Source organism: Zea mays, chromosome 2, assembly GCF_902167145.1.
Source record: "Zea mays cultivar B73 chromosome 2, Zm-B73-REFERENCE-NAM-5.0, whole genome shotgun sequence".
Classification (NCBI taxonomy): domain Eukaryota; kingdom Viridiplantae; phylum Streptophyta; class Magnoliopsida; order Poales; family Poaceae; genus Zea; species Zea mays.
Window position 1 is genome coordinate 138,930,258 of NC_050097.1, and position 72,089 is coordinate 139,002,346.

The following is a 72,089-nucleotide window of genomic DNA, read 5'->3' on the forward strand; positions in this document are numbered from 1 at the left end:
CATGCAGGGTGCACAGCAGCAGCACCAGGTGCGAGGAGGTTGGTGGCCCGCGGTGTGGAAGAGGCTGCCGCATCCTCCACCATGAAGTCCTCGGGCATGAAATCATGGTGCTCGACGATGTGGACCATGGCGTCGAGCAGGAAAACAAGCAAAAACTTAAAGCCTAGCCCCTACCTGGCGCGCCAAATGTCGGAGAGGAAATTCTCCGGTCGGGTGGCGGAACGCACCCGCCCTAAATCCTAAGATGAGGAGGGGCCTAAGCGTTTTGCCTGCTAGATGGAATCAGGAAGAACACAAGAACACACAAGGGTTTAGAGTGGTTCGGGCCGCCGGAGCGTAACACCCTACTCCACTGTGATGTATTGAGCTTGTATGAACTTATGAGCGTGAGAGTCTAAGTGAGCTTGAGCCTAAGTTGGGTCTGCCTTGTAACGCCGTGTGCCCTCCCTTTTATAGTTCAAGGGGGCACGTACAAGGGTGTTGTTCGCCATGCGACTAGAGACAGCCGCGTGTACACCGCGCCTTCATGTTGTGGTAAGGGGTACCCCTATTTCAGGGTACCAACAGTGGCCCCGAGGCCCGCCTCAGGGGAGGATAAGAGCCTGCAGGTGGGGCCAAACCTTGACTGGCGATTGGCGCGCCGCTTTCGTGTGTTTGCTGACGTAATCATTGCCAGACCGCTTTCGGTCACGCCAACTGCCATGTCTGTCCCCGCGGCTGACTGACCCGCGGCCCCCACGCATGATGGTTTCGCCAAGCCACGCGCGAGGAGCCTCGATACCGCTGCATTGGTTTGAAAAATTATTACCTTCTCTGTCTTCTGCGACGACCCCATGATGGTTGTCGTTCGAGTGGAAAGTAGATGTGTTGTATGGCTTAAAGTTGGAGTTAAGGCGAGTATGTAAGTCTTGTATTATGAAACTAATTAGAGATATGCATGGTGCTTGTAGGTGGATTATGCGTAGAGTATTTTGGTAAAGGTATTTCTCAAGTATAGATGATTTGGTTAGTGTATATGAATTGAGTGGTCGAGTTAATAATACCAAAGTTTGATTAATTTAGTAGCCCAAAGAATATCTTTAGTATTTCTAGCTCTTTGCTAACAAGAGCTATTAGAGGCACTTGTGTGAATTCCTAATGTATGGTGACTTGAATGCCTTATTATATCATGTGGTTTTAGCTCTACTTTAAGGTAATGTGTTAGAGTATTTGAGGTGTCAAGCACATGATAATTGTAGAAACCAAATAGGAGCTAAATGGAATACTTGATGTTTGGGACTGCATGTCTAGTTTTAGTATGCATGTAGTTTAGTGAAGTAAATCATATATGATATATAAGTTGTATCTCACTTCTTTGTCTCGCTTGTGTTAAAATTTCATGGCCATAGGTCTAGTAATTTGAAAGTTATGCTTCCCACAAGTCCAAAATCAAAATCTGTCCAGATTCTATACAAATTTCGAAAATTGCCTTGTTTGATTAAGTTAAACTAAGAATAAACCCTTAGTAATTATAGAATAATTGTAGTATTTTCCTTAAGCTTTCCAAAAGTTCTTGGATCACCTTTTTTGGTGATCTAGAGGCCAAGTTATAGTTGTTTAAAGTGTGATCTCTTAATCTGTCCAAATCTGGACAGCAAAGTCTTTCTCGTGCTTTTTGACCTTAATATGCATTGAATTAACCTAAGATGTTTATAAATGAAGTGTAGATAATTTTATTAGTTTTCTAGAAAGTCTAGGATCAACTGTTTTCGATGCCTGAGTCTCTAATTATGGATTTTTGAAGTGAGTAGTCGAATTCTGTTCAAATCTGGATAGAATTTACGCTTAGCACTGTTTGACCTTTCTAAATGTCAAATCTTGTTGTGATGGTAATAACAAAGGTGTAGAGGAATTTATAAGCTTTCCAAAAAGTCCTAGTTTATTTTTTTGATGGATATTTTATGAATTATGAGCAAAACAATTGACTACTATGCTGCTGTCCAAAAATTCTGCAAGTGTTAAATTGTTGGCTTGAAGTTACTCTTGTTTGGCTAAGTAAGTTTAGTTGATTCTTGATTGGTGAAGTCTTGAAGTAGCTAACCTTAAGTGAACATGTGTCCCATGCTCAATGTGTTATGCAAGTAATCTAAAGAAATGGTCTATAAAGCTAGTGGAATAGATTCTACTCATATTCTAGTATTAGGTGTGTGCTTTTGTGGAAAACCTAATTGTATTAGTCCGCCTTTAATACTATCTCTGTTTTAGGTGTCCGACAAAAGTGAACATAATAATGTTAATCCTTTGGTAGTGTACTCTAGCCCATGACATTCAGATTTATGTGCAGTCTTATAATTGCTTGATGTTTGGTTTAGGTCCTTTTAACTTGCAGATCATGTTTGTGTAGAATCAGAGGTATCTAAGGGTTTCACCTAGGAGTTGTAATGTCTTACCTTAAGTGTTTTATCCTCTTTAGTATAAATTATCTATCTCATGCTATTCATGCTCATATGCATTATGCATATCACATAGGTACGATAATTGATCACGTAATGTGGAGGACAAAGGATGGATTAATCTCAAGGTGATGCTGGTGAATGAACCTGAAGATTTGATGATCTGATCAAGTGCCAGGATGGGAGATGCTCACCAAATGGTCATCATCTAACCAACACTAACCTAGTGTTATCCCAAGCAAGCCCCGGTGCATTTGCCACCTCCTTGTGTTTTAAATTTTTTATCACTTATATGTTGCATTAGGTGATAAGAGTTGTGTTAATAAACAATTGATGCATCACCATTCCTTGGAATTTGATTATCCTTCTTGCTACCTATTTTATAAAGAGAATTAATGAGGCTTAGCACTGCTTAGAAAAACCAAAAGTTGTTTCTTTTAAAAAGAATGATGTGTAACACTGGATATGGGTTTTACGGAAAAGGAATTTGCAATAATGAAGGCATCACTTGCGATGATGAATTCATTGCTCAAGTGTTGTACCTCTGACAGGTACATGGTTTTGGGAGGTAAATAATAAGATGAGACCAGATGTTGAGCAGGAAAGGTCACCGTCTGTGTCATTTAAGGACCACAACGATTGTTGCCCTGCTGATATAGGACCCTTTAACTGCCCACATGTCTCGTCATGGGTAAGCTTAGCCTCGACTGGACCAATACCAGAAAGGTCGCCCCGCAATGGTAGTGGAGAGATGGCGAGAGTATCGTGTATCCACCTGGCAAGAGGCTGGATGGTGGGGTACTGAGCTCTCGGTTGGCGGGGACCCATTCTGGTCTTGAGAAAACCAGGTGCAAGTTGACATATGCAAGGGTTAAGTGCTACATATGTCGTGTGGTTGGAGATCCTCAGCTGGGTATTAATCGATTCGGATCGCCGTACTTCTCGGATATGAAGACTGGATCTTCGACCCTCATCGTAGATAACAAGTGAACTAAAGATGCTAAAATGAAGCTAGTGTCGGATAGTGAATGCTCTAGATTAAGCAAATCTAGAGTCAGGAAATGTACTTAACTTGTAAAGTAAAATTTTGGCATAAGGATCCACTACTAGTAAGCTTTTCTGCAAAAACGAGTCTTCAAAATTTGATGAGCTTTACCTTGAATCCCTTTAAAATCAGCATACCCTTGAGAGTCTTTTCTTTAGTCGGGTAAGTCTTGCTGAGTAATTGCGTACTCAGGTTTTTATTCCCTATGTTGTTGCAAGTTACGAGATCCTTTGATTGTGATTGATGTTAAGTGCCGGTGGGCTCGGCCTTCTTATATAAGTATATCCCATCTTTAGCTTTTTTATTGAGGATTGTCACTTAAACTAGCATGTATTTTAAAACTTATAAATGTTTTATACATTCATAGTGTAATATTTTTGAATCAATTTCTTTTGTAGTCACTCCGATAATTGTATAATGTAAACTTATTGTAACTTGTAATCATTTTGCATTAAAGAATATATTTCCGCTGCAAATGTTGGTGTGTGATTTGTGTTTACTTAATCCTGCGATCTTGGCGATAAGTGGTTTATCCAAGGTCATTGGGAGATTCAGACATATCCTATTAAGTTGTTTGGTACACATACATAGCCGTTTGAGGTCCTTGAGACAAAGACAGGTGCATGTGGGCCTAATAACTTGGAAGGTTATGCCACACTAAAGGTTTATAATATGCTTGAACAACTACCACATTTAAATAAAATCTAACTATGTGATATATAAAAACCATTGCAACTCGTACGAGCACTTCCATTAGTGTGTCGTAAACTATAAGACTGTCTCCAACAACTTGACTTTTTGAGAACCCAGGTGAAATCCTATATGGAGGCCCCAATCAACCCAAATATTTATATATGCATACATAAAATTATACACATATTATTATATATTCAATATATAAACAACTTTTATTCAATTTTTAAAAATTTATAAGATGACAAATGCAAGATATAGCCATAAATACTTAATTGCTACTTGATATCACGTTAAAAATTGTAACACCCACTTTGTAAATTGCTAGAAATAATACCAATAGAGAAATAATTTCTCTTTATGTGAGTTTGATCTTTAAGCATCATCATATGTGAACACCATGTCCAAAAACAATTAATAAAAAGATATGCTACTAAATCATTGCATCATGCTGAATATTTTATTTGTGTGTGCATTTTTGTGACAATATTATAATAATGTAAAAAAAGAAATATGTTAAATATCCAGATGGGGATTTAAATCCTAAAGTAATCCTAGAATTAAGAAAAGAGAGAAGGAAGAGATTATACAAAATAGAGGAAAAATAAATATATGAAAGAATACATTTTGTTCCTACTAATATTTTAATTTAGGTATTGAACTCAGTTATGAAGCTCACAAACAAGTTTGAATTCAAAATGGAGATTTAAAAATGAAATGAAACAGAAAATAAAAAGAAAAAGAGAAGAAACTTACCTGGGCCTCGGATCCCACTTTCAGCCCACTAAAGAAAACCCTCGCGCCGGCCCATCCTATTTCTGCAACCGGCTGCGCCACCTCGCCGACTGGTGGGGCCCGCTCGCCAGGAGCTTCTTCCTCGCCGTAGCGTACGCGCGGAGGAATCGGACTCCGTAACAAACTCAACGAATCCCGCGGTCTCCGCCTGGGCTCTGCGCGCACGTTTCGGGGGGCCGCCGAATCCGCGGAGTCCGGTGACGGCAGGCGGGACAACAACTGCGCCACGATTATAAGACCTGTGCCTAGTTAATCTTCCCCCTTAACCGCATACATCCTTGTCCACATCGCGCGAATTTGTGCCACCGGCGGGCATCACCGTGCGGAAGACACCTTCACCGTGGGCAGCTGTGCGCTATCGCCTGAGCTTCGACCGGGTGTGTGGTACACGCGCCATACATCGCCGGACTCGACCGTGACCTTGTGTGCGGCGGAGATCGGTCGGCGTGGGCTGAATCGTTCGTCGGCACAGGCTCACTGTCACGCGTCCGCTGTGGGGGATAGATATCCCCCGGGTCCACTAAAAGAGTAAAAGACCTCACGAAAGGCCCAAGGGCCCAATAAATCGTAAGGTCATTCTTTCGTGGGCCTGGGGAAAGACAACCAGCAAAGCAGATCGACATGAGGCCGGATTGGTGCAAACCCGGACGACCCACAACGTCGAGCGAGCGACCACAACAGAGATCCGACTTTCCCGCGCTGGAGCCCCATGCAACGGAGCCATGCGAGGATAAGTCGGCAGAACTACAGGGAGATAAACTCAAACAGATCACTATCTTCTAGCTACACGTTGTTATCATATCCACATGTATTACCCCACGGTCGAGTATATAAGGCCTAGGGGGCACCCCTTCAGAACGATCGACTCTATTACTTAGCCACCCACATCAACTCTCTGCATTCTCAATCCGGAGAGCTCTCTTGTAACCACGTTCACCAAGCATACTCATCAGGACGTAGGGTGTTACGCATCTCTAAGCGGCCTGAACCTGTAAACCTTGTCCACTGTCCCTCGTGCAATCGGCACGAACCATTTTGCTACAGTTGTCGACACCGTCCTACTCCTAAAAACACCTCGAGGGGCAACCCCGGGTGTGCGGTCGGACCCAAAACACCGACAGCTGGCGCGCCAGGTAGGGGGGTGTCAACGATCCAAGCTAGCTCAATGGCCGTCACCTTCCACAGCAAGATCACCCTACGTCTCGGATCCATATTCTGCTTCGGAACAATCTCATCCGTGGCGGATGAAGAGGGAACTCTACACCGCATCGCGGATCCGCCGGAAAAGAAGTCTCCTCCAACGAACTCCAAAAATGCCGGAGAGGCGCAACCTCTAGCTCTCCGGAAAAAGATCGTCTCCGGAAAGTCGGGGGCCGAGGGCCCGCTGACCCAGAGAACTCCACTGTCTACTTCCCCGACAAAAGAATGGACACAGATCGCGAGGAAGAAGGAGACCAAGGGGAAGCAAGTTGTTCTTTCCGTTCCTCCGCCCTCAAAGGAGAACGGAAAGAAGGTCGCCACGACAGCAGCACCATTCTACCCCGACGTCCTCTTCATCGGGAGAGTGGAGTCGCCTACCGTCTCCGACGACGAGCCGACCGCACCCGGAGAAGAACCGCCTCAACGAGAATCTCGCCGACGGAGGAACCGGCGCAGGAACATTCGACGACATCACGCGGCCGGAGAACGGGATCCGGAGCAACCTGCCTCGCGAGACGAGGTCTCGGAGATAGGAGAAACTCCGGAAGAACGCGTCTTCAGAGAACGAAGGAACTCCCGACGACGTGATCGCCGCCGGGCTCAGGAACAAGCCGAGCAAGATGCAAGGCAACGTCGGGAGAATCCATTCTTCGGGCACAACCTGAACCCCGACTTTGCCCGAGCCATGAACACGCCGAGAGAAGTCAGAGGAGTATTAGCTCGGATAGCTGATGGACTCCCGACACCGAGGGCTACCGACGACTGTTCACCCAGGCAGCCAACCATCTTCTACCGCTCGCTCACCCGCCGAACGATCTACGACACGCCATCAACAGTCGCCGAGACGCGCGAAGCTCCATCAATGCTTCGCGTGAACGGCGGCATGAGAACGAGATCCGCCGCCGGGAGGAGTACGACAGGGATCATGGCATCCCAGCTCGGAGCCAGGCCACCAGAACTGAGTCGGCAACGGCCTCAACTGGCGGTACTACCCGGGGACGGTCGAGGAACCACAACAACTACTCCCCTCCCCGGGATAGGCATCATCCCCGACGACAGGAGGACACCTGCGGAGTGTCTGCTCTTACTCCGCGCCTTAGGGCCATCCAATGGCCTCCCAACTTCAAGGTATCCAATGTCGACAAATATGAACCTAAGCAGGATCCAGGGGGTTGGCTAGCCGTCTACACCACCGCTGCTCGAGCTGCCGGGGCGTCCGAAGACGTGATGACCGTGTATCTACCCATTGTCCTTGGGCAAGACGCGCTGCAATGGCTGCGACATCTACCCCGACACTGCATCGACGACTGGGGCGACTTCAGTCGACGCTTCACCGCCAATTTCCAGTCCCTCTCCGACAAACCGGCGCAACCATGGGACCTCAAATCCATCAAGCGCCGGGGGGACGAAACTCTTCGGTCGTACCTCAAAAGGTTCCAGACCATGAGAAATCGTATCCCCGAGGTCACAGAGGCAGCCGTGATCGAGGACTTCTACAGAGGATCCAATGACTCGGCTTTCATCCGAGCCATACTACAGAAGGCGCCGACTACTTCCGAGGAGCTGTTCCGAGAAGCCGATCTCTACATTACCGCCGACGAGCGAGCTCAGGACCTCATCAGAGGATCAAAGCCCGCACCGGCAGCACCACGACGCGACGCGAACCAGCAACCCGACAAACGCTGGGAGAAGAGGCCTCACGAAGAAGTGCACGCCGCCGGACCACCTGCCTCTCGCGCCCGAGGAGGACCCCGCGGAGGCGAACGCACGCTGGACGACATCCTCGACGCCCAGTGCCCGTACCACAAGGACATGCGCCACACTCTTCGTAACTGCCGGGACTTCAAGCACTCCGTCGGGCACGGTCGACCCTTCCAACCTCTACCTCCTCCTCCGCCGAGGGGAGGACCAGATGAACCACGACAACCCCATCAGCAGGAGGAGGGAGGAGGAGGAGCCTTCCCGCGCGTTGACAGGGAGGTCAATGTCATTTTCGGTGGACATGGGTCGCAGGAGAACAAAAGGCAACAAAAGCTCAACGACCGCCAGATACTGGTGGCGACCACCGGTCCTCCCGCCCCATACCGGTGGTCGGAGCACCCGATCACTTTCACTCGGGAGGATCAATGGCTCAACTTCGACCATCCAGGCAAATACCCGCTCCTCGTCGATCCGGTGATCCGAGAGAGCCGGGTGAAGAAGGTGCTAGTGGACGGGGGGAGCAGCATCAACGTCACCTTCCCCGGGACACTCCAAGGCTTGGGAGTTCACCTCAAAGAGCTCCACGAGTCGGACACTCCTTTCTTCGGCATCATGCCGACGGAAGGAGAATACCCGCTGGGCCACATCTACATGCCTGTCACCTTTGGAACTCCGGAGAACTACAGAACCGAGTTCCTGAGGTTCGAAGTGGCGAACTTCGACTGCGGGTACAACGCCATCGTCGGGAGGCCGGGACTGGCCAAATTCATGGCCATCCCCCATTACACGTACATGATACTGAAGATGCCAGGACAGCAAGGAATCATAACTGTGCGCGCCGACTTCCAAGGCGCCGCAGAGTGCTTCCGAGTGGCCATCCAAGCAGCCCTCACCACCAAGCCGTCGGCGGTTCCTTCTACACTGGCGAACTCTAAGCCTGAGGAGGACCTTGCAGTACCGGCAAATGAAGCTCAGGCCGCGACCTCTATGCGGCCGACTGAAGAAACCAAGAGGATCAACCTGGGGTTCGCTGATGAACGCAAGACTGCCATCATCAGCTCCAGCTTGGGCGACAAATAGGAAAGCGCGCTCGTCCAGTTTCTGCAAGATAACTGAGATGTATTCGCATGGCAACCTGCGGATATGCCGGGAGTCCCGAGAGAACTGGCCGAGCACAAACTGAAGGTCTATCCCCAGGCAAGGCCGATTCGGCAAAAGCTACGTCGTTTCACACCCGACAAGAGAGAGGCCATTCGCGCCGAGTTAGCTCGCTTGGTCGCGGCTGGATTTATTAGAGAGGTGTTACACCCCGAGTGGTTAGCCAACCCTGTTCTTGTACTCAAAAAGAATAAAGTGGATTGGCGCATGTGCGTCGACTATACCGATCTCAACAAACACTGTCCGAAGGATCCCTTCGGGCTCCCAAGGATAGATCAGGTGGTGGACTCCACCGCTGGATGTTCTGTGCTATCTTTCTTGGATTGCTATTCCGGATACCATCAGATTAGTTTGGCGAAGGAAGATGAGGAAAAAACAGCGTTCATCACTCCGTTTGGTGCTTTCTGTTATACCTCCATGTCGTTCGGCCTCAAAAACGTTGGAGCGACTTATCAGAGAGCCATCCAAACGTGCTTAGCCAATCACTGGGGCAAGCGTGTGGAGGCCTACGTAGATGATGTGGTAATCAAAACGGAGAATTCAGAAAACTTCATCGAAGACTTACAGCTGGTTTTCAACAGTCTGAGACGATATAGATGGAAGCTTAATCCCGAAAATGTGTTTTCGGGGTACCAGCAGGAAAGTTGCTCGGATTTATCGTCAGCCACCGAGGAATTGAGGCTAATCCGGATAAGATTGAAGCTATCATGAAGATGGAAGCACCTCGATCACAAAAGAAGGTTCAGCGACTTACTGGATGTATGGCAGCTCTGAGCAGATTTATATCCAGGCTGGGGGAAAAAGGTTTGCCATTTTACAAGCTACTCAAGAAGGTGGATAAGTTTCAGTGGACACAGGAAGCTCTAGATGCACTGAGGAAATTCTTGACAACACCACCAGTACTGAAGCCACCCCGACGAGCTACGTCAACTCAACCAGCTGAAGATCTGCTACTGTATATCTCTTGCACGACTCACGTGGTAAGCACCGCGTTGGTAGTCGAGCGAGTAGAAGAAGGACATGCCTATCCAGTACAACATCCTGTTTACTTCATCAGTGAAGTTCTAGGCCCCTCAAAGAAAAAGTATCCTCAAGTTCAGAAGCTATTATACGCAGTACTTCTAACTGCCCGCAAGCTACGTCACTACTTTGATGACCACAAAGTCATAGTAGTCACTGGTTTTCCAATAGGGGATATTCTTCACAACAAGGAAGCCATTGGCTGAATAGCCAAGTGGGCTTGCGAGCTGGGATCTCATGACATCGAGTTCCGACCCCGCACTGCCATCAAAACTCAAGCACTGGTCGATTTCGTATCAGAGTGGACTAAACAGCAAGTACCAGATAACCCAGAGACTGCAGAAGTATGGCGAATGTATTTCGATGGCTCGCTGAAGCTACAGGGAGCAGGAGCAGGAATTCTCTTCACCGCACCTGGAGGCGAGCACCTCAAATATGCCCTCCAATTGCTATTTTCGGCCTCCAACAATGCAGCCGAGTATGAAGCTCTGATCCATGGATTGAACATCGTCATATCATTGGGCATCAAGAGATTGATGGTATACGGAGACTCTCTGGTAGTCATTAGCCAGATAAACAAAGAGTGGGATTGTTCAAGCGATTCAATGGGAAAATACTGCACTGCCGTCCGAAAGTTGGAAGACAAATTTGAGGGTCTGGAATTTCATCATGTAGAAAGAGATCGGAACACAGCAGCCGATGTACTATCCAAGCTAGGATCCAGTCGAACTCAGGTCCCACCCGGAGTCTTTGTGCAAGAAATACTACAACCGAGTATCTCAATGGATCAAACAGAAGAGTGCAACATTATAGATCAACCCGAGTCAGACTCTGATGACTGGAGAAGGCCAATCATCAAGTATATAAAGAATGAAGAAGAACCAGACGACAAGAACTCGGCAGAGCGCATTGCCAGACAGTCGGCTCACTATACACTCATTGGGGAGACATTGTACAGAAGGGGTGCATCAGGCGTCCTCATGAAGTGCATTCTCCCGTCCACTGGGAAGCAACTTATGGAGGAGGTCTATGCTGGGCAATGTGGAATACATGCAGCCTCCAGAACACTAGTCGGGAAGGTCTTCAGGTCAGGATTCTATTGGCCAACAGCAAAGAATGATGCAGCCGAGTTAGTTCAGAGGTGCGAAGCTTGCCAATACTTGTCAAAGCAACAACATCTGCCAGCACAGCAACTGCAGACCATACCAGTAACTTGGCCTTTCGCATGCTAGGGACTGGATATGATTGGACCTTTCAAGAAATCTCAAGGGGGATACACTCATGTATTGGTAGCAATCGACAAATTCACTAAATGGATAGAGTTCAAGCCCATTGCTTCTTTAACCTCTGCTAAGGCCGTGGAATTCATACAAGACATAATATTCAGATTCGGGATACCAAACAGCATCATAACTGACTTAGGATCCAACTTCACAAGTTCAGAGTTCTTCGACTTCTGCGAGCAAAAGAGCATTCAGATCAAGTATGCATCTGTAGCACATCCAAGAGCCAACGGGCAGGTTGAGCGAGCCAACGAGATGATATTGGAGGCACTCAGAAAAAAGGTCTTCGATAAGAATGAAAAATTCGCAGGGAAGTGGATAAGGGAATTGCCCTATGTTGTTTGGAGCCTAAGAACCCAACCTAGCCGAGCTCTGCATGGAAACACTCCTTTCTTCATGGTCTATGGGTCGGAGGAAGTGCTACCCGTCGATCTCAAGTTCGGGGCGCCAAGGTTGATCTTCGAAAACATAGCAGAAGTCGAGGCCACCAGGCTGGAGGACATTGATATACTTGAAGAAGAACGGCTGAATGCGGTAATCCAATCAGCACGGTACCAGCAGACTCTAAGGCGCTATCACAACAAGGCTGTGCGACAGCGATCCTTTTCAGTAGGAGATCTCGTCCTCCACCGAATTCTAACGGGGGAAGGACGGCACAAGTTATCGCCCTTATGGGAAGGACCCTTCACAGTAGCAGAAGTCACTCAGCCAGGATCGTATCGTCTCACTCAGATGGATGGCACAGAAGTCGAGAACTCCTGGAACATAGAACACCTCAGGAAGTTTTATCCCTAGCTGTATTTCAGAAGCTATTGGGACGGCGATATCCTCTGTAAAGCGGAAATATGTCATCAATAAAAAAGGGGTTTCAAAGATACTCAGTTTGTTCACGATTGACTTGCATTCTTACTTAACTCGGGGTGACCACTATGCCCTACTAACGGAGCAATCGGCTAAAGTCGGTGGCGACTTAAGCCGGTGCAACATGCTCACGACTATGCAATTCGGGGTGACCACTATGCCCTACTAACGGAGCAATCGGCTTAAGTCGGCAACGACTTAAGGCGGTGCGACATGCTCACGCTTACTTAATTCAGGGTGACCACTATGCCCTACTAATGGAGCAATCGGCTTAAGTCGGCAACGACTTAAGGCGGTGTGACATGCTCACGCTTACTTAACTCGGGGTGACCACTATGCCCTACTAACAGAGCAATCGGCTTAAGTCAGCAACAACTTAAGGCGGTGCGACATGCTCACGCTTACTTAACTCGGGGTGACCACTATGCCCTACTAACAGACCAATCGGCTTAAGTCGGCAACGACTTAAGGCGGTGCGACATGCTCACGCTTACTTAACTCGGGGTGACCACTATGCCCTACTAATGGAGCAATCGGCTTAAGTCGGCAACGCCTTAAGGCGGTGCGACACGCTCACGCTTACTTAACTCGGGGTGACCACTATGCCCTACTAACGAAGCAATCGGCTTAAGTCAGCAACGACTTAAGGTGGTGCGACATGCTCACGCTCACTTAACTCGGGGTGACCACTATGCCCTACTAACGGAGCAATCGGCTAAAGTCGGTGGCGACTTAAGCCGGTGCAACATGCTCACGACTACGCAATTCAGGGTGACCACTACGCCCTACTAACAAAAGCAAGCGACTCAAGTCAGCAGCGACTTAAGGCGATCCGACGAGATTACAATTACTCATATAAGGATGACTTCTATATCCCGCAAACGAATTTCATAACCATCGCGCATTATTTTACTACTGCAATTTTACGAACTGATGAATTCTGAAACAATAAGAGAGTAACTATATCATTCGAATGCTGAACCGATGTCCTCTAACAAATATTCGATCATGCTAACCGCGCGCTCAAAGCACGCAAAGTGTTTCTCTATTTCGCAATATCTTTCTCAGGAGCGACCGACGAAGAAGGGCGACTTGAGGAATCAGGGGCAGCATTCACATCAGCCCTTATATCTTCGGGAACAACCACACCGGGTCTCCTCATCAAGATCTGCCCCGCCCGAATAGCCTTGTCCATGGCTCTGTCGCGCTGGGCTCTAAGAGTAACAGAAGTTTCTTCGGCAACCTTAACAGCCAGTCGAGCAGTTTCTAACTCCTGGACAATGGATTTCTTGGAAGCCCGGAGTTCTTTGATGGTAGCGTCCTTCGCTGATATCAGCTGTTTGAGACGGGTCACTTCATCTGCGGATTCCTGCAGCTTACAGCGTTGATTGTCCAATTCTTCCATAGTAAAGCGGTGACTCCTCTCCAAGATGGTCAGCGAGTTGCTAGAATCACGATACAATCTGTCAAGACTGTCACGAGAAGCAGCAAGGATACGTTTTTCTTCCTGCAAGCAAAAGTCAACCCCCTCAAAAACCAAGCAAGTAATAGGAACACAACAAGGCAAAGTACAATTTTGTAAATCACCTTCTCAGAATTGAGCTGAGCATGAAGAGAAGAACTCAGTGCATTGGCGTCATCCAAGGCAGCGGAGACCTGACCCAGTTCAGTTTGGCTCTGAGAGTACTTTTCCTCAAAGTCAGTGCACCGCTGGACCAATTCAGCCTGATCTCGGGAATGTTTTTCCTCAAGAGTTGAGATCTGCCGAGTCATTCCTAACAGGAGATAATCAAACAAAAGGGGGTCAGAATGTAAAGCAGTCCACAGTGAAGGCAAAGAGCAGCAAAAAAGCACTAACCAGCGTTGGTTGCCTCCAATCCAGAGACGCGATGTTGAAGTAACACTGGATTCCAACATGCAAGAGACGAAGCTACTTCTGGGACAGAAGCACCCTGTAGCCTCAGTTGGCTAGCCATTCCATCCACCAAAGCCTGATGAGGAGAACAGATGAGTGTAATGACAGCAGTTCATACAATGTGAAAATCAAGCTAAAATACATCACAGTTCCTGGAGGTTGGAAAAGAACGAAGGGATCCCCAAATCAGGAGAGATCAATTGATAACCAGGTGTAAGGCCACCGCCCGAAGCAGCTTGCAACGAACCAGTAGGAATCAGCTCGGTGCCTTCAACAGAGCCAAACACTCGGTCAGCGGGGACGCTGCCCTCTAAAGCGACTCCCTGGTCCAAGGTTTGGGCTACCACCATACAGCCAGAGTGTGGAGGAGATCCCGCATGAACGTCCATGGAAGTACAGGAGGGAGACCCCGCTCGGGCACCCTCGGGGGCTGGGTCATAGTTTGCACTACCCACTTGAGCCGGATCATCCCTGGCAGCACCCTCGGGGGCTGGGCAGTGGCTTACACTCCTCACCCGATCCAAGTCATCCCCGGCGACATCCTCGGGGGCTGGGCATGTGTCAGCACCATCCTCGGGGTCCAAGTTCTCTGCAGTAGCCACCTCTAAGGTTGATGGGCCCTCAGCTACTTCCATAGGACCAGGATGATCCAAGTCAGTCTCCTGACCCTCGAGATCGCGCTCTAAGGTCGATGAGGCACGGGATGACCTCAACCCAGCATCAGGCACGTCAGCGCAAACCTCCATTGCACCATCATCCACTGGCTCCGATAACAAGTCCTCTGGGACCATATCTTCAAGAGTCTGATCAAAGTTGGCCAGGGACAGTTCTTGCAGACCAATGAGGGCAGACAAAGCAAGAGAGGGAACTCCACTACTTTCGCCGTTGGCGATGATCTGCCGACTGTTTTTTCGAGTCAAAGGAATTTCATCTTCTTCCTCCTCGTCATCCACATTGGCAACACAAGCATCACCCCCATTGGGATCAGCAACAGATGGAGCACCCACATTGGGATCAGCAGCGAATTGGGTACACCCATTGGGGTCAGCATCAGTAAATCTAGTCGCAGGCACTTCTTCAGTAGCAGGAACCGAGGTACCAGTGTCCCGATCCAAACTGGATACTCGCCGGAGGCGTCTTCTTTTCTTCTTCTGCTCATCAGCAGAAGGATCAGGCTGATTGGCTCGGCAAGGGCGCCTCGGGCGAGTACTGACAGGCTTCTGAGTATCCAAAGTTGTATCAGCCTCTAGGAGGGGCGCCACTACCAATGCCCCAGCAGGAGCAGCGTCGGAAGAATCCTCAGCCAGCAAATCAAGCATAGCGCTTATCTCTGCATCACTAGGGTTCAGGGGCACCTCAAAATGGACCTGTCGTTCATCATCAGGAATCTCCCCAAGCGAGGCAACCAAGGCATTAACTTCTTCAGCAGAGGGTCGCACTCTAAGGCCCAAACTGCCATCAGTGACAGGTGGATTCGACACAAAAAGGGTGAAGGCTTTGGGAGGAGGCAGGTTCCAGGCCGAGTATGCCACTGGAGCACCAACATTTGACACTTTGCCCCTAAGGATCATCTCTAGTCGGCTCACCAAGTCTGCAGAGGGAATTCTTCTGTTGGTAACCCGAGTTGAGTCGGCTAGCCCTCTATACATATAAGCTGGGTATGCCCTGTCTTTCAATGGCTGAATATTCTTGAAAACAAAATCAGTAACCACAGCTTCAGCAGTCAGACCCCTCTCTTTCAGCAGTCCAACTTCAGCCAGCAACACACCTGCCTCAGCTACCTCCTGATCTGTGGGAGACTCGGTCCAGCTTGGGGTGCGAACGTCCGACTGTCTTCCCGACCGGGAGGGGAGAGAATTCCCATAATTCTCAACTATGAACCACTCCAAGCGCCATCCCTTGATACTGTCCTTGAGAGGGATCTCGAGATATTCAGTCTTCCTCCCGCGGCGCATCTCCAAGCTGGCACCCCAACCAACTGATGTTGTCCCCCGGCCATCCCAGGGCGACAATGATACAAGTATTTCCACAGCGAAATGCGGCAGCACGCCAAGAAAGGCCTCGCATAAATGAACAAAAATGGAGATTTGCAGGATTGAATTGGGGTTCAAATGGGTCAAGTTAAGATGGTAGAAATCAAGGAGGCCGCGGAAAAAGGGAGAAATGGGAAGGCCAAGGCCGCGGAGAAGGAAAGGGGCGTAAACAACGGACTCATGGGTATCCTCAGTCGGAACAGTAAACCCATGGCAAATCCGCCAAGAACAGAGTTCCCGCGGAGGAAGAACTCCGATGGATACGAGGTGGAGAAGTTCAGGCTCAGAAATGACGGACATGTGGTTACCTGCGAAAGGCAACTGACTGTTGGGGTCGATTGGAGGAATCACCACAGCAGATGAACTCGAGGTCTTCCTCTTGGGCGCCATCTCGATTCTACCAGCGAGCGGAGTGGGAGGCGAATAGCAGAGAGGATTCGAAAGCGAGAAAGCAAGAACTAGGGCACGGAAAGCAAAGGCGGCTAAAAGTACAGCATTTATGGGATATTCTCGAGCCAGATACCGTTTCAAAAAGTGCCCAGTCAGCACCCGGCGGTTATTTCCAAAACCCTGGTGTGCCACGTGGTCACCCGGCGGTTATCTCCAGAACACCGGTGCGCCACCTCATCACTCGGCTATCATCCTCAAAGTGGCTCACGCGGCCTGCTATCACTCGGCGTTGCCTCCAAAACGCCGATTTCGTGTTCAGTCGCTCGACATTACCTCTAAAATGCTGACGTCGCTTTCCAATCACTCGGTGTTGCCTCTAAAACGCTGATATAGTGTTCAGTTGCCCGGCGTTGCCTCTAAAACGCCGATGTCGCCCTCCAGTCGCTCGGTGTTACCTCTAAAACGCTGATATCGTGTTCAGTCGCTCGGCATTACCTCTAAAATGTCGACGTCGCTTTTCAATCACTCGGTGTTGCCTCTAAAACGCTGATATAGTGTTCAGTTGCTCGGCGTTGCCTCTAAAACGCCGATGTCGCCCTCCAGTCGCTCGGCGTTACCTCTAAAACGCTGATATCGTGTTCAGTCGCTCGACATTACCTCTAAAATGCCGACGTCGCTTTCCAATCACTCGGCGTTGCCTCTAAAACGCTGATATAGTGTTCAGTTGCTCGGCGTTGCCTCTAAAACGCCGATGTCGCCCTCCAGTCGCTCGGTGTTACCTCTAAAACGCTGATATCGTGTTCAGTCGCTCGGCATTACCTCTAAAATGCTGACGTCGCTTTCCAATCACTCGGCGTTGCCTCTAAAACGCTGATATAGTGTTCAGTTGCTCGGCGTTGCCTCCAAAACGCCGACGCCGCCCTTCAGTCGCTCGGTGTTACCTCTAAAACGCCGACGTAGCCCTTTGACATTGTCTCAAGTCACCCGGCAGTTATCTCTAAAACTCCGATATTGTGTTCGGTCACTCGGCAGTTACCTCTAAAGCGCCGACACCGTCTACAAGTTACTCGGCAGCTATTTCTAAAAGCATCAGTTTGATGCCCGAGTGATGCACTTACTGTCTCAAAGGAATCAGCTTCACAAATGAGCAGGACAATCATCAAGGAGAAGCCAACATCATTCTTTCATTAGAAGGAAGATAACATACTTACAAATCAACTCTTCACGAGTTGATACTTCCCTACTACTACATTACATTACTACTACTACTACTACATTACGCTATACTACTCTACACTACTACTACATTATTCTAACTATACTATACTAATATCTAAAAGACCAGTGGCATCTAGCCACTGGCCCCGTTGCTGCCGCCGCCGCTGCCGCCCCTGGTGCTGCCCGTGTTGCTGCCGCCCCGGTTGCTGCCCCTGCTGCCGCCGCCGTCATCGTCCTTGCTGCCGCCGTTGCCCCTGCCGCTGCTGTCACCGTCGCCGCCGTCGTCGTCGTCCTCGTCCTCGCCGCCGCCGTCCGAGTCCTCCTCATCCGAGGAGTACTCCGACTCATCCGAGCCCTCGAGCCCGGAGCGCTCGACGGCCCGGATGTACGTCCAGACCTCCACCGCGAGCCCCTGGGAGTCGTCTGAGTCGTCAGACGACTCACGCAGGGGGATGGGAGCCGGAGACCCCTCAGACTCAGAGGAGAACTCCTCCTTTGAGTACTCCGAGTCACCAAACTCCTCCGATGGAGGAGTTGGCTCACGCTTGCGCTTATTGTTCTTGCCCATGGTGGAAGCAAAAGGGAGAGAAGAAAGGGAAGCAACAGAGAACAGCGAGAGATGTGGAAAAGCCAGAGAGACAACAGCGTTATTTATAGAAGGAGAAGGCAACCGCTCACCTCCAACCGCGGTCACTGAACAGTCGCAAAGCATTCAATAAGCACTTCAACCCGTCTGAAGACACGTCAGGCGGCTGACGCCGTCTCACGCAACACAACACCCATTGGGACTCCAGTCAACAGCGCGGAGGATATGATTACACCCGCCGTCACATCACATTACTACTCAGAAGCAGCCGGCTAAAACACTCAGCGTACCAAGCCGTCCCTTGCCCACACCCATTGGGGGGACGCCCAGGAATTATCAGTATATTTTTCAAAACGGTCACATCTGTGCAGGGCACGCAGTGAATACCTCAAGACAAAAATGAGATATCAGTAAGGATCAGAGGAAAGCCAAATATAGCCAGTGAAGTACAAAATATGGCCGACAGAAGCGACGTGAAGACTAGACAGAGAACGTCCATCAAACGTCCAATCAGTCGCAGAGCAAATAAATTGCACTACCTAGCAAGATATGGATGGATTGCGAACTCGGCTGCTAAAGACAAAATATATGCTGACCTCTGAAGCATAATACTGATGACATAATGCTGACCTCCAAAGCATAATGCGGATAGCTTCATGCCAATTTTTACAAACAGAAAGGATAATTTTCAGCAAAGAGACACAAAAGGAAGACCTTCGAATGGATTATCCTCAAAAACCCATTTGAAGGTCGGGGGCTACACCCATTGGGTGCACCTCCGGTGCACCCCATGGATTATCATTCCAAGCCAAGATAGTGCCGACTTCTAAGGCGTGGGATAAGAATAAAAGGCTGGCCCTCAACCAAAACGCAGGAGCACAAATGGAAATAATTTCTGGGGAAGACCTTCGAGTAGATTATTTTCTAAAATCTACTCGAAGCTCGGGGGCTACACCCATTGGGTGCACCTCCGGTGCACCCAATGAAGTTCAGAATCCTACAGATTGAAATGCCGACCTCTAAGGCACAAGCACGAAACAAAGCTTCGGTCTACGAGTGATCAAAGCAGGAGGAGACAATAAGAAGTCATTTTCTTCAAATCACCTGCAAGCTGGACCTGGGATCTTAGGGCTGATTACCTCTAAATTAACCCAAAGATTGGGGGCTTGTGGGGGATAGATATCCCCCGGGTCCACTAAAAGAGTAAAAGACCTCACGAAAGGCCCAAGGGCCCAATAAATCGTAAGGTCATTCTTTCGTGGGCCTGGGGAAAGACAACCAGCAAAGCAGATCGACATGAGGCCGGATTGGTGCAAACCCGGACGACCCACAACGTCGAGCGAGCGACCACAACAGAGATCCGACTTTCCCGCGCTGGAGCCCCCATGCAACGGAGCCATGCGAGGATAAGTCGGCAGAACTACAGGGAGATAAACTCAAACAGTTCACTATCTTCTAGCTACACGTTGTTATCATATCCACATGTATTACCCCACGGTCGGGTATATAAAGGCCTAGGGGGCACCCCTTCAGAACGATCGACCCTATTACTTAGCCACCCACATCAACTCTCTGCATTCTCAATCCGGAGAGCTCTCTTGTAACCACGTTCACCAAGCATACTCATCAGGACGTAGGGTGTTACGCATCTCTAAGCGGCCCGAACCTGTAAACCTTGTCCACTGTCCCTCGTGCAATCGGCACGAACCATTTTGCTACAGTTGTCGACACCGTCCTACTCCTAAAAACACCTCGAGGGGCAACCCCGGGTGTGCGGTCGGACCCAAAACATCGACATCCGCCTCCTTCTGTGGCTCATCGTCTGCGCACCTGCATCACTGGTATGGAGTACCTGCGCCGTTCCGACCATATTCCAATTTCATCTTGCACTTGGTAGTTGACGTAGTCTCTGGAGCTTTGCGGCGTGGTGCTCTGGCGGGCCATCGTCGTCGCTCACGGGCGGCGCCACCGTCCGCGCAACCTGGAGGTAGGAGAGAGTACCAGAGCCGTTGATCTCTGAGTGAACGGTTTAGATTAGATCCGAGTGACGTTTCGCGTTAAACCGATCGGGAGCGTTGATCGGAGATCGGGTGGTGGCTGAGCGTTCCGCGCTATTTAAAACCTTGGCCGTTGGATCTAGATCCAAGGATCTGCGTAGCGTACCGATTCAGGGTAATTGAGATCTAATCTGGGCCCTTAAATTTTGATCCGATGGCCCATCGCGGCCGATACCCCCTTCACTTTACCAGTTCGCACATGAGCCCCTGGGGTTCTAAGCAATCCACCCGCAGTCCACTCAGTAGCGTTCTGAGTCTTAGAAACAATTACACTGTAGCCCCTGTACTCTTCACTATTTGATGCCCAATCCAGAGAGTATTAAAAATAAGGAATTAATATCAGAAATTAGTTTTTAATGCATAAATAAATGTTAGAACTTGTTTAATTTGTAGAAAATGCGTATGAACTCCAAATTGGTCCATTCCAGTTTCTAAATTTTCATAATTGTCTATCTATTTGTGCCACTGTTTTGGCATGAAAAGCACATTAGAATTATTCTATTACTTAATCTTGTATTAAGCACATAAAATCTTCAGAAATTCATATCTTAAAATCTGTTACTCCAAAACTAATAATTCCAGTTCCTATGATCTCATTTTAATGTCTAGATTATTATTGCGTATTTTATTTACATGTTTGGTGTGATGTTAATTTTTACTATACTATATATGTATTGTATTGATCCGAGTAGACGAGCAAGCTACTGAGGATCCTAAGGTTCTGCTGGTAGAGACTGCTGAGCAGGAGCTCATTAAAGGCAAGTTGTGCCCTTGATCACTTCTTTTACCCACTCATGTTCTAATTAATCATAATGATCTGCATAGGTTAATTTTGATGGGACCTAATAGGTTACCCTAGTTTGTCTATCTTTATGCCTTGTTTACCACTGAACTTTTTGGGTAGTACTTGCTAGTGCTATATGTGGTTTTGGGCATTGAGATACACATTATTCATGATTATACTTTTGTTATCCATTGTTATTTACTGTTCATGTCAAGATCATTAATGTTAATTGGAACATAGAGCTTAACTTGAGAAACATGTGCCACCACAAGGGTTTATGGACGCCCTTGGCTGATTAATTAGGAAAGCTAGTGGAGGACTACCTTACCCAAAAGGGGCAAGGGCAGTAGGGGAGTGGTCAGTGTAGGGAGGTCCTTGGTTGATTTTGCTGCAATGGCGGTCAGTCAAGAACCCTGCATTGGAGCTTCCTATAAACTGTAGCGGGTTTTCTGAAGCTAGTGGAACTTTGTAAAGGCCTCGTAGTGTTACCCTGCCTCGCCTCCTCGGTAGAGGTGTATGGGAAGTCGCGATCCCTTGGCAGACGGGTAACATGACTTGTGGGTAAAGGGTACCACCTCTGCAGAGTGTAAAACTGGTATACTAGCCGAGCTCACGGTCATGAGCAGCTCAGGACTCTCTGATGATTAATTTATGAAACTAAATTCAATTTGTCATATGCATTGCATCGCAGGTGATGTTGTTACTTTTGTTCTACTACTTAATTGGGTTGGTATTTACTTATACTTAGTAATTACTAATAAAATTTTGACCAACTTTAAAAGCAATGCTCAGCTCTAACCATCCTCTTTGGTAAGCCTTACACTTCACGTGAGCTCCCACCTTTGGCGAGTTCATGCACATTATTCCCCACAACTTGTTGAGCGATGAACGTATGTGAGCTCACTCTTGCTGTCTCACACCCCCCCACAGGTCAAGAACAGGTACCGCAGGATGAGGCGCATGGAGGATGCTGCGATGAGTTCGTGAGAGATCTAGGTCGTCGTCTCCGAGTCAACTTTGGGTTGCTGGACCGTTGTCTCCTTATAATGTAATTATCTATTTATTTTGTATAGAACTCCTGTTATGTAGTAGAGATGTGACATTCGATCCTGTGCCATGAATCATCATATGTGTGAGACTTGGTCCCAGCACACCTGGTGATTATGTTCGCGCCCGGGTCTTGGTGCCCCGAAACCCGGGTGTGACAGAAGTGGTATCAGAGGAATGTTGACTGTAGGACGAAACCTAGATAGAACTGGACAACCATTCTCTACTTACCTTTGCTACTCTGATTCTTTTCTAAACTTTTCTTAATCTTTTCTCTTATCTATTCCCGCTTTACTCTGATTATTCTTACCTTATCCTTCTAAAGACAAATGTGGATTTCACAATTTGAAGTCCCGTACCTAAAGTGACTTTTAGGACTAGGAGACCTAATCCTAGGAACAAAAATAAAACTATTTTTTAAGGTATCTATACACTTGATTGCTTGTTCTTATGATACTTGTATGGTTTGGATCTTTGATTGAATGTGATGGGTTGTGGAGTAATATCCACAATTGCATCTGAATATACACATAGGTATAAAAAATATATATATTTATAAAATAACTAGACAACCTAGATTATCCCCATTGGAATACATCTAGCTTCAGAGATTTATCTTATCCTAAAAGATCCCATTCTAACCAATTCATCTTATCTTAAAAGACTCTCTCTTATCCTAATAGATTCATCTTATCATGAAAGATTTGTTTTACCCTAAACACTATATTTATCTGATCCTAAAATAACCACCAGGACCTAATCCAAAATAATGAGATCTTAACTAGTTTAATTTAGCCGTACCAACCTAATCTAGATTCTATCTAATCTATTATGATCTAATCTAGAGTAAGTTACTTAATGCTGGTACAACGGATTAAGCCATACTCCAAATCCACTTAAGCTTAAACTCGTGACCTAGATCAACTCGGCCATACCCAACAACTTGACCTACATAACAGATCTATCTTAGCCTGTTGTCCCAAACCCAGATGGAGACACCAAAGAGCAAGACTGGAAAAGGACAAGATCAACCTCGTCAAGGAAGGAGAGAAGTCAAACTCGATCTTCAGATGCATTACCACCCAACAAGGAGTTCTTTATCACCATAAACTTTCTTAACACATGCTCTTCTTGCCCTAACCTACCCATCTTTTATAATAAAATGACTATACATCTAGATACCCATGCTTTCCTAGCCACATTCTAATTAACATGAAACTTCTTATTCTTGAACTAATTAGAAGACTAAAGGCTAAACTATCAATAAAGCTTTTTACATCTCTTTCCTTACAAATCTCGAGGACGAGATTATTTTTAAGGGGGGTAGAATTTGTAACACCCACTTTGTAAATTGCTAGAAATAATACCAATAGAGAAACAATTTCTCTTTATGTGAGTTTGATCTTCAAGCATCATCATATGTGAACACCATGTCCAAAAACAATTAATAAAAAGATATGCTACTAAATCATTGCATCATGCTGAATATTTTATTTGTGTGTGCATTTTTGTGACAATATTATAATAATGTAAAAAAAGAAATATGTTAAATATCCAGATGGGGATTTAAATCCTAAAGTAATCCTAGAATTGAGAAAAGAGAGAAGGAAGAGATTATACAAAATAGAGGAAAAATAAATATATGAAAGAATACATTTTGTTCCTACTAATATTTTAATTTAGGTATTTAACTCAGTTATGAAGCTCACAAACAAGTTTGAATTCAAAATGGAGATTTAAAAATGAAATGAAACAGAAAATAAAAAGAAAAAGAGAAGAAACTTACCTGGGCCTCGGATCCCACTTTCGGCCCACTAAAGAAAACCCTCACGCCGGCCCATCCTATTTCTGCAACCGGCCGCGCCACCTCGCCGACTGGTGGGGCCCGCTCGCCAGGAGCTTCTTCCTCGCCGTAGCGTACGCGCGGAGGAATCGGACTCCGTAACAAACTCAACGAATCCCGCGGTCTCCGCCTAGGCTCTGCGCGCACGTTTCGGGGGGCCGCCGAATCCGCGGAGTCCGGTGACGGCAGGCGGGACAACAACTGCGCCGCGATTATAAGACCTGCACCTAGTTAATCTTCCCCCTTAACCGCATACATCCTTGTCCACATCGCGCGAATTTGTGCCACCGGCGGGCATCACCGTGCGGAAGACACCTTCACCGTGGGCAGCCGTGCGCTATCGCCTGAGCTTCGACCGGGTGTGTGGTACACGCGCCATACATCGCCGGACTCGACCGTGACCTTGTGTGCGGCGGAGATCGGTCGGCGTGGGCTAAATCGTTCGTCGGCACAGGCTCAATGTCGCACGTCCGCCTCCTTCCGTGGCTCGTCGTCTGCGCACCTGCATCACTGGTATGGAGTACCTGCGCCGTTCCGACCATATTCCAATTTCATCTTGCACTTGGTAGTTGACGTAGTCTCTGGAGCTTTGCGGCGTGGTGCTCTGGCGGGCCATCGCCGTCGCTCACGGGCGGCGCCGCCGTCCGCGCAACCTGGAGGTAGGAGAGAGTACCAGAGCCGTTGATCTCTGAGTGAACGGTTTAGATTAGATCCGAGTGACGTTTCGCGTTAAACCGATCGGGAGCGTTGATCGGAGATTGGGTGGTGGCTGAGCGTTCCGCGCTATTTAAAACCTTGGCCGTTGGATCTAGATCCAAGGATCTGCGTAGCATACCGATTCAGGGTAATTGAGATCTAATCTGGGCCCTTAAATTTTGATCCGATGGCCCATCGCGGTCGATACCCCCTTCACTTTACCAGTTCGCACATGAGCCCCTGGGGTTCTAAGCAATCCACCCGCAGTCCACTCAGTAGCGTTCTGAGTCTTAGAAACAATTACACTGTAGCCCCTGTACTCTTCACTATTTGATGCCCAATCCAGAGAGTATTAAAAATAAGGAATTAATATCAGAAATTAGTTTTTAATGCATAAATAAATGTTAGAACTTGTTTAATTTGTAGAAAATGCGTATGAACTCCAAATTGGTCCATTCCAGTTTCTAAATTTTCATAATTGTCTATCTATTTGTGCCACTGTTTTGGCATGAAAAGCACATTAGAATTATTCTATTACTTAATCTTGTATTAAGCACACAAAATCTTCAGAAATTCATATCTTAAAATCTGTTACTCCAAAACTAATAATTCCAGTTCCTATGATCTCATTTTAATGTCTAGATTATTACTGCGTATTTTATTTACATGTTTGGTGTGATGTTAATTTTTACTATACTATATATGTATTGTATTGATGCGAGTAGACGAGCAAGCTACTGAGGATCCTAAGGTTCTGCTGGTAGAGACTGCTGAGCAGGAGCTCATTAAAGGCAAGTTGTGCCCTTGATCACTTCTTTTACCCACTCATGTTCTAATTAATCATAATGATCTGCATAGGTTAATTTTGATGGGACCTAATAGGTTACCCTAGTTTGTCTATCTTTATGCCTTGTTTACCACTGAACTTTTTGGGTAGTACTTGCTAGTGCTATATGTGGTTTTGGGCATTGAGATACACATTATTCATGATTATACTTTTGTTATCCGTTGTTATTTACTGTTCATGTCAAGATCATTAATGTTAATTGGAACATAGAGCTTAACTTGAGAAACACGTGCCACCACAAGGGTTTATGGACGCCCTTGGCTGATTAATTAGGAAAGCTAGTGGAGGACTACCTTACCCGAAAGGGCAAGGGCAGTAGGGGAGTGGTCAGTGTAGGGAGGTCCTTGGTTGATTTTGCTGCGATGGCGGTTAGTCAAGAACCCTGCATTGGAGCTTCCTATAAACTGTAGCGGGTTTTCTGAAGCTAGTGGAACTTTGTAAAGGCCTCGTAGCGTTACCCTGCCTCGCCTCCTCGGTAGAGGTGTATGGGAAGTCGCGATCCCTTGGCAGACGGGTAACATGACTTGTGGGTAAAGGGTACCACCTCTGCAGAGTGTAAAACTGGTATACTAGCCGAGCTCACGGTCATGAGCAGCTCAGGACTCTCTGATGATTAATTTATGGAACTAAATTCAATTTGTCATATGCATTGCATCGCAGGTGATGTTGTTACTTTTGTTCTACTACTTAATTGGGTTGGTATTTACTTATACTTAGTAATTGCTAATAAAATTTTGACCAACTTTAAAAGCAATGCTCAGCTCTAACCATCCTCTTTGGTAAGCCTTACACTTTACGTGAGCTCCCACCTTTGGCGAGTTCATGCACATTATTCCCCACAACTTGTTGAGCGATGAACGTATGTGAGCTCACTCTTGCTGTCTCACACCCCCCACAGGTCAAGAACAGGTACCGCAGGATGAGGCGCATGGAGCATGCTGCGATGAGTTCGTGAGAGATCTAGGCCGTCGTCTCCCAGTCAACTTTGGGTTGCTGGACCGTTGTCTCCTTATAATGTAATTATCTATTTATTTTGTATAGAACTCCTGTTATGTAGTAGAGATGTGACATTCGATCCTGTGCCATGAATCATCATATGTGTGAGACTTGGTCCCAGCACACCTGGTGATTATGTTCGCGCCCGGGTCTTGGTGCCCCGAAACCCGGGTGTGACAAAAATATCTTCTAACATATTATGATATAAATTCATCGGTTATACCATTCAGATCGAACTCATTTAATGACTTCCTCTTGATGTATGAAATCGCCAAACTATTTAATCTCTCTTGAGTCATTGTTGATCTCAAATAATTTCTCAACAGTTTCAATTTTGAAAAGCTTATCTCAAGCGATACAATCGTCACTGTATAGTAAATAATATTCAATAAGTAATTTAGACATTAGGATAGCAATATAAATCTCTAACATACTAACATCGAGTGGCTGGGAGCCTACTGTGTTTTGGGGCCGGTGCGGCCGCACCTTTGCACCCCCTCATGGACGGTCCTGCTAGCATCTATATGCTATTCTATCATATCTACTATTTCATTTCTTATTTTAAATTTCACTTAAACAGTGTAAAATTTCTATTTTACATGATATACTATGGCTTAGGACGTCTCCAATAGCTCATTTTTTATTCTATATTTTAAATTTCACTCTTCAAATAATATCAAATAATGTTATTTATAGTTTTACGTCTTCTATTTTACATCTACCATAAGAAACTCCAACTAGTACAAAAATTGAGGAGGTTCAAAATGTCCTTTTTCTCCAATTAACCCTTGGAATTTCTCACATTCCTACCTCCCGCATCAATACTAACCAAAACCTTCCCAGCAAAAGCCCGGTCCTTCTCAGTCTCCCTCGTCTCCCTCAGATCTAAGCCACCGTCCCTTCCCCCAGCTCCGGCGATCACCGGAGTGCCTCCGCCTTGGGGCATGATGGACCTCCTCATCGCGCAGATCACCACTGACCTCCGCTCCTCGGACGCGCTCCGGCAGTCGTCGGCGCTGCTGCAGGCCCTGCAGCAGTGCGCCGCGGGGCGGGACGTCTCCGCGCTCGCCCGCACCGCGGCCACCGAGATCCTGTCGGCGCCCTCCTCCGCCGTCTGCAAGCGCCTGGCGCTCGACCTCCTCCGCGCGCTCCCGCTGCCGCCGGACCTCCTCGACCCGCTCCTTCTCTCCTCCCTCCGCTCCGATCTCTCCTTTCCAGACCCCGACGTCGCCGCCTCCTCCATCGCCTCGTTCCCATCCCTGCCCTCCCACCTTCTCCCCTCGCTTCTCTCCTCCGCCCACGCTGAAATCGCTAATGCACTCTCCTCGCCCGCTGAGTCGCTGCGCCTCGCAGCTGTCACATCTCTGTCCTCGCTCCTCCCGCGCGATGACCTAACGCTCATGTGCTCCACAAACCCCTCCCTCATGGCGCATGCTACCACGTGGTGGGGCCGCCTGGCCGAGCTTGCGCTGGACTCTGCAGACGCTGTTTCCGCCGGTGCGTTTGAGGCTCTTGCACGGCTGTTCCAGGAGCTAGAGGGGCGCCGCATGAGCCGGCTAGCTGGAGACAAGCTTGTTGATGGAGAAGGTGCGCTTGCAGTGCGTGCCCAGTGGGCGGCTGATGCCATTGATTTCATTTGGTCAAGGCGCAACATGCTGATTGCGCGCTCTATGGTGATGCCTGTGGAGAGCTTCCGAGTTACTGTGTACCCTCTAGTGCATGCAGCAAAAATGGTTGCTTCTGGTGTGGTAAACACTCTGCGGCGAGTTGCTAAGCCAGGAGACACTACAATTGCTGATAGCGTGGAGTCGAGTGCGGAGAAATTGGTAGGAGTGTCAGACATCGTCTCACACTTGCTGCCATTTCTTAGTTCACTTGACCCACCACTGGTGTTCGAGGTTGGGATCAATATGCTGGCGCTTGCAGATGTCCCTGGAGGCAAGCCAGAGTGGGCATCAGCTGCAATTATTGCAATCCTGACACTATGGGACCGGCAAGAGTTCTCTTCGATGAGGGAGACAATTGTAAGGGCTGTTGTAACCAATCTTCATTTGCTGGATCTTGGAATGCAGGTACTTTATCAATCATTATAACCACTTACTTTCAAAACTTCTAGCTGATCTAACTTGTTAATCATGGCCTGCCCTTGGATGAATGGAGTCCTATTCATTAAAAATTTTGCAAACTTATTCCAATAACACATAGTTCTGTCCATTTACTGTTTGTTGGAGTGTGCCTGGACAAAAATACATGGGTTTGAAATGAACACAAATTTATAGGTTAACACCATTCGGGTTCGGTGTATTTCTAGGTTCTTGCGTGAAGCAAGGTTATTAAAGCGATAAAACGTTGAAGCACTCATGAGTACATTTTAACTTTAAAACGTTTAAGCGAGCTTTAAAATGTCTTTTTAAACAACATGGACAAAATATGAATATAACATAATTTCACATAACAATATAACATGTCCACAACCACACTACCACAAATCCACAATAACAAAAGTTAAAGTGTTCAACTAATAGCAACTAGCTAGTCGACAACCACAAACAAAGTGGAATGAAATGTGCAGTAGTCCACAACCACAGCCATAGCACAAAAGCAACTAAAGTGGAATGCAATGTCCACAACTGCAAGCACACAAGTGTTACTCAATCTCCCTATATCATATCTCAATTACGGATGAAAAGGTCGGAAACGATTGGCAAACACTAAAACCGTTACCGTTTTCATAATTTTTATCGGAAAAAACGGTAACTTTGGAAACAGGAACGATATAGATCCGGCAAGCTGACAGAGCAGGGAGGCAGGGACCGGCGATTGACGAGCTGGAGGAGCAGGGAGGCGAGGACCGACGAGCTGACAGAGCAGGCAGTGGTAGCGCCGAGCGCGAGTAGGTCAGCAGGGAGGCAGCGTCGCGCGACCGTTGGGGAGAAGGGAACTTGAGCAACAACGCAGGGAGGAGGAGAGGGAGGCACGAGCTTAGGCAAGATGCTTACTGGATGACGGTGAAGCCTAGGGATGCCGGAGGCGACGAGCGGACGGAGGCACCACGAGTCCGTGACGACTAGCTCAACGCTCAACGAGGCTGTGGGCGTGACAAAGGAAGGATGTCTGTTTTAGGTTAGGGGAACTAGGTTGGGTTGGGCTCGAAGTCTGGAAAAGCGTCAAAACACGACCTTTTTATGGTCCAGAGCGTTTTTACGCTAAAAAGTGGCGCTTTAGCGCTTAAAACGAATGCTTTACGTTATTTTGTGAAAAGTTACAACACTTTACATTCTGAGTAGCGCTTAGCGCTTAAGCACCTTTTTAATAACCATGGCGTGAAGCTACCAAATTTATTCAATGAAATATTTCTGGTTAGAATTCGCAAATGTTAGTCCTTAGGTCAAGGACACGGTCTTCAAGGTGGTTGTTTAACTGGTATATGGAAATATCTTGATTCAAATGAAGGGAGTATATCTAGGAAGTGTTTTTAACAATGAATTTGTTACTAACCTTGGGATAGATAATTGATAAAGGTCCCTAAGGACTGTAGGTAATATATATAGCCAGTAGGGCCTGTGCCTAATGGGCCTTAACACCCCTCCTCAAACTCAAGGTGGAAATGGAGGATCTGAAGCTTTGAGTTTGATCAAGTGAAACTGATGTTGTGCTCTTGTTTGTGCTTTGGTGAAGAAATCTGCCAATTGATATTCTGAGGGCACATATTGAAGATCAATAGTCTTCCGCTGACAATGGAATCGAGTAAAGGATGCATCAACACCTATGTGTTTAGTAAGTTCATGCTTCACTGGATCATGAGCAATCTGTATAGCGCTCAAGTTATCACATAACAGAGGTGTAGAAGTGTCACAAGAGACACCAAGATCAGCCAAGAGCCAGCGCAACCAAATAATTTCAGCAGTGGTAGTAGCAAGTGCCCGAAGTTCGGCTTCAGCACTAGAACGAGAAATGGCCGCTTGCTTCTTGGATTTCCATGCAATGGGAGATGACCCAAGGAGAATACAGTAACCTGTAGTAGAACAACGGTCAACAGGATCACTGGCCCAAGTGGCATCTGAATACGCATGAAGCTGAAGTGGGCTATCTGTAGAAAGGAAGAATGGACTGAATCACCACACACCCATTGAGGGTGGGGAGCCTGTCATATATAGCCAATAGGCATGCATGGAAGGTACATGTATGGAAGGCTATTCCCTGTACAAGGAAACAGACCTAGGCTATAGATAGAAAGTAATCCTAGGCTATACAAGGCAGCTAGCCAATCTAGGGGATTACAATCAATCGCAATCAGGCTCTGATTGATCCTGATATATACATATCCTAATACCCGCCCGCAGTCTGAGCGGGAGAATCACGGACGCAAAGACTGGTCCGAAAATCGGTGAAGAGCTGTACGGGCAGACCCTTGGTCATGATGTCGGCAAACTGGTGCGTAGACGGAACATGAAGAACTCGGAACTGCCCCAGAGCTACCTTCTCACGGACGAAGTGGATGTCGATTTCGATGTGCTTCGTGCGGCGGTGATGGACTGGGTTGGCTGCCATGTACACAGCGCTCACATTGTCACAGTAGACCACGGTCGCGTGCGGGATGGAGATGTGCAGCTCATGTAGTAGCTGACGCAGCCAGCAGCACTCGGCAACAGCATGGGCCACAGCACGGTACTCTGCTTCGGCGCTGGAGCGAGAAACAGTCGTCTGACGCTTGGACGACCATGACACCAGATTGTCGCCGAGGTAGACGCAGAAGCCGGAGGTGGAGCGACGCGTGTCGGGGCAGCCGGCCCAGTCGGCATCGGAGTAGGCTGTGAGCTGATCAACGGCGCCGGGTCCCAAGTGCAGACCTGCCGACAGGGAGCCCTTGACATAGCGCAGGATGCGCTTGATTAGCGCAAGGTGTGGCTCGCGAGGGTCGTGCATGAAGAGGCAGACTTGCTGGACAGCATAAGCCAGGTCCGGCCTTGTCAGGGTGAGGTACTGGAGAGCACCAGCGAGGCTCCGATACTCCGAGGGGTTGGCGACTGGAGCGCCCTCGGAGGCAGACAGCTTGGTCCGGGCATCCACCGGTGTAGCTGTCGGGTGGCATTCAGACATGCCAGCGCGCTGGAGGAGATCAACGGCGTACTGCCGCTGAGAGAGGAACAGTCCACTGCTGTCTCGTGTCACCGAGATGCCGAGGAAATGGTGGAGATCCCCGAGGTCCGTCATGGCAAACTCCGACGATAGGCGGGAGGTGACGTGCTGGAGAAGAGCTGGTGATGATGCGGTGATGATGATGTCGTCGACGTAGAGGAGGAGATAGGCCATGGCGTCGCCCGTCTTGTAGATGAACAGGGAGGCATCCGTTTTGGAGGTGGTGAAGCCAATGCTTCGGATGAAGCTGGAGAAGCGCTGATTCCAGGCTCGCGGTGCCTGCTTAAGCCCATACAGGGACTTCTGCAACAGGCAGACAGAGTTAGGTGCAGCGGGGTCGACGAATCCTTTCGGCTGCTCGCAGTAAACAGTCTCCTCGAGGTTGCCGTGGAGGAAGGCATTCTTCACGTCGAGCTGCCGAATGGGCCAGTCTCGGGACGCAGCAATGCTGAGGACGGTGCGGATCGTGGCCGGCTTGACGACTGGGCTGAATGTTTCGTCGTAGTCGACGCCTTCCTCCTGGGAAAAGCCACGAACGACCCAGCGTGCCTTGTGCCGGGCGAGGGAGCCGTCGGAGTGGAGCTTGTGTTTGAACAGCCACTTTCCAGTGACAATGTTCGCACCAGGCGGCCGAGGTACAAGGCGCCAAGTGCCGTTGTCGATCAACGCCTTGTACTCGTCCGCCATCGCAGCACGCCAATTTGGATCGGCCAGGGCACTGCGATAGTTCGCCGGAATTGGCGAGGCGACGGAGGCGGAGAAGCCGAAGCGCTGGACAGTGCGGAGGGAGCCAGTCTGTGAGCGTGTCACAGGCCGGTTTGCTGCAGTAGATAGGAGCCGAGCCGCTGGAGCCGCTGGGGGCGAAGCTGGTGCAGCCGCTGTTGGCGCTGGAGGAGCAGCAGGCACAGGAGCCACCTCCTCGGTGACCGGTGCTGCTGGGGGCTGGGCGCGGCGAGTGTAGGTGCTGCCGAAGCGTTGGCCACCAGGCGGAGGAGCCGCCGACTGCCCCACTTGGGGCCCTCGAGCGCCCAGCTGTGGCCCGCCCGCAGGATGAACCCGCGGGCCGAGCTGAAGGATGGCCGGGTCTAGGAGCACCTGGAGATCATCCTCGCTGCTGGCAGCGAGCGATGGAGGAGTGCTTGCTGGTGCCGGCAAGGAGGTGAGGTCCTGCATCAGAAAATCAAGTGACGACGGCATGGAGCCCGCCGATGGTGCAGCCGAGAATGGGAACACAGACTCATCAAAAATGACATGGCGCGAGGTAATGATGCGGCGAGTGGACATGTCAAGACAGCGATAGCCCTTGTGGGAAGATGGGTATCCGAGGAAGACACAAGGAGTGGATCGAGGGGCGAGTTTGTGGGGGGAGGTGGCAGTAAGGTTCGGATAGCAGAGACATCCGAAGATGCGAAGGGAGGCGTAATCTGGGAGTGTGCCGTGAAGTATGTGGTGAGGTATTTGGGTTTGTATGGAGGAGGAGGGGCGCCTATTGAGGAGGTAAGTTGCTGTTGCGAGGGCCTCAGCCCAGTATGGAGGTGGCATGAACGCATGGAGCAGCATGGTGCGGATGGTGTTGTTGGTAGTGCGGAGCATGCGTTCGGCCTTGCCGTTTTGTGGTGAGGTATAGGGGCAGGAAAGGCGGAGAGTAATGCCATGACTAGTGAGGAAGGAGGTGGTGGCGTGGTTGACAAACTCGGTCCCATTATCGGCTTGGAAGGATTTAGGTGTGGTACCAAACTGGGTCTGAGCGTATGCAATGAAGTCAATCATGTGGCGGTGCACCTCAGATTTGTGACGAAGTGGGAAGGACCAGCTGTAATGGGAATAATCATCGAGTATAATAAGGTAATATTTGAACCCAGAATTGCTTAGTACGGGAGATGTCCAGACGTCGCAGTGAAGTAAATCAAACGGAGCATGAGTTACAGATGTAGAATGACTAAATGGGAGGCGCACATGCTTGCCTAGTTGACAGGCATGGCAGAGGCATGGCGAGTTTTTATTGTAGGAAATGACCGACATGCTTCGAAGTTTGGCGAGGCTGGAAGGACCGGGGTGGCCGAGGCGATGATGCCACAGTGACGACGTGGTGGCGAGGCTGCAGGAGGGAGCTGTGGTGGAGGGGTAGGTGTAGAGGTCGCCACCACTATTGCAGCGAAGAGTCACGTGCCCCGTCTGTTTGTCCTTGACAGAAAAACCGCAAGCGTCAAATTCAATTGAACAAGAGTTGTCACGGGTGAATTGACGAACAGAAAGGAGATTGCGCACAAGTGCAGGTGCAACCAGAACATTGTTAAGACGGTAGGTAGAGGTGGGGGAGGAGAGTGTGGATGTGCCACGACAGGTGATAGGTATGGTGGTGCCATTTCCAACTGTGATGCCGAATGGGGGAGGGGGGAGCCGGGACAGGAGTATACCAGCCGAAGACGACATGTGAGTTGTGGCGCCGGTGTCAAGGACCCAAGGAGAGGACCCCTGGAGGGACATCTGGTTCAGTGCGGCTATGAGGCCAGCCTGATCCCAGCCGCCCTGCTCTGCCATTGGTGGAGCAGGGTTGTCGGAGTACTGGACAGGGGCCAGCGCAGTGTGCGCCTGGGCCTGAGTGAAGGGGCCGAGGATGCCAGGACTGCGCCAGGCTGGGGTCGGTACCGGCGGGCGCCAGGGCTGCTGATGCACCCCGGCGGTCCAGGGGGGGTAGCAGTACCAGGGGGCGGCAGGAAACCTGGGACCGCCGCCGGAGTGGGATCCGCCCTTGCCTTTCTTCTTCCAGCGACCGCCGCCACCACCTGGGTTGCCGCCGCTGTTGGAGCGACTGCCGTGACCGCCCGGTCTGCTGGCTGTGGAACCGCCGCCGTTGGTGGTGGGGGCGGTGCGGCAGCCGGTGCCGCATGATGCGTGGAACGCCGTCTGGTCCGCAACCGTGCCTTCGTTGGCGAGGCGGAGTTCCTTTAGCACGAGCTTCTCGCGAGTAGTGGCGAAGTCCGGCAGCGGGTGTGAGTCGGCGATGTTGTCGGCGGTGCTGGCGAAGCGTGGGTTGAGGCCACGGAGGAGGTTGAGGACGAGCTCCGCGTCGGTGATGGTGCGGCCGACATCACGGAGCGCGTCGGCGGTGGCCTTCATGCGCTGAGCGTAGTCGTTGATGGAGGAGTCGCCCTGAGTCATCGAGTGAAACTCGTGGCTCAGAAAAATGGCGCGTGGAGCCTTGTTGGCCTCGAAGAGGCGCTTTATGGCGACCCAGAGTTCGCGCGCGGTCTGGTTTGGAGCCGCGGCGAGGCCGATGACGTCGGGACCAGCCGAGCCGAGAAGCCAGCTGCGAACGCAGGCATCGGCGATGCCCCAAGAAGGATCTGTGGGACGGGCTTCCTGCAGTCCGTCAATATGCGAGAGGAGAGCGAATTTGCCACAGAGAGAGGTGAAGAATGGTTCCCACTGGTTGAAGTTGGGTTTTGCCAGTTCAAGAGTCACTGGGATGTGATTCTTGACATTGATCGTCGCATAGGGGGCGACAAACACAGCGGGGGCAGGATTGGTGGCTGCGTCGGTCATGGCGACCTAGGAGGGAGAAGAGGCGGCGCAGCAGGGAGGTGGTGGCGCTGCGGCACAGCAGGGTGGGGATGGTGCGGCAGCAGGGAGGGAAGCGCAGGATCTAGAGAGCTGATACCATGTAGAAAGGAAGAATGGACTGAATCACCACACACCCATTGAGGGTGGGGAGCCTGTCATATATAGCCAATAGGCATGCATGGAAGGTACATGTATGGAAGGCTATTCCCTGTACAAGGAAACAGACCTAGGCTATAGATAGAAAGTAATCCTAGGCTATACAAGGCAGCTAGCCAATCTAGGGGATTACAATCAATCGCAATCAGGCTCTGATTGATCCTGATATATACATATCCTAATACTATCTGAAGCATAGAGTAAACATCTGGATCTTGTCCCACGTAAATATCGAAGCACACGAAGCAAATGACCATAATGAACCGAAGTAGGTGTTGATACAAATTGGCTCAACATATGAACAGCATGAGCAATATCAGGTCTGGTGATAGTGAGATAAACAAGACTACCCACAATATGACGATACCGAGTTGGATCTGCTAGTGGGGTCCCATCCTTCGGACGAAGTTTTAAATGAATATCCATCGGTGTTGCAACAGTGCGAGTATCAGTAAGTCCAGAGCGATCAAGAAGATCTTGTATATATTTCGACTGAGACAGATAAAAACCTTTTTGGGTTTGCTGAACTTCAATGCCCAAGAAATAGCTAAGCGGGCCCAGATCAGACATCTGAAATTCCTTACTAAGGTGTAGCTTGACATGAGAAATATGTTCTGAGTTGTCACCTGTAATCAGCATATCATCCACATATAATAGTAGTAAGGTACGACCTTTTGGAGAGACATGAACAAACAATGCAGGATCATGTTCACTAGAAGAAAAACCAGCAGCTGTGATGACAGAGATGAATCGCTCAAACCAAGCACGAGGAGCTTGTTTCAGCCCATACAATGCGCGACGAAGACGACAAACATGCCCTGAGGGAGTATCAACCCCTGGAGGAGGATGCATATAGACTTCTTGTAGATCGCCATTAAGAAAAGCATTCTTGACATCCATCTGGGATATAGTCCAAGAAGAGGAGGCCGCAACAGCAATCAAGGTTCGAACAGTAGTCATATGCGCAACAGGTGCAAAAGTCTCATCATAATCAAGTCCTTGAGTCTGTTGAAAACCACGGGCCACAAGACGAGCTTTATACCTCTCAATGGAACCATCTGATTTTGTCTTAACTTTGAAGACCCATTTACATGTGATAGGAACAACATGCGAGGGTAAAGGAACAATATCCCATGTACCAGTGCGTTCAAGAGCAGCCAATTCATCAATCATAGCTAGCTGCCACTCAAGAATCCCAGAAGCTTCCTGATATGTAGTGGGTTCAACAATTGCCACACCAGCCCGTGGAAAACCATAGCAATCTGGAGGTTCAATGGTACCACGGTCACGAAGACGGTATCCCTGATTAAAAACATCATTAAACTCATTATTGTTAGTACAAGAATCAGGTACAGGATCAGTATCAGGACCAGCCGTAGGAATAGAGCGGGAACGACGAATGTAGGTTTGGATGATAGGTGGTTTGGAAGAGTAAGAGGTGGATGGCGTGGAGGTGGAAGGTGGTGTTATGGGAATGAGAACATCAGATGTGGATGTAGAAGATGATGGTTCAGATGCAGGAATGGAAGGAAGACACATGAAAGAGGTAGATTCTGTGGGATAATAGGTGGAGTGAGTAGACTGGTTGTGAAAGAAGGGACGATTTTCATTGAAACTCACATCTCTAGAAATCCGAATACGACGAGTAGATGGATCATAACAACGATAGCCTTTGTGTTCAGGACTGTATCCAAGGAATACACACTCTACAGATTGAGCAGTCAATTTGGTCCGCTCACGTGGTGGTAACAAGACATAACATATACATCCAAACACACGAAGATGGTCATATCGTGGAGAAGTCCCAAAAAGAACTTCACCCGGTGATTTACCAGAAAGTTTAGATGAAGGTTGTCTATTAATGAGATAGACGGCAGTGGAAACAGCTTCACTCCAAAAGTGTGAAGGTACAAAAGAAGATATCAAAAGAGTACGAGCACTCTCAATTATATGACGGTGTTTGCGTTTAGCAACACCATTTTGGGCATGAGCACCAGGACAAGAAAGTTGAGCTAGAGTACCCTCTATGCTCAATATCTGGCGAAAATTATCAGATAGGAATTCACCACCAGAATCTGAACGAAAAATTTTAATAGTAGCAGAAAACTGGGTGTGAACCATGCGAATGAAGGACTTGTAAATAGAAGGCAATTCCGAACGGCGTTTCATGAAGTAAATCCAAGTATAACGAGAATGATCATCAATAAAAATGACATAATATTTATGACCACCTTTAGAAACAAACGGAGCTGGACCCCAAACATCAGAGTGAATTAGATCAAAAGGTTTAGCAGAATGGGAAGTACTAGTAAAATATGGAAGCTGTATTTGTTTTCCAAGATGACAACCTTTACAATGAAAACTAGACTCAACATGAGTAGAGCCTAAACATCCTGACTTTATTAGAGTAGACAGACGGGATCCACATAAGTGACCCAGACGATGATGCCACTGGGTGAATGACGTCGTGGGGCCCGAAGCAGCGAGCACATGAGGTGTAGTAGTAGGGGATGAAGGAAGACGCAAAGTGTCCAAGATGTAGAGGCGAGGCGAAGATTTACGGCGACGGCCAGTCCCAATCACATCTTCTGTTTTGCGATCCTGTACAAAACAAGATGAGTCATCAAATCCAACAAAACAATTGTGATCGGTAATTTGACCAACTGATAGTAGATCCATGGATAACTGAGGGACAAAAAATATATTTGGGACAGTAAAAGTTGGATCAGAAAGAGAACCCTTGTGGGTGACATGACATAATGTACCATCAGCAGTCTGAACAGAAGTACCCTCGGTGACAGGTGTAGTAGACGCCAGCCGTGACTGATCAGATGTCACATGAAAGGAAGCTCCAGAATCAAGAACCCAGGATGATGACAGAGCACCAGCAGATGAAGTAGCAGCAACCGCAACTGAGCCTCTAGGAGATGGTCCTGTACCACGACCACGAGTAGCACGACGGACACGAAAATCAGCCAGCTTCTCTGGAAACTTAGCAAAGCAGTTCTCAGACCGATGAGTGGTCTTTTTGCAGTGTTCACAAGGCTGAAAGGAGATGTTCCTAGACCTCTGAGCAGCAGCCAACACACTGTGAGAACTCAGACCAGAAATAGAGGACATAGACTTCAGACGAGTCTCTTCAGCAAGCAATTCGGACAATGCCTGAGCCATGGTGAGAGTATCCGAACTGTGAAGCAGCCTTGCGCGAAGGGAATCAAACTCAGGTCGAACTCCCATAACAAATCTGTAGGTAAAGAATTTCTCAATGAACTTGTGGGCGGGACAAGGCACAGCAGTACAAGCAGGCACCATGGAGGTCAATGCACTCATAAGACGATCAAAGGCTGAATAGTATTCATCAATGGACATATCATGTTGCTCAATGACATGAGTCTGTTGCATGAGGGTATGTAAAAGAGCACCGCTGTCCTGAACAAACCGGTCCTTCAGATGTGACCAGATAGCCTTAGCAGTGGTGAATTTAGACAGACTCATAATCATAGTTGGTTTAGTGCTATTGACCATAGCAGCCATTACCTTGCCATCATTGATCTGCCAAGTCTTGATTGCAGCAGCATTGCTTCTATCGGCTGCTAGGACTGGTGAATCTTCAGTTAAATGAAATAGTAAACCATGACCTCGTAATGCAGTCTGAACACAGAAAGCCCATTCGGGATAATTCTGACCATCGAGCACAATATTGACAACAATAGCATTGGTTGACATATTGAATAGCAAGAGAACAGTCAGAGAGTACCAAAATTTCTGGCAGGAGACTGATTCCAAGCAGATCAGCACAAGTGGTAGGCGAATTCTTGACTGATCGGAGAGGACCACGTTGCTGAAACAGATCTAGGCAAGGTGACCGCGTTGGTGCAGATGACAGCAGGCTGACGGCGTCCCTGTTGCTGGAGAAGCAGAGCAGACAGCGCAGCGACGCAGGGACAGCAAAGCGCGCAGCACCTCGCACGCAAGAGCACAGGGGAGCGCGCTGCGCACAGGGATTGCAGGATTCGCGGCCGGATCCGCGAGCGCGCTGCGCCGAGAGCGCCTCGCACAGGGACGGCCGTCGGGAAGAGCGTCGCGCAGGGACGGCCGGATCCGCGGCGCGGGACAGGGCGGCCGGATCGGTGGCCGCGCGAGACAGTGCAGAAGAGCGCCGCGCAGGGACGGCCGCCGGGAAGAGCGCCGCGCATAGGGGCGGCCTCCGCACCGCGCACAGGGAAGACCGGATCCGCGACGCGACAGGCCGCGCACAGGGAAGGAGCGCCGCCGGATCCGCGGCTCCTTGCGGGCAGGAGCTGAGGGACGGCGGCCGGATCCGCGCAGGACAGGCCGACGGAGCAGAGGCAGGAGCGGACCCGCGACGGAGCAGAGGCAGAGGCGGACGGATCCACGATGGAGCAGAGGCAGGGAAAGCCGAATCCGCGACGGCGGCCGGATCCGCGACTGTGGCAGCTGGGTGGGGAAGGGCCGCGACGGCGGCTGGGCGGGAAACAGCCGCGACGGCGGCTGAAAAAAAATTAGGGTTTCGTAACCTGCTCTGTTACCATGTTACTAACCTTGGGATAGATAATTGATAAAGGTCCCTAAGGACTGTAGGTAATATATATAGCCAGTAGGGCCTGGGCCTAATGGGCCTTAACAGAATTTAGTAGTGTTAGTTTTAGTTCTATGATCTTGTCATGTACGACATCCCCTACTCCAGGCGACGTCGCGCCCACGACGTACGCAGGGCAGCCGAGCATGCAGCACAGGAGGCGGCTGCCCAACCAATTAGCGGCTAGGATTAGGCAATAGAAAATATCTAGCCTATTATTTAGGAGGGGATTACTCCTTTCTGTTAGAAGTTATCTAGCCTTTTATTTAGGAAGGGATTACTCCTTTCTGTTTCAGTCGTGGGCTATTTATGCATGTAATCAGCACTTGAGAAAGGGAGGAAACACAATTATCCATCTCTCTCTCTATCTCTTCTCAAGCCCAGCCGCCGTAAGGGGTATAACCTTCGGTCCTGGAAGACACGACAGGGGACTACGAACTCCGTAGTCGAGGGCCGCCTACCCTTGATCGCTACGCCCTTGACATTTGGTATCAGCGATCCAGCCGATCCTCCACCTCCTCACCAGCCGCCGCCAGCCCTAGACCACCGCCCACCCCACCCTCGCCGACCTCTTCATCTGAATCCGCAACCAGCCCAACAGCCACCATGTCTGAGCCGTCTCTCGCCGACGTGTTGGACATGCTCAAGACCATGACCTCGGAGATGCAGACCCTCAAGTCCGACATGGTGGCCATGAAGGACAGGACTTCGTCAGCGTCTGGCACCGCCGATGGCAACCAGACGGACAGACCCCGCGATCACGACTTCTTCCCGAGCCATAAGAAGTGGGACTTTCCCCGCTTCGACGACACGATCGATCCAATGATCTTCCCCAAAAAGTGCGAGGCTTACTTCCGCCAACATCGCACCATGGCGGAGGAGCGCGTGCACATGGCGTCCTATCACCTGGACGAGGTCGCGCAGCTATGGTACATCCAGCTTCAGGACGATGAGGGCACCCCATCGTGGGGACATTTCAAAGATCTCCTGAACCTCCGGTTCGGGCCCCCGCTACGGTCTGCCCCGATGTTCAAGCTCGTCGAGTGGCGACGCACCGGAACCGTGGAAGAGTACGCCAGCCGATTCCAGGCCCTTCTACCTCGCGCCGGTCGGCTTGAAGAGGCGCAGCGTGTCCAGCTCTTCACCGGGGGCCTTGTACCGCCGCTCAACCACGCCGTCCGTATCCACCATCCAGACACACTCGCGGCGGCCATAAGCTTGGCTCGCCAAGTGGAACTGATGGAGAGCGATCGACCGGTATAGCAACCAACGCGGCCAGCACCGCGCGTTCCCCCGGGCCCCGCACCGCGTGCTGCCCTGCCGGCAACAGCGCCGCTCCTGGCGCTCCCTGCCCCTCCAGCGGCCGCCCAGCAGGGCCGCGGCGAGGGCAACCAGAGGCGTCTCACCCCGGAGGAGATAGTGGAACGACGACGCCAAGGGTTGTGTTTCAATTGCAATGAGAAGTTCACCCGTGGCCACAACAGGTTCTGCCGCTGCCTTTTCTTCCTCAATGGTGTGGAGATCGATGACGTCGCGCGGGATGGCAACGCTGCAGCGGATGATCCCGGAGACAAGGAGGCGCCCGTGTTCGCCTTATGGGCCGCACCGGGGGCGTCCACCGAGGAATCGCCATGTTTCTCCCTCTCTGCTCTCGCCGGGGTCCGCTTCATCGACACCCTCCAGATCGGCGTCACCATCAGCAGCGTCCGATTCTCCACGCTCCTGGACTCGGGCTCCTCGCACAGCTTCATCTCGGAGTCCGCAGCGCGCCGCACTGGGCTCCCTATCTCCGCCCGGCCACGCATGACGGCGACGGTGGCCAACGGCGAGCGAATCACCTGCCCGGGCGTTTTGCACCACGTCACGTTCTCCGTCCAGGGCGACGTGTTCAGCACCGATCTCTTCGTCATGCCGCTGGCTGGGTATGATGTCGTTCTGGGCGCCAGTGGCTCGGCACGCTCGGGCCGGTGACGTGGGATTTCAAGCGCCGCACCATGTCCTTCATAATGCAGGGGCGCCCGATCTGCTGGCCGTGCGCCCAGGGCGCAATCGCGGCGGCCATCTTCTCCACCACGGCCTCCGCGTCCCTCCTCGACGAGCTCCTGCACTCCTTCGACCCCGTCTTCGCCGAGCCTCAGGGGCTGCCTCCACCACGCTCTCGCGACCACCGCATCACCCTCCAACCGGGCGCCCAGGCCGTTGCCGTGCGGCCGTACCGCTACCCCGCGATGCACAAGGACGAGCTGGAACGCCAGTGCACAACGATGCTCTCCCAGGGGCTCATCTGCCGGAGTTCCTCGGCGTTCTCTTCACCCGTTCTGTTGGTCAAGAAGCCTGAGGGCTCGTGGCGGTTCTGCGTCGACTACCGCACCCTGAACGCCATCACCGTCAAGGACGCCTTTCCCATTCCAGTCGACGACGAGCTGCTCGACGAACTTCACGGCGCCAAGTTCTTCTCCAAGCTGGACCTCCGCTAGGGCTATCATCAAGTCCGCATGCGTCCCGACGACATCGCCAAAACGGCGTTCCGCACGCACGACGGGCTATATGAGTTCCTTGTCATGCCGTTCGGCCTGTGCAACGCTCCAGCGACATTCCAAGCACTCATGAACGACGTCCTGCGTCCCTTCCTTCGCCGGTTCGTACTGGTGTTTTTTGACGACATTTTGATCTACAGCTGCTCTTGGGCCGACCACCTCCACCACCTCTGCGCCGTGCTCACCGTGCTGCAGCAACACCAGCTGTTCGTCAAGCGCTCCAAGTGTGCGTTTGGGGTGTCGTCCATCGCCTACCTCGGCCACGTCATCTCCGATACCGGCGTCGCCATGGATCTCGCCAAGGTGCAGGCGGTGGCCGACTAGCCCCAACCGCGTTCCGCCCGCGCGGTCCGCGAGTTCTTGGGCCTTGCGGGCTATTATCGCAAGTTCGTCCATGACTACGGCGCCATCGCAGCACCCCTAACGGCGCTCCTGAAAAAGGAGGGGTTCTCCTGGACCGAGGACGCGGTGGCGGCGTTCACGACCCTCAAGACCGCAGTCACCTCGGCCCCGGTCTTGGCGCTTCCGGATTTCACACGACCTTTTGTTGTCGAGTGTGACGCCTCTACGCACGGATTCGGGGCGGTGCTGCTCCAAGACAAGCACCCCATCGCTTTCTTCAGCCGCCCTGTCGCGCCACGCCATCGCTCCCTCGCTGCATATGAGCGAGAACTCATCGGGGTCGTGCACGCCATACGCCACTGGCGCCCATACCTGTGGGGACGGCGCTTCACGGTCCGGACAGACCACTACAGCTTGAAGTTCCTCCTCGACCAACGCCTCGCGACAATTCCGCAACATCATTGGGTCGGGAAACTTCTCGGCTTCGACTTCGAGGTGGAATACAAGCCGGGCGCCCAGAACACCGTCGCGGACGCGCTGTCCCGCCGGGACACACCTGACGGCGTAGTGCTCACCATCTCGGCCCCGCGTTTCGACTACATCGAGCGGCTACGTCAGGCATACGCTCTCGATCCTGCCCTCGTCGCCATCCGGGATGAGCTGGCCGCGGGTACCCGTACAGCCCCGTGGGGCCTCGTCGACGGGCTGGTCACTTATGATGGCCGGCTGTACGTCCCTCCTGCCTCGCCACTACTGCTGGAGATCGTGGCCGCGGTGCACGGGGATGGGCATGAGGGCATGCAGCGCACTCTCCACCGACTCCGGCGCGACTTCCACTTCCCCGACATGCGCCGCGTCGTCCAGGACTTCGTCCGCGCCTGCCCTACGTGCCAACGCTTCAAGACGGAGCATCTGCAACCGGCCGGTCTTCTTCTTCCACTACCCGTGCCGACTGGAGTATGGACTGACATCGGGCTGGACTTCATCGAGGCTCTGCCCCGGGTCAAAGGAAAATCCGTCATCCTAACGGTGGTGGATCGCTTCAGCAAGTACTGCCATTTCATCCCTTTAGCTCACTCGTACTCTGCTGAGTCTGTGGCACAGGCGTTCTTCACCGACATTGTACGCCTCCACGGGATGCCGCAATCCATGGTTTCCGATCGCGATCCGGTGTTCACCTCCACGTTCTGGAGGGAGCTGATGCGGCTCATGGGCGCCAAGCTACATATGACCACGGCATTCCATCCGCAATCCGATGGACAGTCAGAGGCTGCCAACCGCGTCATCGCCATGTACCTCCGCTGTTTCTCCGGCGACCGGCCGCGGGACTGGTTGCGGTGGCTGCCTTGGGCAGAATATACATACAACACCGCGTACCAGTCTTCTCTACAGGAGACACCGTTTCGGGTGGTATACGGCCGCGACCCGCCCACCATCAGATCCTATGAAGCAGGGGACACACGCGTGGCTGCTGTGGCCCAAACAATGGCCGAACGTGAAGAATTCTTGGCCGACGTCCGTCACCGCCTAGAGTAGGCCCAGGCGATCCAGAAGCGCTACTACGACAAAGCTCACGCCATGTCTCCTATGCCGTTGGGGACTGGGTGCTCCTCCGACTCCGTCAACGGCCGGTGGCTTCCATCTCTCAGGCGCCGAAGAGCAAGCTTCAGCCCTGCTTCTTTGGGCCGTACCGCGTCACCGAGCTCATCAACGAGGTGGCGGTACGTCTCGAGTTGCCTCCACGCGCCAAGCTTCATGATGTGTTCCATGTCGGCCTCCTCAAGAAATGGGGGTGGGCGAGCCTCCCGCGACACCACCACCGTTACCCGCTGTTCATCATGGAGCCATCAACCCTGAGCCGGAACATGCTGTGCGCACTCGCGTCGCTTGCGGGGTTCGACAGGTGCTCATCCGCCGGAAGGGAGAACCCGTAGCATCCTCCACATGGGAAGACCTCGACGCCTTCTCCGCCAAGTACCCAGCGTTCCAGCTCGGGGACGAGCTGGTGGTCGAGAGGGGGAGAGATGTCATGTACGACATCCCCTACTCCAGGCGACGTCGCGCTCGCGACGTACACAGGGCAGCCGAGCATGCAGCACAGGAGGCGGCTGCCCAACCAATTAGCGGCTAGGATTCGACAATAGAAAATATCTAGCCTATTATTTAGGAGGGGATTACTCCTTTCTGTTAGAAGTTATCTAGCCTTTTATTTAGGAAGGGATTACTCCTTTCTGTTTCAGTCGTGGGCTATTTATGCATGTAATCAGCACTTGAGAAAGGGACGAAAAACAATTATCCATCTCTCTCTCTATCTCTTCTCAAGCCCAGCCGCCGTAAGGGGTATAACCTTCGGTCCTGGAAGACACGGCAGGAGACTACGAACTCTGTAGTCGAGGGCCGCCTACCCTTGATCGCTACGCCCTTGACAAATCTTATGGCTGTTATGAAGAGCACTTTTTTGTATTCGATATGATGGTACTTGGCACGAATATATACACCAATACAAGATAGAGACCATGTATAACAAGGACTCTATATATGAGACCGAATACAATAAGGACACATATGCATAGGCATCTAACACCTCCCTCAAACTCAAGGTGGATCGAATACACGGAGTTTGGAGAGGTAAAACCTATATTGCGCTTTGGTCTACATCTTCGTGGAATCAGCCAACTGAAGCTCCGAAGGCACATAGAGAAGTTCAATCACATCATCGTGAACCTATGCACATGTGTAATAGGCATCAACACCTATATGCTTTGTAAGCTCATGCTTGATCGGATCACGAGCAATACTAATAACACCTGTATTGTCAGTCAAAACAAGAGTTGACAGAGAAATAGAAACACCAAAATCTACAAGAAACCATTGTGATCAAGTCACCTTTGCCGTCACAAGAGCCATAGCATGCAACTCAGCCTTTGTACTCAAATGAGAAAAATGCAGTCTACTTCTTAGTCATCCAAGCGATAAGAGTGCCACCAAGGAAAACACAATATACAGAAAGAGATCGACGATCAGAGAAATCTTTAGCCTAGGGCCCTAGGTAACATCACATTAGGCCTGGAGATGTAAAGAACTTGTACATGGAAAGAATAGACGACGCGATATAGTTATACGAAGACACAAAGCAGGTGACTATAGTGGAGTTGAGTGGGAGTTGAAATAAACTGACTAAGAATATGCAGAGAAATAAATATTAGGATGAGTGACACCAAGATAAAGGAGACTACCGACTATGTGACGATATTGGGTAGGATCAGCAAGAAGCTCACCATTAGATGACAATTGAGCTCAATGGGAGCCTCAACAGTTCAAATATCAGTAAGAGAAGAACAATCAAGAAGACACTGAATGCACTTTTCTTGAGACAAGTAAAAGCCCTCAAGCATGGAGGAGACCTCAATTCCAAGAAATAATGAAGAGGGCCAAGCTTAGACGCGAGAAACTACTTGCTCAGACGTGCCTTCACAAAGGCAATATAATGAGGATCATCATCAGTGATAATCGTATCGTCAACATAAGTAATAGTCTGCCCACGAGATGACGTGTGCACAAAGGAGTAGGATCATGAACATTGGAAAAAAACCTAACAACAATGATCACAAAAGCAAAATGCTGAAACCAAGCTTGTGGAGCCTGCTTGCGGCGAAGAAGACAAACCACACCCTCAGGTACATAATACCCATGTGGTGGCTGCATATAGACCTCATCCAACTCACTGTTAAGAAAGACATTCTTGACATCAAGCTAAGAGATGGACATGGACCACTCACAATAGAGGCCACAACAAGAAGAGTGAAAACCATGGTCATGTGAGCAATAGGAGCAAACTTGTCATCATAATCATGACCATGCTCCTGTTGAAAACCATGAGCAACAAGACGAGTCTTATAACGCTCAAGAGAACCATTAGAACGTGTCTTGACCTTATAAATCCATTTACAATTAATAAGATGGATATGGGGAACAAGAGCCCATGTGCAGGTACGCTCAAGCGCAACAATCTTCTATCATCTTGGTAAGAAGTCAGCTCAGAAAGAATAGCATCACCAAAACCTTGCCTGGTTGGTTGATGGTCAAAATTTAGTTAGCAAAATTTGGGTAAGCCAAGACTTTGGCAATCATTTGGTTTGCTACCAAAGTTTGCCGATATCTCAAATTTGGCTTGCCAAATCTTTGACAAACATTTTTGCCAACTTTTGCTTGCTATATCTTTGCCAAGGCTAGTTTTGGTAACAAACCAAGCCGACTCTTAGGATGAGTATTATCTCAATCTTTAGCATTTTAAAAGCAATTACCCTTTTTTTAGCAGCGTATAAAATTGGCAAATGACAAATTAGTTCCTTTTGGACCTCCCTGGCAAATGACACTTTTTTCCATACTGTTGGCTCACGGTTCATTGTTTCATTGAGTGGAGCTACGGTCTGTGGATCGGATCGTATCTTGTGTGTCAGCTTGTTCGGACTGCGGTGGCCGGTGTGCGCTGTGCGCTTGCGGTGCTCATGACGTGGCCTATGCAAGCTGCGTAGCACGGCCTGCGGAGCTCATGGAGCTGGCGACATCAGCTTGTGTGGCTGCAGTCTGCAGATCTTGCACTAGACTACAGATTACTAGAGGGCTGCACACGGGCGGATGAGACCAGCAGCTAGGCGGTTTACAAGCTCTGGCGTGTAGCATACAGAGCTAGCAATGGGAGTTCACAGGGATACTGTGCTATGGCCTATGGCATGTTGTGGCACACAGCGTGCTGCGTGCGGAGCTCGTGGCAAAGCGACTACGACATGCGTGCGCAGGAGGCCCCGGGTCTATGACGAGGTGTGGTTGGGGTTGGGGAATAGAGCCGGCGCGGGTGAGCTGAGCTCCCCATCAACTAGCTTCCAGCCAGTGTCGGCTTCCACCTTCCAGCCTCAGCCTGTTGTCGGAGGCTTGGGGCTGCACTCCCGCGCCGCACGGCTACCTGAAGAGGCCAGCGGAGTCCTGGAGGAGAAACAAGCAGAGTTGGCTAGCTGGGGACCAGAGAACTCGTCGTTGTTGGCTTTGAGCTTGTGATTTTGGTCTAGCTTCATTAGCTCTGCTTTATGATTTCTAGCACCATCGAATCAACCAGATTTTTCAGGTCAAACTGACCAATTATTTACTAGTGAGTTCTAGAAAACTCGGGATTGCTCTAGTCTTGAATAGCACCCTCATGAATAGCTTAAATACTTGGATTAATAATCTCTCCCTCAAGGAGTTGCCTCTAACTGGAAGAAGATTCACCTGTGTTAGACTATGTGTGTGTGAGTGTGTGGGTCGGCACCACTGTTGGGCTGCCAGCCCATTAGGGTTAGGGTTTCCTGTGTCTCTATATATTGTAACCCCATCTATTATCAATACACGACTTTACAATTCTACATGGTATCAGATTAGGGTTTCTTTCCTCTCTTCCCATCGCAGCCGCCGGCGGCTCTCCACCACCCAGCCGCCGCCTCCCATCGCTGCCCCCGGGAGGCCCAACCTTCCCTCCCGGGGGCGGTCTCCTTCCTCCCAGCCTTCTTCCACCTCCATCCAGCCAGCCGCACCCCCACCCCGTCCGCCTTCAATCTCCAGGCGGCGGCCACGGCGAGCGGCCCCGGCGCGGGCGCGCGTTCCCCTGCGCGGGGCGACCCTGCACCGTCTTCCCCACCCGCCCGACCCCGGCGGCGCACGGCACGGGGCCATGGCGCACGGTGCGGGCGTGGCGACCCAGCCACGTCGCACGGCGCGGGCGTGCTCCCCCGCTCGGCGGATCCTCAGCGGCACGGCTGCCCGACGCGGGCGCAGGGCGGCCTCGAGCTTCTCTCCTCGCCAGTCCTGGCGGTCCCGCACGGCGGCGCGGGCGCGGCCGGCCCCGGCCCCCGGCCCCGGCGGCTTGGGCCTGGCCTCCGACCCTGCGCGGCGCTCGAACTCCACCGAGCTCCTCCTCTGCAGCAGCTGCGGCCTCCTCCCCCAGATCCGGCCCCGGCATGGCCATGGCGGCCTCGTGCTTCGGCCCTCCCCAACGGCGACGCCGACGCGACCGTGGATGGACTCCCTGCGCTCCCTCACCAGCCAAGGGTGGACCCGCCGCCGCTACGTCGACCTGCACGCTGCCGCCGCCAATCGGCGGCGCTCTCCTCTCCCACTCCTCTTCTCTCTCTCCCTGCCTTCCCTTGCTCCCGCGCGCAGCCGCCAGGGACCGCGCCCGACGCGCCCAGGACTCGGCCGCGCCAGGACGCCGCCCCTTCCCTGCAGCCCGGCGTCGTGGCCGCCCCTCCCCTCATGCCGGCCAGGCCCTCCCCTTTCAGCCAGCCCCTCCCCTTCCCTGGCTGCACGCACGCCGCCTCACTGGCCGTGGGCGCGGCCCTCCCCTTCCCCGGCCTCCCAAGCCGCCGCCACCGGATCCGCGCGCCCCTGTGTCTGCGTCGCCCGATTCGTGAGCTTGCCGGCGCGCGCCGGCGTTCTCTCCCTAGTGTCCATCACCTCGACCAGCAGCACCAAGTAGCACCACCCTTCGAACTTCTCCCGTTGCCAGTGCTGCCAACACCCCTTGCCAGGTCCGACGCAGGCCCCTGCTCGGCTGGACCCGCCCCGTCGCCCTCCCCCTTCATCGCCGCCATCGTTGGTTCCATCGCTGCCGCGGCCTTCCCGGCCGGATCCACGTTGTTGCGGCCTTCTCGGCTAGATCTGCCATCCCTTTGGCCGGATCGCCGTCTTCATGGCTGGATTCGTCGCTGCCGTGGCCTTCCCGGCCGGATCCACCGATACCCCTTCTACTCTGCAGCGGGCGCGGACACCCTGACCGGCGCAGTCGCGTGCGCTGCCGTCGGCCTCCCTAGCGGGGCTCCTTGACGCCTGGACGATCGAAGAAGCAGGAAGGTCGGCCTGCCGGTGCTCTTTTGGTGTGTCGCCCTACCGATCGTTGACGCTCGAACGTCGACCCTCCCGAAGATCAGGCTTTTGCTGCGCGTCTTCCGACCGCGACCACCTCGACTTCGGCTACCTCGGCATTTAGGGGCTATCGTCTTCTTGGAGCACACACCGGTCTCTACTCCAGCTGCAACATTCGCATCATCACGACGCTGCGACTGCGGGGGGATTTCAACCCGTCGGCTCCTACCTTCGGCCTCTACTCCAGTCTCATCGTGTGTGGTGCCCCCGTTGCGACTGCGGGGGGATGTTAGACTATGTGTGTGTGAGTGTGTGGGTCGGCACCACTGTTGGGCTGCCGGCCCATTAGGGTTAGGGTTTCCTGTGTCTCTATATATTGTAACCCCATCTATTATCAATACACGACTTTACAATTCTACAACCTGGTCAAATCAAAGAGATGTTCCTACTTTAGTCAAGCTGGACAGAGTGTTCTACACTTCTGATTGGGAGGATTTATTTCCTGATTGTTCTCTGCAGAGTTCTGCCTCTAATATTTCTGATCACTGCCCTCTGATCCTCAGGCTTAATGTGACCTTTAAGGGAAAGAAGCGTTTTCATTTTGAGAGTTTTTGGCCAAAGATGCAAGGCTTTCAGGAGGTAGTTGCTACTTCCTGGAATGCCTCTATCTTGGCTGCTTGTCCCATGGAGAGATTATCTATTAAATTTAAGAGACTTGCTAAGGATCTGCATTCCTGGAGTCATAAGTCTGTGGGTAATGTTTCTACTCAGCTTGCATTGGCCAAGATGACCCTACATCTTTTGGAAATTGCCCAAGACAGCAGATCCTTGTGGTCGGCTGAAGAGTGGATGAGGAAAAAACTAAAATTATTATGTCTTCATCTTTCTTCTTTGGAAAGAACCATTGCTAGATTAAGGTCTAGAGTGAACTTTATCAAAACAGGAGATGCAAATACGGTTTTCTTTCATGCGCAAGCCAGGTTCAGGAAAAAGAAGAACTTTATTCATAAACTGATGGTTGACGAGAACATTGTTTCTTCTCAAGAGGATAAACAGCAGGTTATGTTTCAGTTTTACAAGGATCTGATTGGTAAAGTGTTTGAGCGAAATTTTAGTCTTAACCTTGCTAATTTTCATAAAGGCAATTTGGAGCTCTCGCATTTTGATAATCCCATATCTTTGGAGGAAATTAATTCTGCTATTTTAAGTCTTCCTAGTGATAAAGCCCCTGGACCTGACGGTTTCACAGGGCGCTTTTATAAATGCTGTTGGGATATAATCAAATGGGACCTACTGGCTGCAATCTTATTTCTACAACAAGGATACCCTGGAAGGCTTGATTTGTTGAATTCAGCATATATTACTCTTATTCCAAAACATGTTGAGGCTATTTTTCCGGGAGATTTTAGACCAATCAGCCTAGTTCACAGTTTTGCTAAACTTATCACAAAAATCTTGGCTAACAGGTTAGCTCCTGAACTGGATAAAATGGTTAGCACAAATTAAAGTGCCTTCATTCGGGGTAGATGTATTCATGATAACTTTATTATGGTCAGTCAAACTGTCAAGATGCTGCACCATAAGAAAATCCCTGCTATTTTCTTGAAGCTGGACATTAAAAAGGCCTTTGACTCAGTGCATTGGGCATTTCTTCTGGAAATTCTTCGACATTTGGGTTTTGGACAGGTTTGGTGCAATCTGATTTTTAACTTACTATGGACTTCATCCACTCAAGTTCTTGTTAATGGAGTGCCTGGACAGCCTATAAAACTCAAGCGTGGGTTGAGACAAGGCGATCCTCTGTCTCCCCTTTTATTCATCTTAGTTATGGATGTTCTTAATAGTCTATTCATCAGGGCAGATGAGTGTGGATTATTACACCCCCTTGCTGACAGAAGCATTAGCCAAAGGGTTTCAATGTTCGCAGATGATGTTGCTGTTTTTGTAAAACCAGTTTCTGGGGACTTAGTGGTGGTCAGAGAAATTTTGAGGTGTTTTGGTGTTGCCTCAGGTCTTCAAACTAACTTGCAAAAAAGTTTCTCCTACCCAATACAGTGCAATTTTGAGAAAACTACGTTGGCTGTCCAGACCTTGGGGTGTGCCTCAAAAAACTTTCCCACAACCTATCTTGGTCTCCCTCTGAGCAGCAAAAAACTTAGTGCTGGAGACCTCGCTCACCGGATAGAGAAAATTGCTGCCAAGCTTCCAGGATGGAAGGCTGACCTTTTAAATCTTGCGGGGAGAATCACTCTTATTAAAGCTGTACTCTCTGCCATCCCAGTTTACTTATTTACTGCTCTTAATGCTCCAAAATGGGTTATAAAAGCCATTGAAAAAATTCAACGGAACTTCTTATGGAAAGGAAGAAAGGAGGCTAGAGGAGGTAACTGCCTTGTATCTTGGGATAAAATCACTCGGCCTATTGACTTGGGGGGCCTCGGAATTCCTAATCTCCAAAAGATGAATTGGGCCCTTCAATTGCGATGGCTTTGGCTACAAAAAACTGCTCCTTCTAAGCCTTGGAGTGGCCTGGATCTTAAAATATCATCCCAAGCCAGTGCTTTATTTCAGGTTGCAGTGTCTACCACTATTGGTAATGGTATTTCAACTTTCTTTTGGAAGGATAAGTGGATTCATGGATATTCTATTATGGATATAGCTCCCCTTATCGCTGCTGCAGTTCCGAAGAAAATTAAAGATGTAAGGACTGTGCAGCAGGCCCTTACCTCTCACTTCTGGGTTCATGATATCCAGAGGAATCTCTCTCTGGCTGAGATTGAGCAATATTTACAATTATGGGAGGTAATTGATTCTTTTCAGCTTCAAAATTCAAATGATCAACATGTGTGGAATTTTAGCAGCAATGGACTGTATACCTCCAAATCTGCCTATAGAGCTTTTTTCATTGGAGCGGAATCTTTTGAGCCCTGGAAAAGAATTTGGAAGAGTTGGGCAGCCCCTAAGTGTAAGGTCTTTGTTTGGCTGGCTATAAACAATAAATGTTGGACAGCGGACAGACTAAAAAAAAGAGGGCTTGATCATCCTGAAAATTGTGTTTTATGTGACCAAGAGGATGAAACTGTGCAGCATATTTTATCTAATTGCGTCTTCACAAGACAGTTTTGGCATAGTATCTTAACTCCAATTGGTCTCACTTCTGTGGGTCCTAAAAGAAGAGATTCAGACTTTGCTGAATGGTGGAGAAAGGCTTCATCCAGGATTCCTAAGAGCAAAAGAAAGGGATTTAATAGTATGATAATACTTGGGGCTTGGAATATTTGGAAGCAGCGAAACAGGTGTGTTTTTGATGGTGCTCGACCCTGCCTTTCAACCTTAGAAGACGGATTTAAGGACGAGATGAGATTGTGGGTTGCTGCTAGAGCCAGAAACCTGCACTCTCTTTTCAACCCTGGATAGAGGAGTCTTGAAGCCTATTGAAAGACTGGGGTGTTAGTGGGTTGTATGTGTCTGTATTGTGTGTGTTTTGTGGGTGTGAGTGTGTCTTTTTGTTTTGTGTGTGTTCTGTTTGTCCTGGGCCTCAGGCCGTTTTTCCTCTATTTTAATTCAATGATACGCAGCTCTCCTGCGTATTCGAAAAAAAAACCCAATAGAAACCACAAGCTTATGTAGTGTATGCATATCATCACTTTTTTATTGTGTTCATTTCTGATTTTTATTGTAATTGCATTATCATAACCATAGCTAGACTAGAATCTCCCACACATATATTTTTATATGTTGTGCAATGATCTCTAATTCACTCAGTTTGTGCTAGACAAGCCCTTCAACTTGAGACCATAATGGTACAATGTTGTAAGCTTGCTATCAAATTAAATTTAAGTATCTGACAGTTAGATCTCATAATTTAGATTATTACCTCACTGGGGCTTTTTATGGTTGGATTTGACTGTCGAAAAGATAACACTATTAGCGAATTCTACCGCTTTCTTTACTTCCCTGCATCACCTCTGGATAGATATGTTACTGTGTTTGGAACAATAGCTTTTAATATAGTAGATAATATTGCGAATTTATGTTCAAGATGTATTTACTTGAACATGTGCTATGACACAGGTCTCTCTATTCAAAAGACTGCTTCAGATGGTGAGAAACTTGAGAGCAGAATCAGATCGAATGCATGCTTTGGCATGTATTTGTCGGACTGCTCTTTGTGTTGATCTTTTTGCAAAGGAGAGTGTCCGAAGAGGTCAGAAGCCTGTTCCTGGAACAGATGTGATATCGCTCTTTGAAGATGTGAGGGTGAAGGAAGATCTAAACAGCGTAACAAGCAAAAACTTGTTCAGAGAAGAGCTAGTGGCTTCCCTAGTCGAAAGTTGTTTCCAGCTATCTCTTCCACTACCAGAGTTGAAGAATTCTGGGACAGAGAGCAGAGTTATAGGAGCGTTAGCCTATGGAACTGGTTATGGTGCCCTTAACTGGACAGAACCTGCTTTGGATGTGGTGGAAGTTTGCAGGCCATGTGTTCTTTGGGACTGTGATGGTCGTACCTATGCAATTGATTGCTATCTAAAGTTACTTGTGAGGCTTTGTCATATATATGATACCAGAGGCGGTGTGAAGACAATTAAAGCTGGTGCATCTCAAGATCAGATTCTGAATGAGACACGACTTAGAAATTTGCAGCTGCAGCTTATCAGGGACCTTCGCGAGGTTGTGATCCTTATTATTCTTGAATGTTAAATTTTAAGTATTCCTTCCTGTCTTCCTAAATACTAGTTGAAATCTAATGAGACTATTTATTCATTGCTGTGTTAACTCAATGCTTTGAGTGACTCCGTTTTTCTGATCATGTCACATAGATCTTTATTTGTTCTTGCTTGAGTTATCAACTAAACAATGTTTTAGAATTAAATTTAAGTGTTCTGTACTCTTAGCGTAGCACATGTGTCACCTTGAGCTATTAAGGCGTCGCTAAAGCGGTAAGGCGAGGCTAGAGGGTAAGGCGTCGCTGTCGCCTTACTTGTTGTCGTAACTCGTAAGGCGTCCGCCTTTGCCTAGAGCATCGCCTTTGGGGCGCAAGGCATCGGTAAGGCGTTGGATCACAGACACCTTGGCCTGGGTAGGGTTGAAGAGGGGTACAGATGGAGACGCGGACTGCGGGGCGGTAGCTTTCCTGTCGGCGGCGACAACCCTCCTCTCCCTTCCGTTGTGGCGCGGTTGCGCGCATAGTTGTTGAGGCGTCGCCTAGGCGGTAAGGCACGCCAGGGACACGTAAGGTGTCCTCCTCGCCTTAGTTTAGAGCCTAAAGTGGGTGGAAGTGGCAGCACAGCGGCTGCTGTGGCGCGGTGGCTGCGGCAGAGGGCGGCGCGACGACTGCGACAGAGGGCGGCGTGATGGCTGGTGCAGAGGGCAACGAGGCGGAGGGCGGCACGACGGCGACGGCTGGGAGAGAGACAGGGAGAAGCGGGGAGAGAGGGAGAAGTGGCTGGGAGAGAGAGCGCTGGGAGAGGAGAGAGAGGAGAGAGGGAGCTGTGCGGCTGCTGACTGGGAGAAGAGATGGGGAGAGGGTTGGGAGGGGATGAATAAGGCCTTGTTCGGTTATTCCCAATACACATGGATTGGATGAGATTAGAAAAAATTAACAAGAAGTTTGACTTGTTTGAGATTTAAACCCATCCAATCCCACTCAATCCACATGGATTGAGAGTTAACCGAACAAGCCCTAAGTGAGCTTAACCTAACTTTAATGGGCCAGGTGGGCTGGTTTGGGCTGGCTAGGTTATTCTTTTTCTTTTCTTTATCTTTTTTCTCTTCTATATTAATAATTTTGTCTTAAACACTTTCTTAAATATCAATAATTTTCTTATTTTTAAACATATTTAAGGCATCGCCTCGCCTTACACTTTACCGCTTAAAAGGTATAAAGGGGTTCACTCGCCTTACCGCCTTAACAACTATGGTTGCGCGGCCATCCTCCTGGGAGGCGGGCTGTGTGCGGCTATGAGGAATTAGGGTAGGGTATAGAAGTTGTGGTGGCTTGCCGGTGGTCTGTATGGGTTGGATGGGCCTTTAACTTATTTTCCTTTCCTTTTCTTTTCTTTTTCAATTTTAACATAATAGGGAATAGGGAAGGTGATGAACTGATGGACAAATTAGGGAAGGTGTGGAAAGTTGTCAACAAATTCTATACTATTTGGTCTAAGTGATATACTAATTTTTTTTTATTATATAATTAAGGCGTCTCCTTGCCTTACGCCTTACCGCATAAAAGGTAAAAAGAGGGCCGGGCGCCTTATGTCGCCTTCCGCCTTAATAACTATTGGCACCTCCCGTCCCCATATAGTTTCTACCTTTTCCTTGTTACATATATCTGACTCTTGTAAAACTTGAACCATGTGCATATTTTTATAAATAAGACTTTGGATCTTATTTAGTATTTTAGAATAGAAATAGATAAATGCTTCTGCTTTGCGAAAGCTTTATCTCTGTTTAGATCTGATTATGCCTGTTTTTTCTATGTTTCATCTTTCCTGGTAAACACTAAAACTGCATCATTTCATAAAGCTGCTTTCCTAATAAAAGCAGCGTTTCAAAAAGCACTTGGTGATAGGTGGGTAGTCGGCTGGCACCTACTTGTGCCTAGGCACTGATTAAGCAGGCTACTGCTGACTCTTTAAACAACAAATGAAAACAAAATCCATTCTCTTCGTTTTCTTTTCCAGAATGGTCGAAGATTATTAAATTTGATTAATTGTATCTTACCAGGTTCACACTCCACGTATATCTTCACGCTTGATATGGGCAATTTCTGAACACTTTGATCTTGAAGGTCTGGATCCCCTTTTAGCTGATGACCCAGAGGACCCACTGAATATTGTCATATCTAACATGCACAAGATATTATTCAACACCGATTCATCTGCTACTACATCAAATAGGATACAAGATGTGCAGGCTGTTCTAATTTGCGCTCAGCGGTTGGGAGCAAGAAATGCAAGAGCAGGCCAACTTCTCACTAAAGAACTGGAAGAGTTTAGGGCAAGTACTTCAGCTGATTCTATGACCAAGCATCAATCACGTTATGTGTTGCAAGTAATAAAATACGTAACAAACCATCCTGACAACAGGTGAGTGCATTTTCATACTTGGGTTAATCTTGTCACTTGTGTGCCAGTGTTCACGTAGATGTGTAAAAATGGTCTACCTGAATGAAAGTTCCATAGAGAAATGACAATGTTAACTTATTGTTGTTTCAGGTGGGTTGGTGTAGGTGATGCTACAGGGGATTATCCATTTAGTCACCACAAGCTTACCGTTCAATTTTCAGAGGCGTCTGCTGCCCAAGATAGGAAATTGGAGGGATTAGTCCATAAGGCCATCCGGGAGCTTTGGAGGCCGAATCCCAGTCAATTAATTCTCCTACAAACAAGGGGAATTGGTGCTTTGCATAAAGAGCTTCCAAAAGCGTGTGCTTTGACTGGCAGCAGTGATCCGTGCTACATCGAAGCATATCATTTGGCAGATCCAACTGATGGCAGAATTACCCTACATCTAAAGGTATAGCCTGATTGGTGCATCTCTCTCTACTATTAACTTGGAATATACTGTTCATCAGTCATGGTTACTGCTAATACTGCTTTGGGACTTCACATCCTAATTCGGAATTTAATTATTCTAATGTTTGTGTTTAAAATTAAAGGATTTTTAATAAAAAAAGTTTGCACACTTGTTGCTACATTAGTCTTAACAGGAATGGATGTTCTTATACAAATAGACAAAGTGCTGAAACTAGTTGATATGATTAATGTTCATATAGAACAAGTCGGACTTCAAAAGAAAGTGGCCTTGATGTCCCACATCTGATATTGTAAAAAACTCGACACGCGGGGGTAAGACGGCTCCCCGTTATTACATTAAGAAGAAGACTTTCTCACGTAGGTCGAAAAAACCTCCGAACCCCTGCCCCACCCATATACAGCGGCACCGTATCCCATGTGAGAACGATCGTGACCGGGGCCAGATCTTAGACCTATGTTTTAAGGTGGGACAGACGAGAGGATTTTTTAACCCAAGCCTGTAATCCGCTCCCGTGAGGAGTCGAACTCAGGACCTGAGGAGGTGCTACTCATACCACCTAACAAACTCGGCTAGAGGCCCTTTCACCTGCATCTGATATTGTATTTGACTATAACAACAATTACAAATAATTCTTCACATGTTGCTTTGCTCAAAGGTCGAATTGTTTGATTAGGAACATATTATCATGTCTTTTGACTAGTGTGTGCTCTGTGCTGTTGCAGATTTTAAATTTGACTGAGCTGGAACTCAACAGGGTGGACATCCGTGTTGGCCTGTCTGGAGCACTGTATTATATGGATGGTTTCTCTCGCACTGTTCGTCACCTTCGGAATCTTGTTTCCCAGGTGCCTTGCAATATATTTTCTGAAGGAAGAACTTCAAGATTTTTTTGTCTACCGATTACAGTTTCCATGAAAATATGATTTGAATAAAGTTTAGTACTTTAGTGTGAGTTGGTTTTTTTTGTTAGTGAAAACATTACGACCTTTTTCTGCCTTAATTTGTATACTGGAACAACCCAATGTATCTGACCATCCAGAATCCAGTTGAAAACTCAATATTTTGTTATCCACTGCAGAAAATGTCAGTTAAGATTGAAATCCAGCGCTGTTTATGTTATTTTTAATATTATTTGAGTTTTGATCTTAGTTTCTCTCTCTTTCCTTATATTTACAACTATTTCCTGGTATAACCAGCAGACGGAATGGGTTTCATATCTTGTTTCTAGATAGAGTATGTCCAATGAAACAAATATTGGTCTATTTACAAACTAAAAACTTACTATAGAATTGTATGCTTGGGGTAAACACTGGCATTACTGATCACCTAACGCCTTTTTAACCCTCCAGGATCCAGTCCAAAGTAGTGTGACTGTTGGAGTTTCACATTTTGAGAGATGCTCGCTCTGGGTTCAAGTTTTGTATTACCCGTTTTATGGAAGTAGTGGATCAACAGACTATGAAGGAGATTATGCAGAAGAGGATTCACAGATGATGAGGCAGAAGCGCTCACATCGGCCTGAACTTGGGGAACCGGTTGTTTTGCGGTGCCAACCATACAAGTTTCCTCTCGCTGAGCTCCTCCTACCATTAGAGTGTTCTCCAGTTGAGTATTTCCGGCTATGGCCTAGCCTACCAGCCATGGTGGAGTGCACTGGCACATACACATATGAAGGCAGTGGTTTCAAGGCCACCGCTGCTCAGCAGTATGACAGCTCTCCCTTCCTCAGTGGATTGAAGTCGATTTCTTCTAAGCCCTTCCATCAAGTCTGCTCACATTTCATCCGGACAGTAGCTGGATTCCAGGTAATCTTTGGTACGCTGTATACTAAATGGTGCAGTATTTATTTCGTATTCATAACTAGTAAACATTTTGAGTGATGACTATAACTTACATCTCCTACAGTTATGTTATGCAGCAAAGACATGGTTTGGTGGATTTGTGGGCATGATGATATTTGGGGCAAGTGAAGTCAGCCGGAATGTTGATTTGGGTGATGAGACCACCACAATGATCTGCAAATTCGTCATGCGCGCATCCGATGAATCCATCACGAGAGAGATCAAATCCGACCTCCAGGGCTGGCTGGATGATATCACCGACGGCGCTGTGGAATACATGCCTGAGGATGAGGTGAAGAGTGTGGCCGCCGAGCAGCTGAAGATCTCCATGGAGAGGATTGCCCTGCTCAAGGCAGCCAGGCCAAAGGTCCCACCCGCAAAGACCGATCAAGAGGAGGAAGAGGAGCGAAAGCAGAGCGAGGAACTAGATGGGTTTGGAAACCCCAAGGGCCCCTCGACGCTCTCCAAGCTCACCGCGGAGGAGGCTGAGCACCGCGCTCTCCAGGCTGCCGTGCTTCAGGAGTGGCACCAGCTATGCAAAGAGAGAGCCATGAAAGCGCAGTGAGGTCGATTTGGACCGTGTGGATCTTACGCGCATGTATAATTTTGTATTTTTCCTTCGTCTCCCATTCTTTGCGTGTCTATACTGCTGGTTTCACTCACTGTATACCGTCGCCGATTTGTTCATTGTATTCTCAAATACTTGTGCACGAAAAAACCTGTTTTGTAACATACTACTGTTAGGGCGTTTTTAAGCTTCGGTGTGAAGATCGATTGTACAAGAGAATCCAAATGTCATTGTTGCCTTCCCAGTTTTATGAAAATGCATTCTGTAATTGAAGAATTCTCCCCAAAATGCCACGATTTATAAATAAGAAATGTGGAATTGTAATGATGTAACGATCACTCTGGTTAGGACGTGTTTGGCTAGGCTCTAGTTGCTCTTGTGTCCGTGAAGATGTGCTCCTCTATTCTAAATTTCGTCGTATAAAAAAATATTCTTTATCTTTTATAATATTTCCTAAAAGATTCCGTATTTTATATATCTTCATCTCTAGCAATATCTTCAGCAACGTTTCCTAAATTCAATCCTCTATATATACAATGTTACCCATAAAAGAATATATTATTCTCTAAAAGATTTCGTCTTTTATCCCTTCTTTATCTCTAGCAATATCTCTAGAATTGGATCCTCTATATGTACAATGTTTATACATGTCTAAACTGAGCAGACCCGTCGTGCAGCCCGACACGCCTGAGCACGGCCCAGGCCGGCACGGCACACAGGTCGTCGTGCCCATGCCAGCCTGGCATACTACGCGTGTCGTGCTTGGGCTGGCAGTCTGGCACGCATTGTAGGCACCAGTGTTTACAAGTCGTCCGACTAATCATGATTAATCGCGATTAGTCGGACTGGCCGCCTGGTAGATGGCGATTAGGAAGACGACGCGATTATTAGTCATCCGATCGTAAGGGCCCGGGTCACTCCTTGGTGTCACACGTTTATACTAACCATCTACAGTAGCAACATATATGTTGCCCCTGGTCAGCCGAAACCCTATCTTGCCTAACACAAAACCTCCCAGCCGTCAACCTTTGTTCAGTAGTAAACCCTACTCCTCTTTGTCGCCATCTAGCTCCAGTCATATTCTCCGGTGTCTGTCACCGAGTCAAGATGAGCTCGTCATCTGAAGGTAGCACCTGCTCCCCCTACTCTCACTCTCCTCTATTACCACTAGTAGCACCTGAAGGTGCACCTGCTCCCCAACAGCAGTGAACAGTCACCCTGAGTTCATCTCCCCTCCTTCTGCCAATAGTAACTGCATCTCTGTCTGTGTTTGTGTTGTTTGTTTAGAGTTTAATGGTGGCTATGGACATGCTAATAATGTTGAGGTCTTATTCCCTGAGTAAATGTGGTCGGTAGTGCAAGTGGAAGTGCTTCTGTTCCTCTAGTGGCCTCAAATGCTGATAGCACTGGTCCTGTGTCTGCTTTATCATCTGCTGCAGATTGTAAAACTCTTGTTGAAAAGGCAATTGCAGCACTCCCTCCTGAGCTTAGTGCACAAGAAAATGACCCTAAGAGAAAGGCAAGGTCACAAGACCAAGGATGGCAGTTTGGGTGGTGGCCAGAGACAAAAGAAGGATTTTGTTCAGTGTGTTTTTTATAAGAAGATTGTGCCATCTAGAATCAAGAGGTTTAAGCAGCATCTTGCCGGTGGGTTTGGTGACACCATGAAGTGTGCTAGAGTACCAGAAGTGGTTTCAAAGGAGATGCACACCTATCTGAGAAGGAACATGAGGGTTGTGATTACTGCTGATGGTGATGAAGGAGAAGAGGAAGGGGAGCAGATTGATGTAGGTCCCCTACCAAGTTCTAGGACAAAAACCAAGAAAGCAAAAAGCAAATTGTCTAAACTTCCATGTCTTCATTTGTTGTATCAGCTCCTATAAAACCAAATACACAGAAGGCAGAAAATTAGTGAGTTCCATGCTTTGCAAGATTCTAGAGGAAGTTGTAGCAGAGAGACATAAAAACAAAACTTCTCAAGCCACTCTTGAGCATTACACAAAGAAAGAAACATAAGCAAAGCAAATTATTGACGACCATGTAGCTGATTTTCTATATGAGAACAAGATTCCATTGAATGTCGTCAACTCAAGAAGCTGGTAGATTATGATGGAGTCTATTGGTCAGTACGGTCCTAGATATCGTGGTTCATCATACTATGAGGCAAGGGTACCTTGGCTTGAAAGGGCAGTGAAGAGAACATCAACATTGAGAGCTAAGCACAAAGAGGCTTGGAAGGAATATGGTTGCTCAATTATGTTAGATGGGTGGACTGACATACGACAACGACATTTGATCAACTTCCTTGCCAACAGTCCAGCGGGGACCTACTTCATAGGTTCTATCGATGCATCAAGTGAGATAGCAAATGCCAATATGTTGGCAGATCTATTGGAGAAGCAAATAATGAAGGTGGGGAAAGAACATGTGGTCCAGGTGATCACTGACAATGGAGCCAATTTCAAAGCAGCGACAAGGATCCTTATGGACATAATTCCCCACCTGTTTTGGACTCCTTGTGCTACGCATTGCTTGAATTTGTTGTTGGAGGATATTGGCAAGATCAAGGAGTTCAACACTTGCATCAACATGGCCAAGAAGGTTTCGAGGTTCTTGTACAAGCATGGGTGACTTCATAGCCTAATGAGAGAAAAGCTAGGTGGGGACCTTGTTAGGCCAGGTGTGACTCGATTTGCAACATCATTCTTGACTTTGGAAAGCATGTATAAGCATAAGAGTAGATTACAAGGCTTGTTTGTTAGTGATGAATGGAACAAGTCTAAATTTGCTCTAGTTAAAGAAGGTGAACAACCTAAAAATATTGTCCTTTCAGTACCATTTTGGCAAACTCTTGAAAATTGTCTTCGGGCTTCACAACCACTACTCATTGCTCTAAGGATTGCTGATGGTGATGAGACGCTAGCAGCTCCAGAGATAATGGCAGCTATGGACAAAGCAAAAGCTACCATACAGGAGTCCTTGAAAGAGAAGCCACGATTACTTGCTGAAGTAATCTCATGCTTTGAGAAGAGGTGGGATACTCAGATGGAGCAAAAAATATATGGGGCAACCCTTTATTTGAATCCAGGTAAATTCTTTACCTTGAGGGATAAAGATAGGAGGTAAGCTGCAAGACTTCGAGCTATGTTCAATGATGTTTTGTGGAAAATGATCAGTGATGAGGATGAGCAAACAAAAATAAGTAAACAAGTAGATGACTACAAAAGATCAGAAGGGGAATGCTTTTCAAAGGCAAGAGCAATAAGATAAAGAGAGAAAAAGTCCTAGTAAGTTTTACTAGTCCAGCATTGGTTAGTTTGTTTGCTTATTTGGCACTAGAATTGATCTAATTTTTTGTATAACTATAACAGTCCTATGGTGGGGTGCATATGGAGGACTAGCATATGAACTACAAAGCTTAGCAAAAAGGGTTATAAGCCTCTATTGTGCAGCTTCAGGTTGTGAGAGAAATTGGTAAGATTTTGCAGCAGTAAGTATTGTTGTTTGAGTGGTTGTTGATCGTTAATTCATTAAAGTCTACTCCTTGCTGAATCTGATGTATGTATTGTGCAATTGTGCATTTTCAGATCCATACAAAAAAGGGGAACTGAAAGCACCTAGAGGGGGGAGGGGTGAATAGGTGATCCTACAAAATTCAACTCTAAACAACGCAAACTTGGTTTATAATAAATGTTAGTAGAATAAAAACCAAGTCGATATGAGTAGATGTAGGAGGAAGAGGAGAACTCTATGGAAGAAGACAATCGTAATCAAAGAATGCACAAGAGACATGGTGATTTTATCCCGTGGTTCGACCAATGCCTACTCCACGTTGTGGTGACCTCCTTCGGTCAAGGGTTGCACTCAACCCTTCTCAAGTGATCCAAAGATCAAACTTGAGTACCACAGTTTTCTTCCTTTATCTCAAGTTTTTCCCTTTGTGAGGAATCTCCACAAGTTAGAGTCTCTCACCCATACACAATAGATCTCAAGTGAACATAAGAGTAAGGGGGGAATAGAATCAAACACACAAGACAACTTGCAGCAACTCACGCACACAAGACAAGAGAAAAGAGCGCAAAGACAGCACATCGGTGTTACAGCTTAAAACAAGTGCCCGAATCTCAATCTACTAAAGCACAAGCGTGAATTTGATGTCTCGGCGTCGTTTGATGTTCAATAACTGCTTGGTATTGTGCTCCATGCGCCTAGGGGTCCCTTTTATAGCCCCAAGGCAGCTAGGAGCCGTTTGAGCTCTATTTGGAAGGCCCTGGTTGCCTTCTGTCTGTGAGCACACTGGACAGTCCGGTGCACCATAGGACAGTGAACAGTATGCGATTTCCTTCCTTTTCTAGCGAAGCCGACAATTGCAAGCCACATGCCACGTGGCACACCGGACAGTCCGGTGCCGCCTCCTGACCGTTGGCTGAGCCACGTGTCACCCGCTGATCGCGCGGTCGACCGTTGGCTGGGCGCACGGCTGGCACACCGGACAGTCCGATGAATTATAGCCGCATCGTCCTCAGCATTTTCCCGAGAGCGGCCTGTTTGCCAGGGCGCCAGCCTAGGCATCAGACACTGTCTGGTGTACACCGGATTGTCCGGTGCACCGCAGGCTGGTGCAAGTTTGGCTGGACTTAGCCAAACTTCTCCAATCCGATTTCTCTCGATTTGACAAGGTTCCTAGCACTTAGTAGAATAATGTTAGTACCAAAAACAATTTACTAAGGCTAGAATCATACCTTGCTTTTCCATTTGCATCTATTTGACACTTAGCTTATAAAGTCATAACTCTATGTGTTGGGCATCTAATCATCAAAACATAATAGAAATGGCCCAAGGGCACATTTCCGTTTCAATCTCCCCTTTTTGGTGATTTATGCCAACACATCAAAAGCAACTCAAAATGTAACAACATTTTCAAAGATGAGCTAAAGAGTGCAAATTGAAGACCAATTGATCCCACATAGAATTTGGCATATTTGGATCACTTTTGCCACCACTTGGTTTATTTTTCACAAAACACATTTGTTTTCCTATCTCTATGTCAAAGACACTTGTTTTGGCAAATCAAAAGATCTTTCAAGACTAATTTTGATCAAACGCCAAAAACTCCCCCTTTTTCCCATAATCGAATTTCTCCCCCACAAGAGAGCGGTTTTTGCAATAAGAGGGTTTTGATAAAAAACCAAGTATTCTTACACTATAAATTTTTGAAAAATTCACAAGTGGTAGCTGATCCAATTGCTTTGGCATTAATTTCTCCCCCTTTGGCATTAAGCACCAAAACAGAAGAACTATTTGGCTCCTTTAACCCCATTGCCTCACAAAAAATTCAAATAAGGTCAAAGGCAATGAGAAAACACAAATAAGAACTTGGGACAAGATACATTGATACTGGAATGCAGTGGAAGCCTCTTCTTTGTCCAAGTTCACCTTTTCCTTTTCAATGCCATCTTTGAGACTAGATCAGTATTACTCAAGCAAACACATTAGTCCCAAAGGATCAAGTTGTAGTACATCATCCCCCTAAACATGTGCATCATGTGCATAAGTACTTGTGAGGTCTAGGGATGACTTGTACAACTTGAGCACCAAAAATAAGCAAGTAAAGACAGTAATGCTTAAAGTAACATGATCAAAGGCATAAAACACATGTATGCTATAGATCAATCCAAGTTCCGCAAATCTAAGACATTTAGCTCACTATGCAACATGCAAAACCTTTTCTCATCTAAAGGTTTGGTGAAGATATCGGTTAGCTGGTTCTCAGTGCTAATATGATAAATATCGATATCTCTCCTTTGTTGGTGGTCTCTCAGAAAGTGATGCCGGATGTCTATGTGCTTAGTGCTACTGTGTTCAATAGGATTATCCGCCAAGTGGATTGCACTCTCATTATCACATAGGAGTGGAACTTTGCTCAGATTGTAGCCAAAGTCCCGGAGGGTTTGCCTCATCCAAAGTAGTTGTGCGCAACACTGGCCCGCGGCAACATACTCGACCTCAACGGTGGATAGGGCAACATATGTTTGTTTCTTAGAGCTCCAGGACACCAGGGACCTTCTCAGAAACTGACAAGTTCCTGATGTGCTCTTCCTATCAACCTTGCACCCAACATAGTCGAAATCTGAATATCCTATTAAGTCAAAGGTAGACCCCTTTGGATACCAGATCCCGAAGCAAGGCATAGAAACTAAATATCTAAGAATTCGCTTCACGGCCACAAGATGACATTCCCTGGGATCGGATTGAAATCTAGCACACATGCATACGCTAAGCATTATATCCGGTCTACTGGGACAAAGATAAAGTAAAGAACCTATCATAGACCGGTATGCTTTTTGATCAATAGACTTACCTCCCTTGTCGAGGTCCAAATGCTCGTCGGTTCCCATTGGCGTCTTAGCAGGCCTTGCATCCTTCATCCCAAGCTTTTGAGTAGGTCTTGGGTATACTTTGTTTAGGAGATGAAGAGTCCTTCCTTGATTTGCTTCACTTGAAATCCGAGGAAGTAGTTTAGCTCTCCCATCATCAACATCTTGAATTTCTGCATCATTACCCTGCTAAACTCCTCACAAGACTATTGATTAGTAGAACCAAATATTATGTCATCCACATATATTTGGCATACAAACAAATCACAATTACAAGTCTTAGTAAATAGAGTAGGATCAGCTTTCCCAACCTTGAAAGTATTAGAAAGAAGAAAATCTCTAAGGCATCCTGAAAGGGAAATGTGCCCTTGGGCAATTTCAATAATGTTTTAGTGATTAAGTGCCCAACATGGTTAATTAAGTTCTTATGTGTCAAGTAAAGTGAGAAGTGCAAATCAAAGAAAAAGGTACATTTCTAGACTTAGTACATTGTTTTGAGTACTAATGTGTTTTGTCTAAGTGCTAGAAACAGCGAGAGAAGAATTGGAAAAAGAGTTGGCTATGTGCAGCAAACTCCAGCTCGGCTTGGCACATCGGACTGTCCGGTGGTGCACCGGACAGTGTTTGGTGCGCTAGGCTGGTTCACGGTGAACTCACTGCTCTTGGGATTCGACGGCGGCATACAGCTATAATTCACCGGACTGTCCGGTGAGCCAATGGTCGCCAGCGCCAACGGTCGGCCGCGCAATCTTCGCGCGACACGTGGTCGCGCCAACGGTCGGCAGGGGGCACTGGACTGTCCGGTGTGCACCGGACAGTGTCTGGTGCGCCAACAGGCCCGAAGCTACAACGGTCGACTATGCCCGATTTGGAAGGAAATCGCGCACCGGACAGGCTACAGGAGCTGTCCGGTGGCGCACCGGACTGTCTGGTGCGCCACCCGACAGAAGGCAAGTTTGGCCTTCCAAGTTGGTCTCCAACGGCTCCTAGATGCCTTAGGGCTATAAAAGGGACCCCTAGGCGCATGGAGGAGTGACCCAAGCATTCACTAAGTATTCTAAGGCATCCAGACTCTGCTCCAGCACATTCGCTTTGTTGTGTTAGAGAATTGAGCTCCATTCGAGTCGCGAAGTCCCTGTGTTGTCATTTGAGCTTGAGTCTTCACTTGTGTGCGTGGGTGTGCTGCGTATTTGAGTCTTGCGTGTGTTGCTTCTCCCAACCTTACTCTATGCCTTCATTGTGATTCTTGTTGTAAGGGCGAGAGACTCCAAGTTGTGGAGATTCCTCACAAACGGGAAAATACTCTAAAAGGAAAATACAATGGTATTCAAGTTGATCATCAGATCACTTGAAAGGGGTTGAGTGCAACCCTCGTCCATTGGGACGCCACAACGTGGAAGTAGGCAAGTGTTACTTGGCCGAACCACGGGATAAAAATCACGTGTCTTGTGTTGATCTCTCTGTGATTGTTTAGGTTCACAAGAACTCGCTTCAACCTACTTAGCCGTACTAACACTCATAACTAAGTTTTGTGGCTATTAGTGTTTGATTTTTACAGGATCACCTATTCACCCCCCCTCTAAGTGCTCTCAATTGGTATCAGAGCCGTACTCTTCATCTAAGGGACTAACTGCCCGAAGAAATGGATCCTAAGGGAAAGGGGATGGTGGTCAACGACAAGGAGAAGGAGTCCATCTTCAATGAGTCAAGAGATGACAAGCCCACTGACTCAGGCTCGATTCACAAGAAGAAGGATGGAAAGAAGAAGAGGCACATCAAGAAGATCATCTACTACGACAGCGATGCATCTTCTTCTTCACCAAGAGACGACGACGACGACTCTTCATCGAAAAAGAGAACGATTAATCAAAACTACTCTTTTGACTATTCTCGCATGCCATACAATTCGAATGCACATTTACTTTCTATTCCTCTAGGATAACCTCCACACTTTGATGGAGAGGACTACTCATTTTGGAGTCATAAAATGCGTAGTCATCTATTTTCTCTCCATCCTAGCATTTGGGAAATAGTGGAAAATGGAATGCATTTCGATAGTACGGATAACCCTGTGATTATTAATGAGCAAATTCATAAGAATGCACAAGCTACTACTGTGCTGTTAGCATATCTTTGCAGGGACGAGTATAATAAAGTAAGTGGCTTGGACAATGCCAAGCAAATCTGGGACACCCTCAAGATCTCACATAAGGGAAATGATGCTACAATGATTACCAAAATGGAAGTGGTGGAAGGTGAGCTAGGGAGATTCACCATGATCAGGGGAGAAGAGCCAACACAAACCTACAACAGGCTCAAGACCCTGGTCAACAAGATTAGAAGCTATGGAAGCACAAGATGGACAGACCACGACGTCGTCCGACTCATGCTCAGGTCCTTTACAGTTATTGACCCCCATCTTGTGAATCTTATTTGTGAAAATCCCAGGTACACAAAGATGACGCCCGAGGAGATACTCGGAAAATTTGTAAGCGGGCGCATGATGGTTAAGGAGGCAAGGTATGTAGATGACGCTTTAAACGGCCCTCTGCCCGTCTACGAGCCGCAGCCCGTTGCGCTCAAGGCAACTAGCAGCAAGGAGGCACTACCAAGCAAGGTAGCTCAAGTGGAGGCTGCCGGCCTCAACGAAGATGAGATGACGCTTATCATCAAGCGCTTCAAGACCGCACTTAAAGGACGCAAGGAGTACCCCAACAAGAACAAAACAAAGGGAAAGCGCTCCTGTTTCAAATGCGATAAGACTGGTCACTTTATTGCAAATTGTCCCGATAATGATAGTGACCAGGGACAAGAAAAGAGCGGGAAGAAGGAGAAAAAGAAGAGCTACAGGAAGGCAAAGGGCGAGGCGTACCTTGGAAAAGAATGGGACTCAGACTGCTCCTCTTTCGACTCCAACGACGAAGGACTCGCTGCCTCGGCCTTCAACAAGTCTTCTCTCTTCCCCAACGAATGCCATACATGTCTTATGGCCAAGGAAAAGAAGGTACATGTTCGAGATACCCCTAAGTACACTACTTCTAGCAATGATGAAGTAGATTACTCTAGTTTATTTAAAGGTTTAGATAGAGCTAAAATAGAAAAAATTAATGAATTAATTGATGCTCTAAATGAAAAGGATAGATTGTTAGAAAAACAAGAGGATATTTTATATGAGGAACATGACAAATTTGTTAGTGTGCAAAAATCCGTTGCCTTAGAAATTAAGAGAAATAAAATGTTATCCTCTGAATTGTCTGTTTGCCATGAATCGATCTCTAGTTTAAAAGCTTAAATGATGAACTAAATGCTAAGCTAGAGGAAGTCAACAATACTAGTTCATGTGTAGAACATGTTGTTATATGTAATAGATGTAAGGATTTTGATGTTGATGCTTGTGATGAGCACCATATTTCTATTACCAAGTTAAATGATGAGGTGGCAAGTCTTAATGCTCAACTTAAGACTTGCAAAATTAATTTTGATAAATTAAAATTTGCTAGGGATGCCTACACCGTTGGTAGACACCCCTCAATTAAGGATGGGCTTGGTTTTCGAAAGGAAGCCAAGAACTTAACAAGCCAAAGGGCTCCCATTCCCAACAAGGAGAAAGGGAAGGCTCCTATGGTTAGTAATCCTCAAAGGAACCATGCCTTTATTTATGATAGGAAAATTGCTAATCGTGCTTATTATAATAGGAGTTATGATCATGATGCTTTTAATTTACATGCTATGTCTGCCTCTAGTTCTACTTTTGTTCATGGTAGAAGTAGGCCTAGGAGAAATCATGTTGTGCATCATGTACCTACGAAAATGTGCAATGAATCTACTACTATTTTCCATGCTTGCAACACTTCTTTTGTTCTTTCATGTAAGAATGCAAAAGTAGTGGCTAGGAAATTGGGATCCAAATGCAAGGAAGACAAAACCTGCATATGGGTTCCAAAAACTATTGTGACTAACCTTGTAGGACCCAACAAGAGTTGGGTACCTAAAACCCAAGCTTAAACTCCTTGCAGGTTTATGCATCCGGGGGCTCTAGCTGGATAATCGACAGCGGATGCACAAATCACATGACGGGGGAGAAGAAGATGTTCACCTCCTACATCAAGAACAAGGATTCCTAAGATACGATTATTTTTGGAGATGGGAACCAAGGCAAGGTCAAAGGTTTGGGAAAGATAGCCATCACCAACGAGCACTCCATATCAAATGTATTTCTAGTAGAGTCGCTTGGTTACAACCTCCTGTCTGTAAGTCAATTGTGTCACATGGGTTACAATTGTCTTTTTACAAATATTGATGTATCTGTCTTTAGAAGGAGTGATGGTTCATTAGCTTTTAAGGGTGTATTAGACGACAAACTCTACTTAGTTGATTTTTCGAAAGAGGAGGCCGATCTAGATGCATGCTTAATAGCTAAGACTAGTATGGGCTGGCTGTGGCATCACCGTCTAGCACATGTTGGGATGAAGAACCTTCATAAACTTCTAAAGGGAGAACATGTGTTAGGACTAACCAATGTCTGTTTCGAGAAAGATAGACCTTGTGCAGCATGTCAGGCAGGGAAACAGGTGGGAAGCACTCATCACAACAAAAAATGTGATGACAACATTAAGACCACTGGAGCTTCTTCACATGGACCTCTTCGGACCCGTTGCCTACCTTAGCATTGGGGGAAGATAAATCAGAAACCCAAGGGACCCTAAAGCGCTTTCTAAGGAGGGCTCAAAACGAATTTGAGCTCAAGGTGAAAAAGATAAGAAGCGACAACGGGTCCAAGTTCAAGAATCTGCAAGTGGAGGAGTATCTTGAGGAGGAAGGTGTCAAGCACGAGTTCTCCGCTCCCTACACACCACAGCAAAACGGTGTAGTAGAGAGGAAGAACAGGACTCTTATCGACATGGCGAGAACGATGCTTGGAGAGTTCAAGACGCCCGAGCGGTTTTGGTCGGAAGCCGTGAACATAGCTTGCCACGCCATAAACCGGCTCTATCTGCATCGCCTTCTCAAGAAGACCTCCTACGAACTCCTTACCAGTAACAAACCCAATGTTTCTTACTTTCGTGTATTTGGGGGCAAGTGTTACATTCTGGTGAAGAAAGGTAGACATTCTAAATTTGCTCCCAAAGCAGTAGAAGGGTTTTTACTAGGGTATGACTCAAATACAAAGGTGTATAGAGTTTTCAACAAATCATCAGGTTTGGTTGAAGTCTCTAGCAACGTTGTATTTGATGATACTAATGGCTCTCCAAGAGAGCAAGTTGATCTTGATGACATAGATGAAGATGATGTTCCTACGACCGCAATGCACACGACGGCGATCGGTGATGTGCGACCACAGGAACATCAAGAGTAAGATCAGCCATCTTCCTCCACAATGGTGCAGCCTCCCACTCAAGACAGTGAACATGTACCTCAAGAAGAGGGACAGGATCAAGGGGGGAGCACAGGAAGAACAAGTGTTGGAGGAAGAAGCACCAAGTGCCCCTCCAACTCAAATCCGAGCAACGATCCAACGACATCACCCGTTGACCAGATTCTGGGTGACATAAGCAAGGGAGTAACTACTCGCTCAAGATTAGCTAACTTTTGTGAGCATTACTCGTTTGTCTCTTCTATTGAGCCTTTCAGGGTAGAAGAGGCCCTGTAGGATCCGGATTGGGTGTTGGCCATGCAGGAAGAGCTCAACAACTTCAAGAGAAATGAAGTTTGGAGCCTGGTGCCACGTCCCAAGCAAAATGTTGTGGGAACCAAGTGGGTGTTCCGCAACAAGCAAGACGAGCACGGGGTGGTGACAAGAAACAAGGCTCGACTTGTGGCAAAAAGGTTATGCCCAAGTCGCGGGTTTGGATTTCGAGGAGACTTTTGCTCCTGTGGCTAGGCTAGAGTCTATTCGAATATTATTAGCCTATGCCACTCACCACTCTTTTAG

The 72,089-nt window shown here is 48.3% G+C and overlaps 2 protein-coding genes across 3 annotated transcripts; one reads left to right on the forward strand and one right to left on the reverse strand.

Moving 5' to 3' along the window:
- The first annotated feature begins 27,396 nt into the window (after nt 1-27,396).
- LOC100381729 (uncharacterized) lies at nt 27,397-60,107 on the forward strand. 2 transcript variants are annotated; one of them, XM_035964889.1, is made up of 7 exons: nt 27,397-28,672; nt 53,907-54,503; nt 56,559-56,920; nt 57,050-57,350; nt 58,094-58,216; nt 58,721-59,176; nt 59,290-60,107. In XM_035964889.1, exons 1-7 carry the CDS (start codon nt 27,545-27,547, stop codon nt 59,320-59,322), a joined length of 3,000 nt encoding a protein of 999 aa, XP_035820782.1. In that variant the 5' UTR covers nt 27,397-27,544; the 3' UTR covers nt 59,323-60,107. The 2 variants fall into 2 exon arrangements, with proteins under 2 accessions (XP_035820782.1, NP_001335959.1); NM_001349030.1 differs by having other exon boundaries at nt 27,453-28,672; nt 59,277-60,046.
- On the reverse strand, nt 29,786-36,300 carry LOC118476363 (uncharacterized mitochondrial protein AtMg00810-like). Its single transcript, XM_035965345.1, has 2 exons — nt 35,648-36,300; nt 29,786-30,690 (listed from the first exon to the last, which is right to left on the reverse strand). Exons 1-2 carry the CDS (start codon nt 36,096-36,098, stop codon nt 30,197-30,199), a joined length of 945 nt encoding a protein of 314 aa, XP_035821238.1. The 5' UTR covers nt 36,099-36,300; the 3' UTR covers nt 29,786-30,196.
- Nucleotides 60,108-72,089: the final 11,982 nt, after the last annotated feature.

Bases quoted from the DNA above. Each gene is read 5' to 3' on its own strand.
- LOC118476363 (XM_035965345.1), bottom strand. From the start codon at position 36,098: ATGCTGATTACAGGTGACAACTCAGAACATATTTCTCATGTCAAGCTA. The intron at 30,691-35,647 runs ATAGTATTAGGA...TCCTTTCTACAG, and splicing joins ATGTTTACTCTATGCTTCAG to ATAGCCCACTTCAGCTTCAT.
- LOC100381729 (NM_001349030.1), top strand. From the start codon at position 27,545: ATGATGGACCTCCTCATCGCGCAGATCACCACTGACCTCCGCTCCTCG. The intron at 56,921-57,049 runs GTGAGTGCATTT...TTGTTGTTTCAG, and splicing joins ACAAACCATCCTGACAACAG to GTGGGTTGGTGTAGGTGATG. The intron at 58,217-58,720 runs GTGCCTTGCAAT...TTAACCCTCCAG, and splicing joins TTCGGAATCTTGTTTCCCAG to GATCCAGTCCAAAGTAGTGT.